At 49.0% G+C, this 57,585-nt stretch overlaps 2 protein-coding genes and 2 long non-coding RNA genes across 5 annotated transcripts; 3 read left to right on the top strand and 1 right to left on the bottom strand.

Annotated features, from left to right (window-relative positions):
• Window positions 1–2,561: 2,561 nt before the first annotated feature.
• PCDH12 (protocadherin 12) lies at window positions 2,562–16,563 on the top strand. The gene is made up of 4 exons (XM_024575293.3): window positions 2,562–5,796; window positions 9,292–9,389; window positions 11,358–11,509; window positions 15,700–16,563. Exons 1-4 carry the CDS (start codon window positions 2,917–2,919, stop codon window positions 16,143–16,145), a joined length of 3,576 nt encoding a protein of 1,191 aa, XP_024431061.2. The 5' UTR covers window positions 2,562–2,916; the 3' UTR covers window positions 16,146–16,563.
• Window positions 16,564–21,050: 4,487 nt separating this feature from the next.
• On the bottom strand, window positions 21,051–34,771 carry DELE1 (DAP3 binding cell death enhancer 1). Its single transcript, XM_024575188.3, has 13 exons — window positions 34,638–34,771; window positions 33,844–33,958; window positions 33,626–33,749; window positions 31,546–31,693; window positions 30,439–30,597; window positions 30,105–30,193; window positions 29,906–30,002; window positions 27,018–27,160; window positions 25,883–26,041; window positions 25,689–25,781; window positions 23,262–23,424; window positions 22,490–22,729; window positions 21,051–21,656 (listed from the first exon to the last, which is right to left on the bottom strand). The coding sequence occupies exons 1-12, from the start codon at window positions 34,666–34,668 to the stop codon at window positions 22,491–22,493; spliced, it is 1,560 nt and encodes a 519-aa protein (XP_024430956.2). The 5' UTR covers window positions 34,669–34,771; the 3' UTR covers window positions 21,051–21,656; window position 22,490.
• On the top strand, window positions 34,679–38,706 carry LOC123478151 (uncharacterized). 2 transcript variants are annotated; one of them, XR_006653284.2, is made up of 3 exons: window positions 34,679–34,818; window positions 37,410–37,516; window positions 37,623–38,706. It is a non-coding gene; the product is annotated as an uncharacterized lncRNA (long non-coding RNA). The 2 variants fall into 2 exon arrangements; XR_006653285.2 differs by having other exon boundaries at window positions 37,601–38,706.
• Window positions 38,707–44,575: 5,869 nt separating this feature from the next.
• LOC123478152 (uncharacterized) lies at window positions 44,576–47,174 on the top strand. The gene is made up of 3 exons (XR_006653286.2): window positions 44,576–44,879; window positions 45,115–45,490; window positions 47,039–47,174. It is a non-coding gene; the product is annotated as an uncharacterized lncRNA (long non-coding RNA).
• The last annotated feature ends 10,411 nt before the right edge of the window (window positions 47,175–57,585 follow it).

The raw sequence follows: 57,585 nt of genomic DNA, 5'->3' as shown, positions 1-57,585 counted from the left end.
ACCTAGGTATCAACCAGGAATTGAACCCATAACCTTTTGGTGTATGGGAACATGTTCACCCGGCCAGGGTGCTGGCTTTGGATTCTTCGAGGGTTGTCTTAGCTGCACGCCCCCAATGTTAATAAAACAAACAAAAGCGATCAACCCACCTGTGAAATCCAAATTCAAACTTTCTCATGACCCCAAGTCCATTTTTTTGCACCCATGCTGTCGGTCAAGACCACGTGCATGCACGCACACACAGAGAACACACACACACACATATAACAACGTTCTTTCAAAAATATACATGTTACCACCTATAAAATCGCGAGTTCCGTCATTCCTCCTGTAGGCGCTGGGCCACAGCAGGCTGCCCGCTGAGGCGAATGGCTGTCATCTTGTGTTCTAGGCAGCGCAGGCCTGGAGTTGCCGATACTTGTGAACTCCTGGCACCCACCTCTCTGCCTCTGTGCCTTCTTCTCTGCCTTTGGCCACCAGATGGCATTCTGGAAACATTCTCAGCACCAGTTTCTGCTCCAAGGCTTTTCTGCTTCACTTCCAACTGGCCTTCCTCCCTCGGTCTTCTCTATTCCCTTCCAATCCATTTTCCAGAGTGCAGCCAGAGGGCTCTCTGGAGCGCAAATCTGTGTGATCTTAGGAAATTTACCTAATCCCTCCACTCAGGTTCTTCGCCCAATGGCATGAGTGTGCGGGTGGCATGAGGCAAAGTAGGACATTGAAACCCAGGGAGTCCTGAGAAATGAGCTTTCCAACTGAAGGGATGAATGCAAGACCACCTTCGCCATTCACATATGAGGCATAAAACCTGGAAAACGATGCAAGGTGAAAAAACAGTCTCCTGTATTGAGAGCTCTCTCTGTCCCAGGCCCTGAGCCACTTCCGTGTATCATCTCACTGAGTTCTTACCACAGACCCCTGAGATGGGTTACAGCCACACTCTGCAGAGAAGGAAACCAAGGCCCAGAGTGGTTAAGTGGCTTGTGTGACATCTCCAAGCTAGGGAGTGTCCTGTATGTCTCCAGAGCCCTGCTATAGGAAGTGGCCCGTGGCTCGGGCCCATGGGCTTCAGGAAGATTGTTGGGAAACCTCCAGCAGTGGAGCACAAGGCGAGAGGAGAGGGTGTGGGGATGAAATGGCACAAGGGAAGGGATGGTGTGGAGGCGGGGCTTAGCCTAAATCGGTCCCTTAGCCACCCCTGTTCTAACGACTACAGGCCTCCAGGCCAACAGGCCTCCTGATTGGAGTCACTTTTGTCCCAATAGAGTACCTCTGGTCTGAAGGACTCAGCTGCAAACACCCATCTAGGGGAAGCTGGCCCTTAATTCCCACAACTTCAAATGCTTTATAAACCTCTGGAATCAACCTCGAAGTAGGTTGTAAGCCTGGGAGAAGCCTGGGGACGGCAGACTGAGGAGGGAACTGAGAAGCAGCGAGCCACCTCAAAGGGCACTCGAGACTGCCCCCTCATCTCCTTCCTGGGCCTCACCTCTGCGAGGAGGGGAATGGAAGGGAAAGCACACCCTAAAATATTCCGAAGGGGTTGGCGGGCAGCAAGGGAGTATCATTCAGGGGGCTCTGCCATAAACAACAGTGGGGAGAGAAAAATTGGAGGAAGGGAGAGGAAGGTGTGGGAGAGGGGGAAAATCTAAAACCTCCAAGACACAGGAGCTGGAGGCTGGGGGATTCCCCAGACAGGAGGTCAGGCTAGACCAGATGCAGAGAACAATGGGCCTCTAGGCTGGGAAGCAGGAAGGGAAGGGGTAGCACATGATCAGGCCAGGGAGGTCCTTGTGCTTCAGGAGCCAAGGCCATGGGCACTCTCATGGGTCCCTGTGGGCAGGGACAGCCCCGGGGCCTGTGTGAGAGCCAGAGCTAGCCTAGCCACATATGGGAGGAGCTGTGCAGATCCTAACAGCCGCTGCTGGCCATAACGTCATTGCCTGTGACTCAGGCCGGGCCCGGGCCCTTCATACATCATTTCATTTCTCCCTCACATTTCCTCCCGGAGAGCTGCTATTCTTATTCTCATTCACACTCTAAAAAGGAGGTGGTAAGGATGGGTGAATTGTCCCACATGTCTCAGCTAATAAGCTGCAGAATCAGAATTTGAACTCAGGGAGTTTGGCTGTGATGGCCATTCCCTTAATCACAGCTGCTTCCCATGCAACAAAAGTGGGTGATCAGGACAGAGTCAAGATTAAAGGTAGATGAGTATAGGAAAAACATCAGAATGGGAGAGGAGTAATGTCAGACAAAGAGAGACAGAGAGCATGACTGCCCCGCAGCCCTCAGGCCCCCGGTGGTGGGCAGGGGCTCAGGCTCTCGGCTTGCTTGGCCACACAGGGGCACTGTTTCCCTCAGTGGCCGTCTTGCTGTGTGAACAGCGCCTTCCCATCCAGCCCGTCCCAGGAGCTCCTGCCGCATCCTCCTCAGCAGCAGGCTGCTGGGCTTCACGGGAAGCGTGCTCTCTTTCTCTAATTGGCATTGAAACTCACAGCCCTCCCTTTTCCTGTAGGTGGGGTTTCCATAGGAAAAAGCTGCTTCTCTGTTTCCCCAGCCTAGCAACTGTTTGGAAGTCAGATCCCCACATCCTGCTTTACTGGGTCAAGTCCCTCTTGGACCGGCTCTTGTCCATCATTGGCTGGAGTGGACCGGCAGATGCCCCTGTGTTGGGTCTCCCCTGGCAATCTTACTGGATCGGTGCTGGGACCTCTCGGATCTCTTCAGATGAAGATGGCCTTGCCTGAGAATCCTGCTAGTTGCACCATCATCTAATTATGGGACAAGGCCATGCCAGCAGGCCGGGGGGCAGGAGAACAGGGCTTATCAAGCCCCCCCCCGAAACACTGGAGGAATTCCCAGCCTTTGAAGAACTCTAGCAGTTTCTGAATCTAGCCCATTCTGGCGGTAAGCATGATGCAACTTCTGCGACTTTTGCTGGGGCTCTTGGGGCCAGGTGGCTACTTGTTCCTTTCAGGGGGTTGTCAGGAAGTGGCCACTCTCACTGTGAAATACCAAGTGTCGGAGGAAGTGCCGTCTGGCACGGTCATAGGGAAGCTGTCCCAGGCACTGGGTTGGGAGGAGAGGCGTGGGCAAGCGGGGGCTGCCTTCCAGGTCTTGCAGCTGCCTCAGGCACTCCCCGTCCAGGTGGACTCTGAGGACGGCTTGCTCAGCACGGGGTGGCGTCTCGACCGAGAGCAGCTTTGCAAGCAGCGGGATCCCTGCCTGGTTTCCTTTGACGTGCTTGCCACAGGGGATTTGGCTCTGATCCATGTGGAGATTCAGGTGCTGGACATCAATGATCACGAGCCACAGTTTCCCAAAGGCAGGCAGGAGCTGGAAATCTCTGAGAGTGCCTCTCTGCGCACCCGGATTCCCCTGGACAGAGCTCTGGACCCGGACACTGGCCCCAACAGCCTGCACTCCTACTCCCTGTCTCCCAGTGAGCACTTTGCCCTGGATGTCATCGTGGGGCCCGATGAAACCAAACATGCGGAGCTCGTGGTGGTGAAGGAGCTGGACCGGGAAATCCACTCATTTTTTGATCTGGTGTTGACAGCCTATGACAGTGGAAACCCCCGCAAGTCAGGCACCAGCTTGGTCAAAGTCAACGTCCTGGACTCCAACGACAACAGCCCTGTGTTTGCTGAGAGCTCACTGGCTCTAGAAATCCAAGAAGATGCTGCCCCCGGTACTCTCCTTGTAAACTTGACCGCCACAGACCCTGACCAAGGCCCCAACGGAGAGGTGGAGTTCTTTCTCAGTAAGCATGTGCCTCCAGAGGTGCTGGACACCTTCAGTATTGATGCCAAAACGGGCCAGGTGATTCTGCTTCAACCCCTAGACTACGAGAAGAATCCTGCCTATGAGGTGGATGTCCAGGCAAGGGACCTGGGTCCTAATCCCATCCCAGCCCATTGCAAAGTCCTCATCAAGGTTCTGGATGTAAATGACAATGCCCCGAGCATCCACATCACATGGGCCTCCCAGCCGTCGCTGGTGTCAGAAGCTCTTCCCAAGGACAGTTTCATTGCTCTCGTCATGGCAAAGGACTTAGACTCAGGAAACAATGGTCTGGTCCACTGTTGGCTGAGCCAAGAGCTGGGCCACTTCAGGCTGAAAAGGACCACTGGCAACACGTACATGCTGCTAACCAACGCCACGCTGGACAGAGAGCAGTGGCCCCAATATACCCTCACCGTGTTGGCCCAAGACCAAGGAACCCAGCCCTTATCAGCAGAGAAACAGCTCAGCATCCAGATCAGTGATGTCAATGACAATGCACCTGTGTTCGAGAAGAGCAGGTATGAAGTGTCCACTAGGGAAAACAACCTACCCTTTCTTCACCTCATTACCATCAAGGCTCATGATGCAGACTTGGGCATTAATGGACAAATCTCATACAGCATCCAGGACTCCCCAGTTTCTCACTTGGTAGCCATTGATTCAGACATGGGAGAGGTCACTGCTCAGAGGTCACTGGACTATGAGCAGATGGCCGGCTTTGAGTTCCATGTGATTGCAGAGGACAGGGGACAGCCCCGGCTCTCATCCAGTGTCTCTGTTTGGGTCAACCTCCTGGATGCCAACGATAATGCCCCAGAGGTGATTCATCCCCTACTCAGTGATGGAAAAGCCAGCCTCTCAGTGCTTGTAAATGTCTCCACAGGCCACCTTCTGGTGCCCATTGAAACTCCCAGTGGCTTGGGTCCAGAGGATACTGACAAAGCACCACTGGCCATGCACAGCTCCCAGCCATTCCTTTTGACGACCATTGCAGCAAGAGACGCAGACTCGGGGGCAAATGGAGAGGTCTTCTACAGTATTCGGAGTGGGAATGAAGCCCACCTCTTTGTCCTCAGCCCCGACCTGGGGCAGCTGTTCATCAATGTCACCAATGCCAGCAGTCTCATTGGGAGTAAGTGGGACCTGGAGATAGTGGTAGAAGACCGTGGCAGCCCCCCCTTGCAGACCCAAGCCCTGCTGAGGGTCTTGTTTGTCACCAGCGTGGACCACTTGAGGGACCCAGACACTGATCCTGGGACCCTAAGCACATCGGTGCTGACAGTGATCTGCCTGGTTGTCCTGCTGGCCATCTTCGGGTTGATCTTGGCTTTGATCATGTCCATCTGCCGGACGGAGAAGAAGGACAACAGGGTCTATAACTGTCGGGAGGCTGAATCCACCTACCGCCACCAGCCCAAGAGGCCCCAGAAACACATTCAGAAAGCAGATATCCACCTCATCCCTGTGCTCAAGAGCCAGGTGGATGAGCCTGGTGAAGTCGAGCAGCTCCCCAAGGATGTTAGCAAAGAAGCAATGATGGAAGCAGGCTGGGACTCCTGCCTGCAGGCCCCCTTTCATCTCACACCGACCCTCTACAGGACCCTGCGTAACCAAGGCAACCAGGGAACACTGGCTGAGAACAGAGAGGTGCTGCAGGACACAGTCAACCTCCTTTTCAACCATTCCAGGCAGAGGAACGCTTCCCGGGAGAACCTGAACCTTCCTGAGCCCCAGCCTGCACTGGGCCAGCCCCGCACAAGGGCCCTGAAGGTGGCAGGCAGCCCGACAGGGATGCAGCCTGGAGACCAGAGCAGCGAGGAGGCCCCATTGAGCTCACCAGCCTCCTCTGCAACCCTGAGGCGGCAGCGAAATCTCCACGGCAAAGTGGCCCCCGAGAAAGAGTCATGCCCTCGTCAGATCCTGCGGAGCCTGGTCCGACTGTCTGTGGCTGCCTTTGCGGAGCGGAACCCCATAGAGGAGCTCACTGTGGATTCTCCTCCTGTTCAGGTACCTCGGTGTGGGCAGCTCTTGCTCTGGTCACTCCTGGACCACTACCAACAGCATCAGACACCACCACTATTCACAATCCTCATATTCATTCCTTAGGCTCACCGGGCACTTCATGGTGCATTGTGTGCAGCCGTTCAGGGCATACATAGCTCTAGGGTCAACAGAATTGAGCTGTGTGATCCTGGACAAATTACTTAGTGTCTCTGAGCCTTAGTTTTCCTATTTGTAAAATAGGAATGACTGAAAGAGCATCTGCCTCACAGAGTTGTCCTGAGGATTGGATCAGTTAATTCTTAGAGAGCACTTGTTCAGGGAGCCTGGCACAAGTAGACACACAGCAAAGGTAGGGACTAAGAATAAAAGCTTTGCAGCAAGGCTGCCTGGGTTCAAATCCTGCCTCCACCTATTTCTAGCTGTGAACCACAGGGAAGTTACTCAGCCTCTGTGTGGGAGATGTCCATGTTAATAGTACACATGTCCTAAGGTTGCTTGAAAACAAAGCCTCTAAAAGACTGTCTGACACATAGACAGCACTCAACAAATGATTATGATGACTTCTGCAAAGCTCCTTCCATTTCCACCTGGGCAAGTTCCCTGTGAAGCAGGCTGACATGGGCATGATTGCCCCCAAGCTCAGGGGAGGCACATCACTTGCTTGAGACCCCAGAGCTCGCTGCTTGGGTCTGTGGGATGGGACAGTGAAAACGACCTTGAAACTTGGGAGTGAAGCAGATCTGGGCTCAAATTTAGCATAGCTACTTAGAAGCCGGGTAACCCTGAGCCTCATTTTCCTCATCTATAAAGTGGGGGTTATGATGCCAAACTTACCCTGTGTCTACCTCCCAGGGGGTTGAGAATTAAATGAGATGATAAATGGCAAGTGTCTAGAGACGTAGGATTTATTAGACACAAATGGGAAATATTTGCAGAGATGGTGCCTGATATTGCACTCATATCTGCTCCCCAGCGCCCCAGATAATTTTCCCTGTGCCAGGCTGCCCGTCCAAATCACACTTCTGTTTGGCCAGGCCATCAGCTAAGCCTTCCTGTGGAGCAAGGACACAGCTTCCTTCCCCCACCCCCTTCCCAGGAAGCCACCTGGAGAGGGCCCAGCTGCTTTCTCAGGAGTCTTGCCCTGGGCTCCAGTCCCAGAGATTGCCCAGAGCCATTCATTCATTCATTCATTCATTCATTCATTCATTCATCAAATGCTTACTGAATGAGCTCTTTGTGCCAAAAAAAAATGGTTTTTAGTAAATAGAGTCAGTAGAGAGCTGGCTCTGTGATTGGACCCAGGGGGGTTATGGAAAGAAGGGTGCCCACTTGGGATCAACTTGAGAGTAAGAGGAAGTTCACCTAATGTCTTTGCAGCAGCACAGTACCACAGTGGAGTCAGTTCCAAGTTCAAATTCCAGCCCTACCAGTCATTGTTGTGTAGTCCCTGTGAGCTTCAGGTTTCACACCTGCAAAATGGGTGTAATGGTATCTCTTCCCTTGGGTTACTGTAAGAATTAAATGAGATTATATATTACTTGACAGTTATTAAATGCTTATCATAAGATCTATTAATAAATAACACATACTTTCACTCATTTAATCTTATAACCACAACCACTATGTGACCAGGATCTTATTATTGCTGCCTTGTTACTGCTGAGGAAGCTGAGGCTCAGAATGCTAAGTAATTCCTCAAGGCCGCATCAGTGGGAACTGGGGCAGGGCAGATTTAGGGTTTGAACCTGACTCCTACTGACTCCAGAGTCTGGGCTCTAACTATGAAGTGACCTTGAATGACAGTGCTGAGCTCAGGGGATGGCACTCAGGGAGTGTCCCTGAAATACAGGCTGTCACTTGGAAAAAGGGTGGCAGGTGTCTCAGGAGGTGGGATCTTCCCTCAGGCAGGCAATGGGACCCTGAGCCTCCCAAACCACGCTGAAACCCTAGTCCTGCACACCTGCCCTTCCAACTCTCCTCTGAGATTGGCACTTTCTGTCTTGCCCAGAGAGGAGGGGGGGCCTTCGCAGGGAGGAGTGGGGTGGGCTCAGGAGGCAGAGGCAGTGTTTCTAGGAGAAATAACCCCACCTTCTTGCATTTATGGAGCATTTTTTAAGGACTTTATTTATTTATTTTTAGAGAGGGGGAAGGGAGGAAGAGAAGGAGAAAAACATTGATATGTGAGAGAAACATCGATTGGTTGCCTCTTGTAGGCTCCCTGATCGGGAGGGACTGAACCCACAACCCAGGCTTGTGCTCTTAATAGGAATTGAACCCGTGACCTTATGCTTTGGAGGGCGAAGACCAACTCACTGAGCCACACTAGTCAGGGCTGTGGAGCATTTTTAACTTTTGAACCATCTAATTAATACTGACAATTAGATTAATTAATCTAATTAATTTCTAGCTCCACCTTAGAGGTGAGAAAAGGTCTGAGTAGGCCTAAAAATCTGCTTGACATTACACAAACTAGAAATGACCTTGAACTAGAACTCAGCCTCCCAAGACTTGGTCTGTTGCCTTCTCCCTCATGAGGCCCTGCAGGGTCTGGCCCTGACATCCTGCCCAACTTCTGACCCATTCTCCAGGCATCTTCTCTGGCCTTTCAGTGTTCAGGGCCTTCCGTCTGGAGCGCCCTTCGCCCCAGGCCCAGACCCTCACCCTCTCTTCACTTGCCACACTCCAGTGGGGCCTTCAGGTCTCAGCAGAGGTGCCTAGTGTACAGTATGAACTCGATAAACACTTGTAGAAATAAGTGCTTAAACTTCTCCCATTTCACCCTACAGTTTCCTCTTTGCTCCAAGTTAGGTGAGTAGCCCTCCTCTGCTCCCACAGACCCCCAACCTTTCTCCACCCAGTGTAACCCCTATAGTAGCCGCTGTGCCCTGTCTTCCGTGGTGGACTGTGAGCGCCCTCAGGGCAGACATTGGGCCTCCCTCTCATTCTTATTCCCCTAGTGAGCACAGGGCCTTGGCACAAACAAGCGTTTACTAAATACCAGTTGGACGAAAGCATGAGTCAATGAATGATTAAATGACATCATTTTTGCCTCCTCTACAGCATAGTCTTACATCTGGCCACAAAAGTTGGCTGAGTGCTTGAATATTGCTGAAGGGGGGGAAATAACTCTGCAACATAATTCTGATCAAAGTAATAATTAATTTATGGTCCGGAAATGCCTTTTTCACCCCTATCCCCACAGATTCCAACAGGGGCAGGTCACTCGTGGGGGATGAGAGCAGATGAGCCCAGAGGGTCCTCATTCTCTCCCCCAGACACCCAGGGCCTGGGATGACAAAGGCAAAGCAGGGACCCCGCCTGCACAGGTCTCAGCCTCTGTCACCGCTCACCACTCACCATCCCCCATCTGAGCACACAAACATCTGAAGCTGGAGGAAAGACTATAAAAAGAAAGCACCGGCATTGAGGGAAACATCCGGCGAGGAAGTATGCTGGGTCGGAATTGTGTGGAGTCAACAGATTTTTCCTGTCTTGTAGCAAATCTCCCAGCTGCTGTCCTTGCTGCATCAGGGCCAATTCCAGCCCAAACCAAACCACCGGGGAAATAAGTACTCAGCCAAGCCCTGTGGCCCCAGGTAAGCACACGCAGCCCCCAGCTTCTCCAGCTTCCCCTCTGGCCTCTCCTCACCCCTGCAGTCTCTGAGACAGTAGGGACCGGTGAGCACCTCCCAGCTGATGCTTCCCTGGAACAGTGCGGTGGACAGCATCCATCCCCCCAGCCCAGGCCCCTGGGTCCTGGAGCAACTGTATTTATAGCATTTACAGGACAGAGCCACTAAGGAAATGACTTCATCCCTAAGGCTCTGATTATCCGTCCCCTGATTGCAAAGGTGCTGGGCTAGGGACTTTAAATCTGTAAGTTGCAGCTCTCTTTCTTGACCCTTAAACATAATATGAAGTGGCTAAGGAGATGGGTACGTGGGTGTATTCCTTTGGGCTGTTCCAGAATTACAGAGACCTCAAGAGGATATCTAATCTAACCCCTTGTTACAGATGGAGAAACTGAGGCTCTAACTAGTTTGATCCACCCGGTCATGTAAACTTGAGCAAGTCAGATAAATCCCCAAATCCTTGGTTTCTCATCTTTAAAATGAAGGTTACCATACTTCCTCGTAGTGATGGGGTAAAGATTTAATGATCCATGTATCCTAAGCCCATAGCCCCATGGCTGGCACAGGGAAAGTGCACCATCAAGGTTAAGTCCTTTCCAATGTTAAGTTAGAGTGACTTTGTTCAAGGTCATATAGTCAGTGAGTGGCAAAGCTGGGACCAGCTCTCAGGGCACCTGGTTCAGTGCTGTTGCCGTGACAACCTGTAGCTTCTTTTTTTTCAAGGATAGTGAGCGGTAGTATGGAGCAGTACTATGGTAGTCTGGTGAGTACTCGAGAGTCATAGCATCCTAAATTCGAATTCTCACTGGGGACCTTGGGCATGCCGCATCATCTTCGTAAGTCTTGGTTTCCTCTTATGTAAAATGAGAATGATAACAAGAGAACTCCTTACAGATGTGAAAGTTTTCATGAAAAGGTGCATATACCTTGCAAAGCATATGGCCTGACTCAGAGTAATTGCTCAGTAACATGAGTTGTTGTCATCCTTACTTGCAAACCTGCCTCCTCCCTGCTGATCCCTTCATAGAAGCAGAATTGGCCACCGGGAAAACAAAAAGACAGAAAAGACCCCCAGGGTTTAAAATCCCTCAGGGAGCCATTCCTCCTGCTGGGATGATGAGGGGCCAGTCCTGTCCACCCCATGGCAGGAACTGGCCTCCCCCAGGTGATAAGAAGGGTCTGTGGGGGAGAGGAGCCCAGCAGGAGACAGTAGGAGTGGGAAGGAGGGTTAGTAGAGTCTGAATAGCTTTTGGATGTCTCACCTTGGCGGCATCCTCTATAGATCTGCTCTTCTGGTCTGGGATTTGGCCTCAAATAGGGAACAGGGAACATTCAGTCACTCAGTCCACAAAGTATGGAGTACCTACTGTGAGCAGGGTCCTGTTCTGAGCACGAGTGAGAGGCAGGGAATGAGACAGACAAAAACTGCTGCCCTCGCTGGAGCGCACACTTTGACAGAGGGATGAATGGGTGGGTTGGTGGGTGGGTGGGTGGGTGGGTGGTTGGCCAGATGGAAGGATGGACGGATGGTGGATGACCGCACTGGCTCAACTGAAGTTACTCATCTCCTACTCTGTGCCAGGCAATGTGAAGGAATTCGAGGGACAATAGTGAGTAATCACACAGTGCTTTCATAGTCACTTCTGTTTGCTGAGTGTTTACAATGTGCCAGGGACCGTGATAAGCTCTTCACATACGTCTCATTTTACCCTCACCCTGCCCCTTGAGTTGGGTGGTGTAGACTCAAAGTAGGCAGGAGGACTGGGATCAAGTAACTCAGGTCGGTCTGAGTCTGAAGGCTGAACTGTGGGTACCCAGGTGCCTGTGCAGACCAGTGAATGCTGGCATGAACAGAAGAATGTCCATGAGCTGGAATGAATGAACCTGTGTGTGAACTGTCTCACTTGTGGGCTGAGTTGGTTTCCTTCGCAGGAGTGCAACCCCAGACACAGATGGCCCAGGGGCCAGGGCTGGGGGACAGACAGAACCGGACCAAGAAGAAGGATCCTTGGACCTTGAAGAGGACCTCTCTGTGAAGCAGCTGCTAGAAGAAGAGCTGTCCAGCCTGCTGGACCCCCAGAAAGGTAGGGTCTCCCCAGGGTCACCCCAACTCTCCTCCTGCCCCCACACTCACACTCCTAGGCTTCAGACTCCTGCTCCAGCCCACTTCAGGGAGACACAGCCATTCTGTGTCTGGGGAGGAACATCCGCAATATTTTACTTCTCCTGGAGCTTCAAAAGGTCTCTGTTTGTTTAAAGACCAGACTCTGCTTTGATTATTCATTTTACAAATCAACGTAAGAATAGTGAATGAATGCTGAGCTCTTGGCGTGTGCCAGATACAGGAAACATCTTCAACACATTGTCTCACTTAAGCTTCCAAACAGTCCTTGGAGGAAGATGTTATGTGCTCCAGTTTAGAGATAAGCAAACTGAGGCTCAGAGAGGTAACTGAGCCTGCCCAGAGTCACCTAGCTCATTACTGACTGAAGGGGAGCCAACCTGGGCCTGCCTGGCATCAGGAGACCACCCCCCGACCTCCTGAACCACTCCTTTGAATTTCTTTGGTGTGTTCAAATGTCCTTTTACCCTGAGAACTGAGTCAACACTTTATTGTGCTAACATTTCTAACTGAAACAGAAAGAACTTTTTTCTAGAGAAATAAATCGTTTGGAAAATAGATACAAAACGTGAACTTTATAACTCAAGACCCTGCTAGCTGGCCCCTCTGCTGGGGACGCCGGTCAGCCCCTTTAGGTCATACCCACAGGTCCAACCATTCCCAGGCTGCGGTTTTGCTCCTGTAGTTAACAGTCTGTTTCTCGTCTGCACACTTCCCGTGTGCTCCATCTGGCTGCAGACACGCTGCCGGCATGGCAGGCACTTCCTCTCCTTGGTTAAAAAAATCTACGGCTAACATCTCTTGAGTGCTTTTAATGTGCTAGTCCCTGTTCTCAGGGCCTCGTGAGAAGCTCCTGGGAGACAGGGACTATTCATTATGCCCGTTTCATGAAGGCACCATCTGACGGGCAGGGGTGTTGAATAATTTTCCTGAGGTTGTGCAGCCAATGGTTATTGACACTGGCAGGGTGGCTCTAAACTGAAATCAAGTAAAATTAAATCTGATTAAAATTAAGTGTGTGTAAAATGGAAAGTTCAGTTCCTCGGTCATACCGGCTACATTTCAGTGTTCAACAGCCACGTGGGTGAGTGGGTAGCCTGGGACAGCACACATGCAGAAAGCTCTGTGGGACTGCATTGTCTAGAATGTACAGCTGTGAGGTCCAGCACAGCAGCCACTAGACACATGGGAAAACAGCTAGTCCGAATGGCGACGGGGTGTAAATATAAAATACACTCCAGATTTGGAACACTTAGTATAAAAAATATATATTATCTCAATAATTTTAAAATACTGCATTGATTATGAGATAAAGTAATGACATTGAGTATAAAAATGTTTTACAAATTAATTTCACGTTTTCTTTTTACTTTTTGTAAACGTGGCTACCAGAAAATTGCACACAACCTCTGTAGCGCACTTTCTGTCTCTACTGGGCAGCTAGCTCTGGGTTGAGTTCCCACGTGGTCCTGCTTCCCCACAGAACAGAGGGCAAGAAGCGCAGGGGGGTGGGGTTGGGGGTAAAGAGGGCAACAGGGACACCAATACCCGAGCTGCTCACAGGCCTGGACTTTGGTGAGGCCACCGGTGAGGGGCCACGCACTGGGGGCTTGGCAGCATCAGAGGAAAGCCCCGCCTGAGGCTGTGATGAGGACAGTATTTTATTGGTCACGTGAGCTCACTGATGCTCACAGCAATCCGAGATGAGTACTGCTCTCTCACCACTTCGTGAGAGAAAAAGGGGGTTCAGAGAGTGTAAGCAATTTTCCCAAGGTCGCATTGTTCATATGCAGCAAAGAAGGGAAATCCAACCCCGGTCGGCCCAGAGCCCACCTGCCACAGAGTGAATTCACCATTGCTTTTCAGCCGTTCTCATACACCCCAGTGATTTTCTCATTCCAAGCTCCATTCCCTCCGAAGCTCTCTGACCCTTGCACAAGGAAAGGCCTAATTCGGTAACAGCAAAAGAGTTCCAACCTTATTACCCCAGACTCTCAGGGAACTAAGGTTTACATTTCCCAAGTGTGCAGGGTTAATATTTCTGTTCATTCAGTCATTCAGTAAATGTTCACCCAGTCCCAGGCGTGGGCTGGGCCGGTTGGGAAGTGGCCTGACCCTGCCTCACAGGCTGCACAGACCCACGCTCACAAGGCAAGATCAAGACTCATTTATATCAATATAAAGAACAATTAGCTGTATTTTGAAGTAACTTTTCCAAATTACACAAGCAATATTTAGTTACTGTAGAAAAATATAGATAAAAAGAAAATAAATTACTTCTGCTCTGCATAATTCCGGTTAACACTTTGACATGTCTCCTAGGCTTTTATTCTATGCACAGATTTAATGTTTTATTTTTATTATTTTTAATTTTTTTCCTTTGTATTGAACTTAGTGGGGTGACATTGGTTAATAAAATTGTACAGATTTCAGGTGTGCAACCCTATCACACATCATCTGTATATTGTACTATGTGTTCACCACCCCGAGTCGAGTCTCCTTCTGTCACCATTTATTCCCCTTTACCCTCTTCTTCCTCCCCCCACCCCTTTCCCTCTGGTAAGCACCACACTGTTATCTGTGTCTACTTTCTGTTTTCTCAATCCCTTCACCTTTTTCCCCCAGCCCCACAAACCCCCTCCCCTCTGACAGCTGTCGGTCTGTTCTCCAGGAGTCTGTTTCTATTTTGTTTGTTGGTTTATTTTGCTCATTAGATTCCACATATGAGTGAAATCATATGGTACCTGTGTTTCTCTGACTGGCTTATTTCACTTAGCTTAATGCTCTCTATGGCCATCCACGCTGTTGCAAAGGGTAAGATTTCTTTCTTTCTTTCTTTCTTTTATGGCCAAATAGTATTCCTTTGTGTAAATGTAGCACAACTTTTTAATCTACTTATCTACTGAAAGACACTTGGGCTGCTTCCAAATCTTGGTGATTGTAAATAACACTGCAGTGAACACAGGGGTGCTTATGTTCTTATGAATTGGTGCTTCAGGCTTCTTTGGATATACTCCCAGAGGTGGAATCACTGGGTCATAAGGTAGTTCCATTTTTGATTTTTTGAGGAAACTCCGTACTGTTTTCCACAGTGGCTGCACCAATCAGCATTCCCACCAATATTGCACAGACTTCAAAGCAGTTTACCTTGAACAAACATTAAATACATGTCCAAGTAGATGTTGTGCTTTTTTTTTTTAAGACACAGTTTCTTAACCACAAAACATCCTTTCTTCTGCTTGGGCCTCTAACATCAGACCCAAGTACACCATCTAATTTTGCGAAGGGAAAAAAGTGTGATGGTGGCATTGGGGATCTATGAAAGTTTTCCACTGCCCTTTCCTGGGACAGCTCTTAAAGAGTCAGACCCTTTCCAGCCTGCCTCTAGGACAGGGTTTCCTGTAGCTTCAGAACATGGGGCCCGGTGGTGACAGTGCAGACCTTAGCAGGCCTGGGAAGTCCAGAGGCCACGGGTGGGTGGGCGCCTGGAGCGTCCAGGGGGAGGAAGGGCCAGCTCTTCAGAGAGGAGAGGGTGGTGCAGTCACAGGAGGCTTCAAAGTTGTCAGAACTGGGGTCCAGCCTGGATTTGGTTGCCTAGTACATATGTGACTTAACTTCTTAGAACTTCAGTTTCCTCATCCATAAAATGGGATAGTACTTTTGATTCCAAATGCTGTGTGGAAGTTAAAGGAGACGATTATGTAATTGCTCATCACAGAAGTACTTAATAAGTGGTCGCTGTTGTGCATGTAGACAGAAGGCAGCATCAGGCCAGAAACTCCAGCGTCAGCTAAGGAAAGGGATTTGTCCCCAGTCGGCGGTGCGCCTGGATGCAAGGGATGGGTGAGAGACACTCCGGTGCAACACTCCACCAAAGCAGACATTGTTTAGAAACGGGCCGGCTTCTAGCTCTAGGCCTGCCTTCTGCCTCCTCCTCCCTCAGCTCATGGGCAGCTTCAGTCAGCCGCCTTCCTGCCTAGTGAGCTTCCCTGTCGGGGCCTCTTCCTTCCTGTCCTCCTCCGGTGATCCTGTCTGTCCCCTGCCATTTCCCTTCCCTCCTTTGTTCAGTACCCTTGCCCTGCCCACATCCACCTTCATCCACCCTGCCCTTCCGTGGGCCTGGCCCTCACTGTCCCCTCTGCCTCCCCGCAGGCCTGGCCCTGGACCGGCTGAGTGCCCCAGATCCTGCCTGGATGGCCAGGCTCTCTCTGCCTCTTGCCACCAACTACCGTGACAACGTGTTCTCCCCAGACACTGAAGCCTTGGAGGAGCCAAGGACCTTCCAGACGTTCGGCAAGGGGTCGGGGCCAGAGCTGAGCCCTACTGGCACGCGGCTGGCCAGCACCTTCCTTTCCGAGATGAGCTCACTGTTGGATATGCTGCTGGTGCAGCGCGCCAGTGTGCCAGTGGAGGCCGCCTCTGAGGTGCTGTGGCGGCTCTCCGTCTGCGGGAGGACCCTCAGTCTAGACCTGGCCACCGGTGGGGCCTCGGGCATGGATGCCCAGGGGAGCCCAGATGGAAAGACGGGGGCCTCGGGCAGGGCTAGCAGTACCAGCAGCAGCAGCAGCAGCCACAGGGGCCTGTGGGTGCAGGACTAAGGGGCCCCAGGAGATATTAGAGAGTCCAGGCCCTGAAGATCCTTGGACATGTTCTGGTTTCTCAAACTTGAACTCACTGAGCAGGGGAGGCTCGAGAACTTCAGGCTGACTGATGCCGCCCCACAGAGTGGGCAGGGGCCCAAGGACTACCAGCTGGCTCACCAAAGCAGCCCCTTGTTAGGAGCTAGCTCTGCTGCTGAATTTTTTGGAGGATGGAGACAGTTTGTGGCTGAGATCGTGTTTGCTGGCAAAACACATGGAGAGCACACAGGGCCAGTCCTCCAGTGGAGCAGATGCTGAGGAGGGTCACAAGCAGGACAAGGATGGCCTTGTTGCATAGTGGAAGGTGGGGGGCTGGATCCTGGGGTGCCAGGCAAAGCTCTGTGACCTACTAATAAAGGCAAAGCAGTGGCTCGTTCTCCTGTTTACACCTTTCAGGAGGGATGAGTAACAGAATGATAGGTCTTTGTCCTCCACTCCCCGGCAAGAGGGTCAGGCTGGAGCGGGCCACGTTGGGGCTAGCTACACAACAGTGGACATGTGTGCCCTTGACCCCACCCCTCTGTTGTCACATTATCAAATAATACATTTCTCAGCTGGAAAATTAGGGCTCAGAAAAGTGTGACTATTTATAGGCATTACCATGAGCCAGACACCAGGCTTACGATAGGATTTAATTAATAATTTCTCAACAACCCTGAGTGGGAGGTGTTATTATCCCCATTTCACAGACAAGGATGTGAGTTTGGAGAGGCTGAGTGTGTTGCCCAAGATCCAGCAGAGTAGACGCAGAGTCAGGATTTGGAGCCAGGCTTGTCCAACACCAAAATTCACACCCTTCACCTTGACACTGGACTGCCAGCCAAGGAAAAGAACGGAAAAGCCCCCATAGGTGAGATTTTGGCAGTCGTGGGCTTGTCTGAGCTCCCCTCCACAAACACTGCCGAAGAGAGTATTTCCGAAGCTGCTCAGGCCGGCATGCCTTGCACTGCTGAGCCCCGGATGACAGGGACTTGGATCTGACCTGACGCAGGCCGGGGTCTCTGCAGAATCCTGTCCTTTCCCAGTGAGCGGTCCTTCGGGTGCAGAAGCCATCTTTCCAGAAACCACCGTTCGCAGGTAAATCTTCCTGTCACAGCAGGTTAGGGCCCGTGAATTCAGGTGCGAGAGGAGAGTGTGTGAATCAGGTCCGTGAAACTGACACCGACAACAGCGAACCTTCCGGAGGAGGGGAGTGAAGAAACAGCAAATATTTTCCCAAGGCTCAGCCTTACAATTTTCCTGGAAATTTCCAAGCTGTCATTCAGCTTGCTTCTCCATCGTGTGGGGCTCTCCTGCGCACCCAAGGTGCGCATTCCTCCTTTCAACCTCCTCTGGAGCGCAGCACTCACGGTCGCCGTCCACATAAATGGGCCCTTTGTGCTCCTTAGGGCTAATGGAAGCTGCACATACTTAGAATACAGTGTGGCATCATTATCCCATTATTCTATTTTACAGATGAGGAAAATAAACCCCCCAAAGCTAAGTGTTTCAGGAGCAGGGTGTCTGGGTCTCTGATCGACTCCCCTAAGGCTAGAGCAGTCTCCGCACAAGACCTGTGATTTTCAAGCTGTTGGGTTCCCATCCATGAGAGAAGCCGGAGGGACAAAGCAGGCAGGGTCTCCAGCCTGACCAGCCAGGGCCTGGCACAAAGCAACATATGGTGAATACTCACTGAATGAATGAGTGAGAGAAGAAATGCTTCCGAGCTCCCGTTTACCTATATTGGAGCTCCAGGTAGGACTAATGGGGAAAGAAATGGTTCCATGTGTGAAAGCAAGCCTGAACACCATAGCCCTAGACAGTGCTGCCCTCCCTCTACTGGTGGATTTTCAGTGCAGAGCTGCTGTTGGGGGGTGGAGAAGAGATGCAGGGAGGAGGTGGCCTGAGGAACCTTGAAGCAGGGCTGGCAGCTGGACGGTTGGATACACTGGACCACGGCCTCCTTCTAGCTCGAAACTCCTAAATCTGTAGTCCTTGGACCTCCCTGAATACCAGGCAAAACTTTGTGCATAGGCATTTTCCTAAGCAGGAGATACAAAGTTCTCATCAGATTCTCAAGGGAACATGTGACCTATAAAAGGTTGTGCGGCACTGCTCTAAGTCACGATTTTAAACCTCCACAGACATGGGTAATTTTAGTTATAAGGAGTCTGAACATTTTATAGCAAGGAAATGGCAGGACGGAGAAGGCTGACTGGCCTGGAGCCCCGTGGCGGGTCTGTGGCAGGGCTGGGGTCTGGACCTGGGATTTAGGGTGATGTTCGTTCTAACACATCCGGGGGCCTTTGGTTGGGCTTCAGGATCCCTGCTTACCTGCTTGTGAAACTGGGAGGAGGTATATTTTGCTATGGGAAGGAGTCAGTGCTTTCATCAGATTCTCGGAGGGTCTGCGACCTAAATACGGTTAAGGACCACTGCGATCCTTTAGGTTGGTCCTCAGTCCGGCCTTCTCCACAACACCTGGAGAACTCATGGGCAGAGCTTTTCTGAGGCAACTGACCTTTGCTCAGGGTGGGGGTGTTAAGTACTGACGGTTGTACTCTGGCCTGTGCCAAGCAACCTCCTCCTAGCTCACCAATACCAGCCCTTTCCCAATAACAGACGGAGAGCAAGACAGTGTCTACGGTGACAAAACTGAGTGGGCTGAACAAGGTCACAGAAACTTCTTGACATCAGACAGAGATGTCAAAGCCGAGGCTTTGGACATGCTCAGAACAGCTTCCACCAAGACGGGCTCTGTCCCCTGGGAGACTGAAGGGGCAGGCAAGCCAGCGAGCACTCAGTTAAATGTCATCTTAATTTGGAGAGCGCAAATGGATTTTTTTTTTTTATCGACAGTCAAGCCGTACCCCAGCACCAGGAGTGCAATGCGGTGCTCACTCAGAGCCTGGGTGCAGCTCAGAGGTTGACAGGCAGCCTCCTTGTCTGTCACCCAACTTCAGTGTGGCAACTCACTGACCCTACCTCTCCTCTGGCTGAAACACGAGTGGGGCACCACCCTTGGGACTCTGGAGAGAACCAAATACCAAAAAGGAGGTGACAGGAGAGGGAGGCTCAGCTGGGCACATAGTGTGTAACTAGCAAACAGGTCAGCATTTTTCAGCCCCTACTAATATTGGGTGGGTACAATGTAGTGAGTGGGGTGAGGAGGGAGGCAGGATCAGAAACACTCATTCAACAAATATTTTGTATTTGTTGAGCAATTACTATGTGGCAAAAGTAGCACTGGGGATTGCAGTGGGGGTATATAGAATCAATCCTTTAATGACTATTTAATGCACCTACTAGGTGCAGGGTAGGTTTGGTGTTGGATGGAAAAGGGGCAGTGCACAGAATCGCTCATTCATTGAAGAAATACATACTGAACATTGTATTAGCACTGAAGATACAATGAACCAAACAGCCTTGCTCCCACTGTAGCATCAGGGCCCCCTGGGAACAGCATCTCGGATGAGGAAACCGAGGCAGCAGAGCCTCACACAAAGGTCTCACTGCTGAGCACACCAGGCCCTAAGCCTCAGGTCACCCAGTATCCTGACCCAGGCTGGCCCTGCTGCCAGGGGCCATCTCCCAGCCCTCCCCCCACATTTCCTTTCAGGGCACTGACAATGAGTCATTCATAACAGGATTTTAATGGCAAAAGCACAGTGGTTCTGGGTCTTCCGATGCAGCCCATCCCCTGGGGCTGCGTGGAGACCGTGGTGACGGAACAGCCGAGGATTTTGGTCCCTTGACAGCATCTCTCTCAGGACTCTCCCATCCTTCCCTCTCCTTGACAAGGAGAGCTTAAACATATCCCACCTCCAGGTCTGGCACCTCAAAACGAATCAGTACTTAATCTGTAACGATTGAGGGGGAGGGAGAGCCGCACCTGGCCGTCACCACAGGACACCCAGTGTCCCTGGACAGTCTGAACTGCCCCTTGGCCCCAGGCATCGTCAGGAGAAAGCAGTAATTAGAGAACCCAAAACAACAGCTGGGGGAGGGGCTGGTGAGTGGGGCTGCATGAGAGGGTGCCCCACGAAGGTCATGGGCAATCTGCAGGGAGCCAGCTCTGTACTCAACTCCACAAGGGAAGCACTGGGTTAACCAAGTTCTTTACTGCTGGACTTCTTGGAACCTTGAATATGCTGATGTGCATTGTGAATCTATAAAAAGGGGATGTCTCGTGCAGCAGTGCTTCCCAAACTTATTTGACCACAGAAACCTCTTTTATTATTATTATTATTATTATTTTGCAGAGAGATTAGTGCACTGCATAGCTTAAAACCTGAGCTTTACCCCACGTGCGGATTGAGCCCCCGCCCGTGTGGGGCCTTGTACTAAGTGCTGAGGACACTGCAATATGAAGACAAGGTCCCTGCCCCAATGTGAGGGGACAGGGAGGGGGAGGCCAGTGTGCAGGGCAGCCCTGGAAAGGCAGCAGGGCGCAGGGGAGGCTTAGGGCTTCAGTGGTGGCAGGAAAGTGTGCCGGGGCCACCAGAGGTTGGGGAAAGGGGTGAGAAGCAGAGAGGGAAATGTGGACACACTCCCCCCAACCCCTCCCACCTTTGAAATGGGTCTTTCCCATTTGAACAATCACTAAGGGTTTTGCTCCTCAGTCCCTCCCACACCTTACTCTCAACCACATCTACACTACTGAACTTGGGCTAACATCCAAAAGCCAGGGCACAGCTATTCACAAATTCAGTAATTGGAGTCATTAGCGTTGACTCAGAAATCATTTTTTCTAAGTCTCTCTCAGAGAAGCTTTTAAGACCCTTTAAATTGGTTAATGGAAAGTTTAGAGACGAGAATGGAGCCTCGGCTTTCAGCTCCCCCTGCCCATCTCCCTGGCTCTCCCCCACACACTCAAGGGCAGAGTGATGAGATAATCCCATATCAGTTTTATTAAACTCCCATATATTTCTGGCACACCCTTCCCAATAGAAGGGCTCACAATCCACACTCTCCTGCTCCAGAAGTCCAGGTGCTCAGACTCCCTTCGCTCCCTCAAGTCGGCAGGACGGTGAAAAAGCTTTCGTTTAAAATTACAGTGTGAACAGTGAGAAAGAGCCCTGGGCCAGGACTCAGGAGGCCTGGGCCCTCTCCCGGTCTGGTGACTCATAAAGCCACGTAGACACGAGTATCACCCTGCCTCCTCCGGCCTCCATGAGCACCGGGGTCTTTTCCACAGCGAAACGCCCCGATCAGCCCTGCAGGGGAGGAGGGCGGACACCACTGCCCTTGGTCTGCAGCTGCGCAAAACACTGCAGTGAGTCCGGCTGCTCACTGCTTGAAGGTGACGTGGCCACGCAAGGGACACGGCCAGAACCCGGGTCTTCACACACTTTCCTCTTCTGCACTGCACTGGGGCGGGCATTTAAGGTTCTTTGGGAAGGTGGGTGGGTAACTGGCCTCTTCTTTGGGACTCAAGTTTGTTATCTGAGAACCCACAGGCTCCATCTTTAGGGGCTGAAGTGAGAAGGTCTGGAAAAAATCAAGCAGAAAAAACATCAGGCAGATACACCAGGTGTTTAGGCAAGAAACTCCGTACTTCCAAATCAGACAATCATGAATCCACTGGAGATGAATGAAAGTGAACCGATTCGGTGTTCCCCGGTGTTAGCTGTTCACGGAGCCACCTCAGGACTTCCGCCCCCTCTCTGGGTCTGGGCTCCCTGTAGGCAATGTCACAGCGTTTTCCTTTAAGTCGATTCACTGTTCTTAGTATCTGTGAAACCCTTCATATCTATGAAATATGCTAGTCATATTTGTACATTATATATTAAATAAACAACTACTAAAATAAAAAACATTAATTTGAATACCACCTAAAATCCTCTTGTGAACCACCAGAAGCACACAGATCAGATGCTGGCAAAAAAAAAAAAAAAAAAAAAAAAAGTAGTCTAAGCTTGAGGAAGCTATGGGGAAGGACAAGGTCAGTGCTTTTCTCCGAGACAAAGGCTGAGGCTGAGGTGGGGACCAGGGTCTCTGGACCCTTCAGTACAGTTTTTCACAGGTCACTGAATGAACCCCTTTTGTGCACCAACCAGAAATGCCTGTAATTGTGTCCACTGCTGCTCTGTGAGGCTGTCAACTGTATCAACGGGGGGAAAGGTCAAAGTCATTTATTAGCCATGCACTTGGAATTGCTTGAGAACCTGGCTCCCACTGGAATTTCCACCCTGGAAAGGGTTACTGACACCTATCTTATTGCCATCCACCTTCCCCCCATCCACCTTCCCCCATCCACCTTCCCCCCAGCCTCCCCACCCCTGCACCAGTGAGAGGTGTTACCAGTGACTGTTTGGTCTCACCTTAGCCAAACCCCAGTCTGACGACACTCCTTTCCAAAGGCCAGGGATGTGGGGGGACAGCCCTGCTGGGGGCTCTGGGGCTGGCTCCGACGTGGCCACTTCTGCAGAGGAGGCCAAGGTTCCCTGTGCTCCAGGCATGTGGGAGGCATGAGGCTCCTGCCAGCAGGGAGTTCAGGCTACAGAGGGAAGGGCTGGAGAAGGACTTCAGTCCTGTGCTGGCCAGGTCCCGGGGCCCGAGGGCTGCAAGGAGAGGTGAGAGAACTCTTACTCACACTGTGTTCTTGGGTTCCCACTTTGCAGCAAGGACTTCTTAAAGGACTTGGTTCCCCTGGCACTGTTAACTCCCGCCCATCCGAGTGACTTGTGGGCGAGCAGGGCGCTCAGGGCCCTAGAAGGGTAATTCAGGGTGCTAGGGAAGCCTTGGGACATTGTCCCTCCTGGAAAATCACTGGAGCAGCTACCACTTATTTAATACCTACTGTATGCCAGTCTGTGTTAAGCCCTTTACAGTCACCACATTTAATCCTTACAACCACCGAATGAGTAAAGCACCCATGTATTCCAAGGTGAAAAAACTGAGGCTCAAAGACATGGAGTCCAAGTTCACTAACAGCACAGGGTTAAAACAAGTTTGTCTGACTTGAAAAGCTGTGTTGTTACCCATCACTGGGGCAGGAAATGACAAGGAGACCAAGAGCTATTGCCATGTCTTCTCTGTCACAGGTACGGAGCTCAGGGGAGGGACCCTGTTGGCTTTGACTTGCGTCCGTACCTGCTGCCTCCATGGAAGAAAAGAGGGTCCGCAGCCTCTCCTGGGCAGGCTCGTTCCCCAGAGCCGCTGACCGCTGGTAACATCTCACAGCCTCTCCCAGATTCCTCTGCACACCAAGGCCCTTCTCATGGCAGATTCCCAAGTGGTACCTGCTCTGTGAGTCCTAAAGGAGAAAACAGACAGACGCACAGATGCGCACACACGCAGAACTGAAGAACTGAATGCTAAGGCGTTCAGGAGGAAGGTGGAGCAGTCAGGCATGGTGGCGCTTTGTCAGGCAGGGTCAGGGCCCAGCGCCAGCCCTCCCCGTGCCCTGGATCTCATCTATGACAAGCCAGAGGCCCCAAGCCCACCCAACACAATGGACCCCTCCACCCAGGGAGGGTCTAGCCAGAGCCATGTATAAGCTTCTCTCTGTGAGGCTGGTGCTGAAAGTATGCAGAAGTGAAGGCTGCAGGCAGCACTCAGCCCAGCTATGGGAAACCCGAGAGTCAGGCTCCTACGTTATCCTGAAAGAGTCAGGAGCAAGGGTGGAGGCTAGGCTCCCCAAAGGCGTTCCTGAATTTCTGCCAAGAGGGCTGCACGGTGTACATTACAGAGAAAGTATTTCTCCTCATCTGAAAGGTTAAAAGGCTGGCCCCTTTGTCCAAGGCTCAAAATCCTCTCTACTCACTGAAAACTATCTCCTCAGAGAGGCAGTATCTGATCGGGTTGGAAGCCAGGCCTGCACAGCCAGACTGCCTGGCTTCCAGCCTGGGCTCCACCCCTTACCAGCTGTGTAACTCAGGCATGTTTGCCCACTTCTCTGCCTCAGTTTTCTCATCTGTAAGGTCCGCATAATAATGGCACCTACCACATTATGCGGTTGTGAGGATTAAATGTTAATATATAAAAAGTACTTAGATTAGTGTTACTATTTTCATACCTTGAGTTGCCTACATCATTTCTCTCTCCCTCTCTAGTGGAATTTTTTCATTATATTCAGTCTTTCAACTTAAAAAGCAAAACACTTGGTTGATTCCCAACCCTGGTCCAATTTCTCTTCCACCTTCTACTGTTAAATTTCTGAAAGGAGTTTCTGTAACAGGAAGACCAAAGTTTATGCCGTACACGTGGTGGGCTCAAGGCTACAGGCCGGCTTGGAATACAGCACTCGATACGTATAAGGCCAAAACGCCCACCCTGCAGTTGCTCAGCACAAACCTGGGAAGATCAGATCCCTAGTGGAATGGATGAGTGTGAGGCCTGTGCCCCAACACAGAGTCACCTGACACCCCTTTGTGTGTTTCCCCTCCTAGCATGCCGGGTGACCAAAGCAGGCCGGGGCCCCCGCGTGGCCGGCACAGGAATATGAGCCCCACTCAGCCCAGGGAACACTCTGCGGCTCTTTTAAGGAAAGACAGGCACAGAAGACAGGACTGGTTGGTGACACCAGTCCCTTTTGACGGTACCACAGGTACTCTGGGCAACACAGAGTGAAAAGGGGCAAGTATTCTGATGCCCAAGAGATCAGCATGTTTGGAGAAAACGCAAAGAAGCTGCAGTCCCTATGCAGGGCAACCCCAGCCCATGCATGCTGCTGCGTTCATCCAGGGCTCCTGGGCCTCAAGATGCAACTCAGAAAATACACTGGTCAGATACACTTGGGAAACACAGCAAACCACAGAAGCCTTCTTGGCGATTCACCGTGACCGAAAGTTCTGAGATTTCCTGCATTAAAGATACCTGTTTAACTGAGTATTTCCCCAAGCCAACTGACCCTTTCCCCCCTCAAACTACTTATAAATATCCCATGCACGAATGCTCTGTGGAATACTCTGGGGCATTCTGCCTAAGTCACAATGCCCCCAGTTCACAGACAACCACACATCCCCCCCACCTCCCGCCACCGCCACTGCCTTAGGTGTTCACTTCAGGTGTCTTCTGAACCCCCTGCACTGCAATACGTGTAACGATGCACCTTTGTGTGTACAACTGACCAAGCGCTTTCACACCTGTTATCTGAGTCACACTTTGATCTTCACGACGTCCCTGTGAAGTACTGGACAGGCAGGCATTATGAGCCATCCCAAGTTTGGAGACACAGGAACAGGTCTGCATCAACAAGCACCGGCCCAGCAGTGTGCTGGTTAATGTTTAACACCTGGCTCTCGAGGGGGAAAGGCCCTGTGCTGCAGCATTTCGCAATTCCTATGGTGCAAATACTCCTACCATAGCTCGTTTTACACCACCGATAGCTCTCTCGGGCCGGTTCGAGACAGCTCCAGGACACCACTGGACCTGCACAAAGGTCACCTGGGGAGTCGGCGAGAGTTACGGCTTAAAGCCAGCCCCATATGCCTATCCAGAGAACTCGGTGCCAGTTCCAAAGTCCCTTCCTTAATCAGAGTCAATCCCCAACATGCCTGGACACTGGAGACCTCATACCCCATTGTTGGCTGCAAGCCGAAGATATTTCACAGCTCTCTGCTCATCCAGGTATGGCTCCTTGGTGAAAAGCACCCCGAGGAAAGCCTGGGCCTGTGGTTAAGAGGGAAGAAAAACACATTTTGGTCACTGCCAGGCCCCACATGCCCCAAGTGCCCAGGAGAGACACCCCCATCCCTGCCCACGACATGCACCTCTCTCAAGCCTGAGTCTGCAGCCTGCTCCAACAGCGACATTGCCCTCCGCTGCTCAGGGTCCCCCGAGGAGGCTGGGCCTTGTAGCAGGCACCTGGCATAGCGGTACTGAGCCAGGCTGTGGCCCTGGCTGGCAGCCAGCTGGTAGCAAAGGACTGCCTGAGGCGAAGGGAGAAACGCCGTCAACTGGTGACTCTGGAAGCCGGTTTTTTCTTCGAGTGAAATTTTAAAAAATTATTTAATTAAATAATACATAATCACTATAGATTAGTCAGAAAGTACAGATAAGCCAAAAAACTTTACAGAGAAAGTGAGAAATAGAAACATACAATGCTAAGAAATCCTGCCTCCTAAAGACAAATCTGTTAACATTTTAGTGGACAGCCTTACGTTTCTTCATACATACGTATTTGCATATGTACACATGTAATTTATAGGTACTTACACACACATAAATATGTATGTGTGTATGGGGGTAGAGAGAGAACTGTGCTCACTGTTTTGTGGCCTATTTTTTCATATAACAGTACCCATGAAAGTCCTTCTCTGCTAATACAGATCTAGCACATTATTTTTAAGGCCCGCGTAGATGTTATTAACCACTTCTCTACTGAGGAAACACAGGTTGCTTCCCTTTTCTTTGCCATCATATAAATAGGCTGACGTGGCCCCCGGTTAACATGAGTTTGACACCCCTGTTCTAGGCCCTGAGGATGCAGCTGCAAAGAAGACAAGGCACTGGTCTGCCTGAGCTTAGAGTCGAAATTCCTAGAAATGAAGAGCTTCTCTCTTTTAAAAAAAATTTTATTTATTCATTTTTTTAGAGGGAGGAGAAGGGGGGAGAAACATTGAGATTGGTTGCGTCTCACACACCCCCAACTGGGGACCTGGCTTGTGACCCCGGCACGTGCCCTGCCCAGGAATCAAACGTGTGACCTTTTGGCTCACAGGCCAGTGCTCGACCCACTGAGCCACACCAGTCAGGGCATTAAAAGCTTTTTAAACATGTTTCCCTCACAGCTGGGAGAGAGAAAGAGCTTTCCCCAAGCCCTGCCCACTGCTCGTTCTGGAGGTCACTCTGGGCCTTGCAGCACAGGGGATGGGTCTGGGGGCAGGAGAGGAGGAGGTGCAGTACCTTGCTAAGGTCCCTGGAGGTGCCTCTGCCATACTCGTGACACAAGCCCTCGTTGTACTGTGCTTTGCTGTAGCCGCGCGCTGCTGCTTTCTGGAAGTAGGAAAAGGCCGCCTTATGGTCCCCGGTCTTCATGTTCTCTGTCCCTGTACGAAAGCACAAGACGGAAACACTCACGGCTTCCTCTGCGAACCTCCCCACATCCTCAGCCAGGTGCCCACGGGCTTCTTCCTTTGGTTTTTTGTACTGGACAGTTTGCGTTTATTTCCATCCTCCTAACATCTCACTGGTTAACCATACACATCAGCGGGTTCTACCCTCGTCTATACCATCCTCCTCTTGGTTATAACGTCCTGATTTCCCTCTGAGAACAGCCCTTTCCCCAGTGCTGTCAATCAACGTGCCTCCTCTCTTCCCAACCAATGAGGCCCTCCCCTGTGGTATCTGACTCTTGATCTCCTTTCCACTGGAGAAAATACAGCTTTTGCAGGTTTATTCTGAGGATAGCACTATCAGTTACTGCACCCTGGGTCCCTGGGGCTTCCCTGATTCTTGTCCTTTCTGGGGTTTGGCAGGTCAACAGATCTCAATAGGTTCCGTTCGTATGTAAGTTGGCCAGGGTGGATTCAGGCCCGGGTGTCACACTCATTTTCACCAGGGGCCACATCAGCCTTATGGTTGCCTTCAAAGGGCTGAATATAATTGTAGGGCTGTATAAATGTAACTACTCCTTAACCTGGGGCAAGGAGCTCGGCGCTGCCGCCGGACAGAAACAAGGTGGAGGGCCGGATTTGGCCCACAGGCCTTGTGTTTGCCACCTGTGATTTAGGCTGTTCATAACCAACACTACCTGGCCCAGCTGACAACTGTTAATGTTGCTGTATGGAGACACTGAGAGATAATACAAGAGAGCAAAGACCTGAACTCAGGTGTGTCCAACTCCAAAGCCCATGTTCTTTGACCTTCCAAACAAAAGGGAAAATAGGAGAGGGGCTAGACGCAGCCAATTCTCAACTCCAAGCCTTTGCCAAGCTGTTTCTCCTGCCTGGGACATCTTTTCTGCCTCCACCATCAGGCCTTCATGTCCCATCTCTGTCCTAGAACCTGCAGACCACACTCAGGCTTTAAACACTTTTTTTGGCATTTACTTAATATACAAGCCTTTTTCTACGAACTAAACTGTTTCAAGAGTGCAAGCCAGGTCTCCTCAATTAGACTCTAAAACCCTGGAGGCAGAAGCAGAAAAAGAGTGTAGAAATGACTTTACATAGGGTGAAAGCTCTATACAAATGCAAAATATGATTACGGCTTATGCTCCTTTTGTGTTCTGTCACAGTGCTTAGCACTTGCTGAATATATGAATATATGAGTGAAGGAATGGGCAAGAAAATTCTCAGAAGAGACTATCTGCCCATCTAAATCACAAAAAGCTAATAAGGTACAAACCAGGTTGCATTCAGCCAGCACTGAATTAAAGTCGCCTCCCTGCTGTCTGAAAACTCTCTGCCCAGATTCACAGAGCCCTCTTGTCCTTGAGAAGACTCGAGAGGGCAAAAGATCCCACCCGTCCCCATCGCCCACACTGGCTCTATCAACAGGCCCCAATCCGTCTACTCGTCTCAGTCTCCTCTGCCTCCAGCCTAGACCAAGCCACCACCACACTTTGCTTAGTCTTCAGTAACAACTCAACCCAGTCTCCTGTTCCCCCTCAGGCACCCCTACAATCCGCATCTGTCCCCACACAGCCAGACAGATCTTTAAAAAAGTAAACCAGACCATGTGACTGCCCTCCTTCCTGCGCCAGCGTAGAACCCTCTAATGGCTTCCTGCCTCACTGAGAACATCCACGCTGTACCGTGGCTCAGAAAATCTCACTTGATCTGGCCTCTGCCTGCTTCTCTGACTTCACTCGCCCGGTAATCTCTAAGCTCCAGATGGAAATAAGCCAGCTGTTTTCTGTTAAACAGGTCTTAGCTCAAGGATCGTCCCATCAGTGAGGACTTCCAAATCAAAAGTTGTTCCTGTTTAATTTTCTCCACAACATTTATCACCATCTGAAATTCTCTGTTTGGCAATTTACTGTTTTCATCTCCCTCAACTCACACGTTAGTTCCACGAGTAAAGACTTTGTCATGTGAAACACCTTATCCCCAACACCTAACACAGGGCTGAGCAAGAGGTGAATGCTCAGTAAATTTGTTGAGAATGAATCCCAGCCTCTCACCCACCTGCTCACTAGACTCCAACAGATGATGCTAGGAGGCTGAGACTCCACATTAGAAGGCCTGAAACTTAACCGGGACAAACAGTGGAGGGGCATCTGGAGTCCCCAGGTGTGGGCAAGAAGTTCCTGTTCATGAACTTGAGGGCCTGTCACAAACCTGAGGAGCCTGTTCTTGCCTGTGTGACAGAGAATGCAAGGTGGACTCCCAGATTTTCTCCCCCTGACATAGTAATGAAATTTTCATGTAAGCCCATGGTCATTCAGCTAAAGACTACATTTCCCAGTCTCCTCTGCAACTAGGGGCAGCCATAAGCCTACATTCTAGATGATGATTTGTGCAATTTCTAGGTCATGTCCTTAAAGGGAAGGAATGGCCCTTTAGGTTTCCCACCTTCCCCCTTCCAGCTGCCTAGAATATAGATATGAGGGCAGAAATTAAAATAGCCATGTAGGACCTCAAGATGGGAGCCAGCTTTAAGAGTGGCAGAATGGTTTGAGTGAGAATGGGTCCCCAACACCACTGTGCCACCATGCCAGATCTGTCCTCATACCTGGAAGAAAATAACTCTCTCTGGTTTGAACCACTCCCTACCCTGCCTCTCTCTGACCTTCTCCCTACCCTTTCTGCCTTCCCATCTGCCTGCCTTGAGGAGGGCCACCCAGTTACCCAGGAAGTTGAAAGCGATGGAAACACTGAGCTGAAAGAGCTGCTGAAGAGAAGTCACAGCCTCCTCCAGGGAAAGCGTTTTTGGTTTATCTTGTTCCTGGGGAAGAAATAGAAAGACTCATCACGGGGCAGTTCACTGGGATTGCTACCTGCCCAGGACAGTGTTATAAAGACCCAGATGGCCAAATCTGGACAATACCTGCTTTTCACCAGTGGGCTGAGGCTGGGCTGGTTTGGCCTTAAAGTTGAAGTCACTGCTGGCACGCAGGAAGCAGATATCACTGGGATCTGCAGGGGAAATGGCCAATACCCAGCCGGGGCAGAGGAGAAAGTTATTTCTCATTCTCTCCCACTTTCCCAGTCTCCTAGCCCCCCATCCAGCACCACTGCAAGCAGCCATGATAATTCTGAACCACCCTAGGAAGCATGGGGCCTCACCAGAATGACAAGTCCCTTACCTGGCATGTACAGAAAAAAATGTTTGCTCCCCCAAACCCCTGGCCTTTTGCTGATTCTAGGAGGTTGGGACATACCTTCCTCAGAGGGATCCTGGAGACCAGCTGTTCTCAAGGAGCCGTGTGAGGAGAGGCTCTCGGGCTGAGTGGAGGGTTCTTCCTGGCCCAGCCTGGGTTCCCTGAGGCCAGGGTGCCTAGGAGCTGGGCTGTCAGTGGGGAGAATGTGCCTCCGCAGTGCTAGAAAGAGCCAACAACAGCAGTCACATCAGAAGGGGATCAGGACAGCCTGCTCAGGCTTGACTGAGTCCTCGCCGACATTTTGGGGACCAAAGGAAGAATTTGGAAACTCCTGTGACAACTCTTCCACAACGCTCCTGTTCTGTTTCCTTGGCTGGCTTCCCTCCGCAGGGGTTTAGAGGGGCCCACACGTACGCTGATCGCCTGCCCTAAGCATTAGTCGCTCTTCTGCGTGAATTCCTCCAGTGGCAGGGAGGCATCTACTTTGTTTACTCGCTGTTATAGCCCCAGCCCCTAACACTTTGTTTGATGGTAATATTGATAATGATTAGATCATAACAACCAGGACAAGAACTTAAACTAATACTTATGGAGTACTTTCTATGTGCCAGGAACATACGTCCTTGACATATATTAATTTATTTAGTCCTCCCAAGAAACCTCTGGGGTGGGGTTGATTATCACCCCATTTTACAGTTGAAGGAACTGAGGCATAGAGAAGTTTAAAGTGACTTGTCCAGGGACACAAGACTAGTCTACAGCGGATCTGGGGCTTGAACCCCACAGCCTTAACCAATGGGCTCATTGCCTCTGCACCATGGCACAGAGTAGCTACTCAAGCTTCATTTATTAATGAATGACTGAACAGAGAATGACCTAACTGCTGAGGGGTAGGCAGGAAGCCACACCCAGGATCTGAAGTATCCTGCACCCTGGTGGGGCTCCTTCCATGGAAGGTGATGGGAGGACATGGGAGGGCACTGAAGGGTAGGTGTGGCCCACACCCTGGGTGGATGGCACTTCCTCACATTCCCCTTCCTCTGGCTGCAGATAGGAAAGGCAAGAAGCTGCTTGTGATGGTTCTTTTCCTGAGGTGTGTCCAGAGATGCTTCCTGGCCCAGAGAAACGCCCAGCCCAGTCCTCCTGTCCCCAGGACTGAGAACTCACAGGAGCACGGATGCCAGAAGGGAGATGAGAGGAAACAATCCAGGGGACTGCGCCAAGAGCTGCGCTCTGCTCGCCGAGGTCCTGTTGGCAGGGATGCCTGGAAGTGGATCTGCCTCGCCAGCTGCAGGGCCAGCACTGCCAGAGTGCCCTGGGAAAGACAGCACGTCAGGGACACAGCTCTCCACCAGCCGGCTCACACAGTCTCAGCCTTCAGCTCAAACATTTGAGAAGCCTTTCCTGACTCCTGGTGGGGCCGGCTCCTCCACTCCACGCCCTCACACTCTGGAACCCTGATCATACTGGTATTTAAGTAATCACCTGCACAATTATTCCACTAAGGTCTGACTCTCCTGTTAGTCTTAAAGCACAGCGAGGGCAGGAACCCTGTCTGTTTTCCACAGTAGTAGAGTGCTAAGAGCAGAGCGCTAAGCTAAATGCATGAGGGAGTTACTGAATAAACAACCTCTAAGCAGGCAAAAAGATAATGTAGTAAGTTGGGACTTTACCACAAATGTAGCCTCAGGTCAGAGTTCCCCACCAGGCTCACTCTCTTTCTCTAACCTAGCACAACTCCTCCCTTCCCCCCGACCCTGACCAAGCCACCCCACCACACCCACGTTCACAGGTACAGGCTTATTGAAGGTGTGTCTTCTTCAACAGGTCTGCAGAACACCTAAGCTAGCTCCCAGCCCAGTGACTGCCTGGTTTCCCCTTTCCCTTCCTGTTGCAACAGGCACTGGGTACAATGATAAGACAGACAGTTTCGGCCCTCGTGAAGTTTTATATCTTCACTGAGGGAGAAAGACAAAAAGCCAAAGTACACAGAGAAATAAATACAATAATGACAAGTCGTGCTAAATGCCAAAAAGGAAACAAATCAGGGGTTACGTAGAGTGTGAGAGGGAGGCTTGGCAAGATAGGGAATCAGGGAAACCCTGTCTATTGGGGTGAAGTGTGAGCTGAGGCCAGAAGGAAGAAAAGGTGCTGGCATTGTGGCATTGTCAATAACAGGGACATGTACCCAGGGCACTGGGGGCAGCTTGTGCTCAGGCCCTTTCACATGGGCAGTAGTGACAGAGGGGAGGGATGGCATGAGGGCCCCTGGGATCCAGGTCCAGTTTCCAAAAGGATTGCCCTAGGGTCTGGATCTTTGACAAAATGGGAAAATGCTCTCTTCTCCAAGGTGTATTATGCCTCTAGTCCACAGCTCCCCAGACAGAAGTGCCCCTATCATGGAGACACCCCAAGCTCAGCTGTGCTGATGGCACCCTTTTACAGATGAGACAACTGAGGCTCAGAGGGGTCAAGTCACGTGCCCAAGTACATAGCATAGAAATGACAGGGATGAGATGTGACAGGCATAAGAGTGATGTGTGTGCCAACCTCATTCAGAACACCTTATAAGCACAATCTGGAAGGCAGACATTCTGCTCTATTAGATTGAGCAACTGACTTATATATAGACCAAATTCAGAAAATATTTATTGAGCAACTATTATGGGGTCAGGATCTGTACCAGGTGCTTTTACAAGCCATACTAGGTGCAGCAACCAAGCTATAGAGTGTGGCAGGTAAGAGTATGAGCTTCCAAGTAAAATCTGGCTCCTCGACTTAAGATTTGGGTGACCTTAAGCATGTTACCTAAAGTTTCAGAGCCTAAGTTTCTGCATCTATAAAATGGAGCCATTTCCTTTGAAAGATTTTGGTAGGGATTAAAGAAGATAAAGTACATATAATACTTTACATTAATAAATAAAATATTAGCTATTTAGCATTATTTATTGTAAGCTCCATAAAGGCAAACATCTACCTTGTTCTTTGCTATTTCCCTAGTGCCTAGCAAAAATGCCTGGTTCAGAGGTGTTAAATCAATGTTTACTGAGTAAAAGGAGGAATAAATACACAGAAGGCAGGGGATGAGGAATGGCTCTATCTCCCTAAATATGCTCCAATGCCACAGGTTACTCAAAATTTGAGTGTAGGCACAATGATGCCCTAGCTCATGTTTTCAGGCTCTACTTCCATTCAGGATCATTCTCATCCACGCTGAAGATCAAGGACAGGACTGAGTAAGCCTTACCCACGATATGGCATCCCACAAAGTGTTTGGGGAGACATGGCCAGATATCCACTGGAAGGCATCCTTCCATCCATGAGACCTTGGGCCCCTGCTTGTGTCGGGGCCTGGACCATGGGAGCCTGACCTAGATGATATAATACAGGCCATTAAGTTCAGTGCCAGGTAGGGGAATAGAAGGGGTGCAGAGAGGAGGCAGATGACAGATGGCAGTATCTTACCTGTCAAAGCTTGGCACAGAGACCAACAGGGTTGAGGACGTACCCTGAGACCCATCTGGGCTGGTGGACTTGGGAGTCACGCCCCGGAGGTCAGGTCCCAGCAGACGGGGAAGAGCTGTGCAGAGCAACACAAATCAGTCACCCTGACAGAAACAGGATTGAGGCAATGGCAGTACCATCAATCTTCCCTCTGACACTTGACAGAGCCCTACCCCAGGGACCCCGGAATCTCTCACATTTGACTGTGCAGAGGTTCTTAACACGTGGGAATCTCTCACTTAGTACAGATTCTAGGGTGCCAACCCAGAACCAATAAATCAGGATAGTTCCGGGTGGGGCACCTATATTCTGAAAAAAGCCCTCTAGGCGATTCTGATCCCTCCTAGGGCTAACAATCACTGTTCTAAAGTGAATGACCAGGGGTTTATACACAAATTCTTGTTCAATATTTGGAACACTTCGTCTCAAAGTCCCGCCTCTTTACATTGTCACTGCTTGCTCCAACGGCTCTACTCCTTTCATTGACTCCACCCACCAGGTCCTGTTATTTGGCCCCTCCCCCTTGCAATAGCCCCACCCATCTCCTGGGCTATAAGCTACCCTCTTCCCATTAGCGTCCCAGCACCTCAAATTCCAATGGCCCGTCTCCCGGCGTATAGCCCCGCCCTCTTAGATCCCTCCTTTCCTCAGCTCTAACCCCGCCCACTAGTGCTGCAGTGTAGTCCTCCCGCCCGTCCTCTCCTCCAATTCTGAGTCTCCGCTGCTTCAGGATGCGCGGCTCCAACGCTCCTCACTTCGGCTTAGGAGTCCCGAGAGGCGCCACATGTCTTCGCCGACCCCATAGAGACTCGCAGCCAAAAGAGCGAAGCCAAACCACGGACAGCGGCTACAGCGGCCGCTGTGGCGCCCTTCGGGTGGCCAAACCGAAGGGAGCTCTCAGCCAGCCAATTAGAAAGGAGCTCAGCCGGAAGGCCGGTGCGCAGCAAAAGGAAGTGGGGGTGTAGGCTTGTTTTGGGCTAGTGGGAGGTGAACTGCGGCAAGGGCGTGGGCTTGTAATGGGGAGACCGTGCGGAGGCAGGGTGATCGCAGGTGGCGGAGCGGGACCGCCTGAGAGGCGGGGCTAGAGGGGCCTCGGTGGCGCAGGAGGACCCAACAGACACAGCGAAAGGGAAACCAGTCTTCCCCAGGTCCCGATGCTGGAGGAGACGGGAGTAACGAGACCCATTGGGGGGAGGAGAGGAGCCTTAGGCTCCCGCGAGGGAATCCCGTAGGCCGGCTTCTGCTTGGAGAGGTGGGCCTGGGCTGCCTGGGTAGGCAATAAAGGACTGTGCAGGCAGGGTTCTGATTCTGGGGTTCCAGCTCTGGCTCAGCTTTTGCTTCACCACGTAGCGGCTGGCCAGCCCCTTCCTCTGTCAGGGCCCAAGTCTGCGTCTAGAGAGAGTCAGATGGAGCTATCTTGACTGGTCCTAACTGGTTTGGAGGCAGGATAGTAAGAAGCTAGGAAAATTCCTTGGCAAGTGGAGTGGGAAAACTGAGACAGATAGCTGAACAAATTGGCAGAGCAATTTATAGCCCCTACAGAAGGTCACTGGGCGGGAAGCCCTGGTGCCTAGCAACGAGCAAAACTGGCGCTGGACCTGACCCAGAGTGGCCTTTTCTCCCCTGGCATATCATTGGTCATGCGGTTTAGATGCCCTGACCTTTCAAATCGCTGGTCTTGGGGATGCTCTGACCTTTCCTCCCTGGAGATAATATCTCCAGGCCCAGAAAAGCAGCAAAAGCAGGTGGGTGACCAGTCAGTGCAGACCATGACCCTGAAAGGATACACCTGGAAAAGCTGATAAATAGTGTATTAAGATACTCCCCTGAGACTGCCCCTAAAATCCCTGCCTTTAGAAAGCAGATAAAACACCTCAAGTCAAAGAAGCCAGAGCACTCCCTCCTTGGGGCACACCCACTTGAATTTCCTCTCCAGTGAATTTTCTTTCTCCTAAACCCTAAGGTACCCACAAAACTTGCAACCGGGGGAACAGTGGGCAGTGGCAGTTTGTCCAGGGCTAACCCCCTGAACCTGTCTCCAAGGTCCCCTTTTCTCTAAGTCTCCAGTTAGCTGACAGCAGACCTGTCCTGGCTCACTTCTTTCCCATAAGTATCTAGACAGCCAAAGTAGCCCCGCCTAGGCTTTATCCTGTTGCTGCTTCTATCCTAGGCCCTTCCCTCTTCACTGTCCCCAGCTTTAATAAATGTACTCTCAGAATCACCTGGACTTGAACCCACACACTACCAGCCAGCCCCCAGGTAGACTTGTTCTGGGCTCAGTCTCTTTTGGTAACAGTTTGATAAGAACAACTTGAGTTTCTGCTTTTAAAATACCTAAGATGAGAACCCCTTTCCCCCCACCTACCCCTGTACACACATACCTGTTAACTACAGCCCTCATCTTCAGACCCAGCTAATGTCATTGCTGGGAATAGAACATTTCCTCTTTCACTGCACTTGAAATAAAGGAGCTCAAGTTCAAATATAAGTTGTTTAGATTTCCTCCTTTCCCCCAGGTACCAACTTCTGGGTAGGTGGAAGTCTCCATCCGGGGTAAAAGAGCATTTGGGAGTACTACTTTTAGACATAGATAATTAAAACAACCAGATAGATGTATTAATTTGTTCAATTTTTGAGCCATGTCACAGCCACCATCCTAGAATCTGAGCAGACAGAGTAAAGAGCATTTGTGGCCTCCAGAAACACGTGGTCCAGTGTTGTCAGAGTGGCCTCTAAAGTTACATTGAATCCTAGCTTTCTTACCTCATAGCTGTGGGTTCTTGGGCAGTGTACTTAACCACTTTAAGCCGCTCATTTTTCATATATAAAATAGGAAAAATAGTATCTCATGCTACAGTTGTGAGACTTAAATAAAATAGTACATTTAAAATGTTTATCCCTGGCTGGTGTGGCTCAGTGGATTGAGTGCCGGCCTGCGAACCAAAACATGACAGGTTTGATTCCCAGTCAGGGCACATGCTTGGGTTGCAGGCCAGGTCCCCAGTTGGGAGTGTGCAAGAGGCAACTGATCAATGTATCTCTCACTACATCGATGTTTCTCTCCCTGTCTTTCTCCCTCCCTTCCCATCTCTCTAAAATAAATAAATAAAATCTTTAAAATGTTTAGCATAGTTGCTGGCACATAGTATGAACCCAGTAATATAAGTTGCTATTCATTATAGTAGAAGAGGTGAACAGGCAAGAGAAGTAGATACGTTCCAGTAGAAGCATGAGCACTGGGTTATGGGTTACCATGTACAGATTCAAAAAAGTAGTTGCACTTGAGCTGGACCTTTAAATACGAGTAAGAGTTTTCCAGGTGGAGAATGGAGAAAGGCATTGCAAGCAGAAGAAACAATAAATACAGGCCCAGAAGTGTGGCTATTAGGGAACTATTCAGAAATATCCTTGCTTTGGGATTTGGGACATTCACTTTTCACATACCCTGTGTTGCTGCCTCAAAGTAAAATAAGCACACTGGTTCAGCTCTGTCCCCCCTGGGACTTCTGCACTCTTCTTCGTTCCAGCCTGTCTGCGGCTCGTTTTACCCCTCACAGTTCAGCCACATCCAGCGCTTCAGTGACAGTTCCCCAACTGTTGGAGCCCTCATCGCTCTCCGCTTTTCCCAATTTCTGTAAGCACTTAATTTCTTACTACACAATTTCGCAGTAATTACATGTTGTCCTGTTATTTAATTATCTCATTTGTGTAAGTCTAGTCTCTCCATTTCTCTCCCTCAGGGCACGGATGGCATTTTCCCATTTCGCATCCCCCATTGGGCTTGACACAAGCTGACTGTCCAGGGAAGGTGTTCAGACAACGCCTGTTGACTTGACGGGACACGCTGCGCTGCTGTGATGACAGACATAGACCCGCGTCGTGGGATTTATTGGTTCTAGCGGAAGTACCTTCATTCCACCTGCAAACATGGAGAGCCCCCTGGGTCTGAAGCTAGTTGAAAATTTTTGAAGATAAGGTGTCTGTTCCCATGTGTAAAATGTCCTAATGATGTCCTTGTTGCTAGAAGCCTGAGAACACGAACAAACCACAGGCGTCAGGGTGGGTGCAAGGGCAGCAGAGCCCTCAGTGGCACACCAGATCACCTATTGAATGCGGCTCTTGCCTGTGTTTTTGTAGACATTCTTAATTTACTTAATCTGATATCTGAGAGTTTATTTTGTGCTGGAGAATGTCCTGAGTAGATAACAATTTTTAAAAAGATTTTATTTATTTACTTTTTTAGAGATGGCGAAGAGAGGGAGGTAAACGTAAACATCATTGTGTGAGGGATACATTGACCTGTTGCCTCTCACACGTCCCCAACCTGGGGACCCAGCCTGCAAGCCAGGCATTTGTCCTGACGGGATCGGACCTTCGACCTTCTCATTTGCAGGCCAGCGATCAATCCACTAAGCCAGGGCTTGGGTGTATAATAACTTTTTATAAATTAACGTGGTCCCTGCCCTCAGAGAAAATAGTCTAGCAGAGTAAACTCAGTAAACAATTAAGATACAGAATGCTGTTTTTGTTACTTATCATGGCACAGCAAACTCTCCAAAATTGAGTGGATTTATGCAGTCATTATCTCTCACAGTTCTGTGAATTGATGGGACTCAGCTGGGCAATTCTGCCGGTCTCACTTGGGGTCTCTCACGAGATTGCTGTCAGATGGCAGCTGAGGCTGGAGTCATATGAAGGCTCAATTGGGACACTGGAAAGGCTGAGCCTCTGCCATGCTTCATATGGCCTCTCCAGCTGGGTAGCTGAACTTCCTAAACAGTGGCTCAGAGCTTCTAAAAGTATAGAAGTGGAAGTAACCAGGCTTCTTAAAGCTTAGGCTTGGAACCCACACAGTTTCACTCCTGCACTCTGTGGGTTAAAGCAGTTCACAGGGTCAGCCCACAGTCAGTGTGGGAGGGGAAGGCACAAGGGCTTGCATAGTGGTTAAGAGCTCTCGGGAGACTAGCAAGTGCTTTAGTGGGAAAAGTACAGGATGCTATGGAAACACCTAGGAGAAGCTCATAACCTCGGTGTGGAAGTCCTGGGAAGACTTCCTGAAGGCAGCAGCATCTAAATTGGTGACCCTACGTGATGAGAACTGGGAACCAGCCAGAGGAAGAAGAGGAAGAGAAAACACGATTCAGGCAGGGGAAACAGCTGTGCAAATTCCCACGGAGGCAAAGAGTAGAATTTGAGATCAGGGTGGCTGTCAAAGAGGAGGTGGGGGTGGTGTAGGTTAGTGGTAGCCCCTTAGTCTGGAGAGGTAAGTGGGGCCAGGTCATAATGTCTTGTAAGCCCCCTAAGATGTCTGGACTGTCCTAAGGGTATGGGGCATCAAAAAAGGAAGCAGGGCATGATCAGGCTGCAGGGATCCTGAGAAGATTATTGGGTGCTGAGCGGGTGATGGATTGAAGGAATCAAGCCCTTATTTTCACCTTGTCCCTTCTAGCCGGTGACCTCACCTTCATCCCTGAGAAGGCTGAGTCATCAGCTCAGCAGTGGTATCAGACTTTTTATCATAAAAATACAAGCCCCTTTGTACAAGATTTTTGGTTTTTAATGTCACAATGAACATGTCATAGAAAGCCTGCTACCCGATAGGATCTGGACATAGGGTTGGTCAAGTGGCCAATTGGACAATTTATGCCTAAGAGTGATGGGAGTTAAGGAGAGGAGGGAGCATGCCAGGCTTGGTGGATTTTACCCCTCAGTGAAGTAATGGTTGGTTAAGAGAGCACCTACTCTAGTGAAAAGTCAAACAGTACTACGAGACTTACAACAAAATACAGCAGCCCCCTGCCGCCCGCAGCTGCTTACTCTCTAGTCCTGCTCCCTGGAGGCAACCATTTTCAACTCTGAAGTTTCAGGAAGCAGCACAGAGGAGCACAAGTTCTAGAATTGCACTGTCTGGCATCCAACGTAGTTCTCCCACTTACCAGCTGGGTAAACCTAGTCCAGTGAGTTATATCTTTCACCTCAGTTTCCTCATCTGGAAGATGGGAATTGTACCCTTCTCATGAGAAAACGTGCATTGCCTGGCACGTGGCCAATAAGCGGTGCTGAAGAAGAGGGGTCTAACTTGAGAGCAGCTGTGAGCACAGCTGTGGACTTGCAGTTGCACACTATACAAGCAAATGTTAGGCATGCGTACAAGGTAGCGGAAATGACGAGAACACAGACTCATTTGCAGAGGTCTGGCTCTTCCCTGTGTTCTAAGGCCAAACTCTGTTTTGCTCTCCATCCCATTCTCTTCCTGTCTCTTCTAGAACCTTGTCTATTTATCTTGTCTGATTATCCTGACCTTCATGCCAAAGCATCCATCTCTCTATTCGGTTCTTTTTCTTCCTCTCTATGAAGTATACACAGGCCTTGCCTTTCCTGGGCGGGATGCGGTGGGGCACCCTTCATTTGATCCTCCTGCCTTTTTCAGCTACGAACCCATTTCATTCTTTCTATTGCACGTTTCTGAAGTAACACACATTCTGCCTCCCTTTCCTTCACTACTTGTCGCTCTCAGCTTTGCCTGTGAGCTCCCATCGCTGTTCTGACACAGCTGGAGAATGTCCTGAGTACAGGGCAGAATCACAAGATACTGTGGGTTAGGGGTTCGGTGTCATGCTGGGAACTGATTGGCTAGAGGTGAGGTACAGGTAGTGGATCATTTCTTCAGGTTTTGAGGACAGGTTCTGGTCTGTTCTAGTTTCATGGGAAAGTAGCCATGGGTCACTCCACCTTCGGGCCGAGGAACTGAAACATAGCTTGGGTCAAGGTGTCATCTTTAGCCTTCCAGAGTTCCCGCCCGCCCGCACAGCTGTCACGAGGGTCGTCAAGACCACATGTCAACCCCCAGTGGGCGTTTGCTCAGGCAGTCTGCAGAGCACTTGACTCAGTTGACCGTTCACTCCTTAAGTCTCACAGGCAAACCGCCTCGCCATCACACTTCACTGTTTCTGTCAAGGGTACCATTTCCCCCAAGCTGTTCAGGAGAGAAACCTTGCACTCGGGTGGCTCAGTTCCCTTCTCTGCCCTCCCCCACGTTAGTTTTGACTCTCATCGCAGGCATTAGAAACTCAGTAAAGCCAGCTCTTCAGAAAAGTTTTATCAGGATACAGAGGAGTGGGGGGACATCCAATGGACCCCAAAGGCAGCACGCAGCTGGAACCCAGGCAAGACCAGGACCGAAGACTCAGGAGCCAGTAAAGCGAGTCCTCTCTCTAGCTTTCCTTCTGGGTTTCTTCAGATCTGCACAGACACCCCAAAGGTGTCAGACACTCCCACACCCAGTTAGTCACCAGGTCCTATAAAAATCGCCATCTTTTCTTTTCAACAGGCCCTTAAGTCTGTCCCCTCTCCAGCTTCCTTCGTGTGATGTCACCCATGTTTACCCCCCCACTGTTCTGTTCCTGTCATTGTGAAACCAAGGGTCCTTGTGACATTAATTACAGTTAGTTTTAAACCCTCGCTCTAGAAATCATCTCCCTCCCTCTCTTTCTCTCTCCATATATCTATATCTATATATCTATACCTATACCTATACCTATACCTATATCTATATCTGTACCTATACCTATATATCTATATCTGTACCTATATCTATATATCTATATCTATACCTATATCCATGTCTATATCATCTATCTGTAACCCTCAGAGGTCTAGACTTTCCCCTGGATAATCAGCAACCCCCACGGCAGCAGAAGACAGTAGCCTGGATAATGTGCGGGCGGGCGGGACCTCTGGCAGGCTAAAGATGACACCTTGACACAAGCTATGTTTCAGTTCCTCGGCCCGAAGGTGGAGTGACCCATGGCTACTTTCCCATGAAACTAGAACAGACCAGAGCCTGTCCTCAAAACCTGAAGAAATGCTTCATTACCCATACCTCACCTCTGACCCATCAGCTCCCAGCATGACACCGAACCCCTAACCCACAGTATCTTGTGATTTTGCCCCATACCATCTGTGATGTACATGGCATCGGGGAGTTCAGGCTTTTGAGCCTTAGCTTCCCGTTCTCCTGGATGGCACCATTCATCAGTAAAATAGCCAATCTGCCTCCACAGCAATTCCAGTGTGTAGTGTTTGGTTCATCTGGTGGCGGATGAATTCTTTCTGTTCTGTTACAGTCACTTCTTCTGCCTCCTGACCCTGAGTGTGAGTGTTGCTCACACTTCAGCTCTCTGTGCATTGCTCTGTCCTTGAACTACCGCCTGTGTTGTTGACCCCTGAATGAGTACAGTGGTTAAGAGCTTGGACTTCAGAGTCCTTATGGCCTGGGTTTGACTCTCCCACCAATTTCTAGTTGTGTGAACCTGGGAAAGTTGAATTGTTTTTGAGCCTCGAAATGGGGATAATACTGGTTCCTCCGTGATGGGGTTGATGTGAGGATTCACTGAGCAAACACGTGTCAGGTGCTTAGTTAGCACAGTGCTTGGCACACAGAAAGGACTTGATACGTGGTGACAGTTGTTAGCCTTACCCTTGTTCTCTTTCCTGAGTTCTAGTCTTAGATCACCTGCTACGCTTTTCTATTAGTTGTCCTGCCAGATTTCTCCAGGTGCTGCTGGAAGATGCAGCTTTCTGAGAGCTGGAGGGTGGGATGACCTGAAAAAGAATCCTTGAAGGAACCCCACCCCCAACCCCCCCACCTAACTTCAGCCAGGCCTCAGTGAAGACTCAGAAGAGCAGTTTCTCTGTAAGCCTCCAAACCCTCCGCTGGAATCTGGGAGAGCAGGTTGGGCTGCCATTTAGAGAACAAATGAAGGATGTGAATCCAACCTTTTAAAAAAAAGCCCCGGGGGTGGTGAGAGGAGATGTAGCAGGATCAGTGGAGCTTTGAGGTGGGTGTAAAAAGTGAGAGCAGCACCCTCAGGGCGCTGAGCCGACTTAGGCTGGGGCCTCCCTCCAGCGCTAGGGATTTGGCAGCACAGAAGCCAGAGGCGCTCCTGTTTTTAGCTGAGCTGTTGCAGGTCCCCTGTGCTGCCCTGTGAACATTCCTCATTAAGCCCAATGTGGGGAGCAGCTTTCACCTGCCCCGCAGCCCTGGCTGCCACCTCCCTCTCCACTTCTGGGTGGCAGTGTTCCTACTGGCAGGGATGTGGGGAGGGGCAATGGCCCACTCTCACCCAGTGCGGAGTGGGGGTTGTGGGCAGGGCGGGTAACCTTACAGCTATTTGCTAGGAGGCAACATGTCCACGTAGTTAAGAGCTCTGGCTCTGAAGCAGAATATGCCCCTGTTCGAATGTCACTTCTGCCGTTACTGTCTTTATGACCCTTGGCAAGTTGTTTAACCTCTTTATGCCCCCTCTGTACAAGAGATGTGATAATAGGTGTATCTAATTGTGGTGAGTTTTAATACGATAATGCAGGTAAAGCATGAGGGAGAGCTGAGGCCCCCGTCCTTGCAGGAACAACCATCTCCATTCCCCCCACACACCCCGACAGCATGCTGTCTACACCCCATCTGGGTTGTCCTCTTCTCTTGTGTCTGTCTCTGCCCTTGGACTATGAGCTCTGTCAAGTCAGAGATAGAATTGTATGGCTCTGTGTATTTGGAGTCCAACACAGGACCTGGCACAGAGATGAGCTTAATAAATACATGTTTACTGTTGGAAGGAGCTCGTGAAACCGTATCAAAGACTCAGGATTCCCTCTGGTCTCAGGGTCCCACTATCCGCTCTGGGTCATTCACCACAAATAGAGAGTCTGGGCCAGCCACTGTCCCGGGGCTTGGGGATTCCATGGGGAATGCAATCAGATGGGCTCCTGGCCTCATGGAGTAAACCATCCAGGGGATGATGGACGTTAAGCACAAAACAAAACTGGTGATACGTTTCAACTAGGAGCATTGCTAGCAAGGAGAAGCCCAGGCTACTATGACAGCGGTTTTCAACTGGTGCGCCATGGTACACTGGTGTGCCACAAGAATTTTTAAAACCTGCAACACCTGACTATTTAGTGAGAGACACTGACCTCTTTTCCCTTAGATTGTTAAATAAAAAAGTGAAAACAGCCAACACAGCAATATATGTCTGGTATGAATGAATCAAAATTATACCCATTTTGTTTTTTACTCAGATCGGCAAAAACCATACTTTTTGGTGTGCGCAGAATTTTAGCAATTAGTTTATACGTGCCATGAAATGACAAAGGTTGAAAAGTGCTGTGCTGTGAGAATACAGCAGAGACTACACTTGGGGAAGGGAAAGTCAGAGAGTTTTCTGCATGATGCGACAAGTAAACTGAGGCCCAAAGGAAGAGCAGGCTGGGTTGAAGCAGAGGGTGGGAAAGAGCTTTCCAGGCAGAGAAAACAGCACATGCAAAAGTCCTGAGGCAGAAGGGAAAGAGACTGCTGGGTGGGAGACAAGGGTAATGTCCCTGGAGCCCAGTGGAGGGGCATGGGTTACGCAGAGCCTTGCAGGCCATGATGAGAATTTAAGCCTTTATCCTAATGACAAGAGCTAACATTTATTTAATTTTATGCGTGCTCTGTGTTAAGTACTTTATGTGTGTTTTATCATTTACTTTTCACAACTTCCCTAGGAGGCTGGTACTATTCCCTCTGTACAAATAATGAAACTCTGGTGCAGGGAACTGAACTTACTCAAGGTCAAACAGTTGGCGGGGGCAGAGCTGGGTTTGAACCCAGACGTCAGCATCCAAAGCCTGCGCCCTAACCTTTGTGTGGCCCAGCCTAAGAGCTAAGTGCTGTCTTTGATCTGAGCTGTAAGTTCCTCAAGGCCTAGGTTCCTCTTTCCCCGCCTGTCTCAGATCCCCGGAACTGGGGGAACCGCGCAGAGGCTTGCTCTGGCCAGATGAGCTCCCGAGCAGCGGGTGGAACTGCAGGCGGTGTGGCCACGGAGGGAATCGCCCCTGGCCGGGTCTCCGCCCACGTGATGAGTCCGGGCGCCCACGCCGCGGAGCCACTGAGAGGCCGCAGTGCGGTGGGCGCGGGAGTGTGCGCAGTGGTGCTGCCGCGACAGCTGTGAGATCTGGAGGTAAAGCCCCCCCCCCACCTCCAGAGCCTCCCGGGCGGAGAGGGAGGGCGCCCCTCAGCGTCCGGCAGGGGGCTCTCTCTCCCCGCTCTCCCCGGGCCCGCCGGGTGCCCGCATCCCCGCCGCCTGGATCACGTTCCCTCCAGCCTTGAGGGGAAAAACTGCGTTCATTTCTGACTAAAAAATGACTATTTTTAAAAATGGGCTTTACTCTTTATTTCTTTCTGTCCTCTCCCAGGGCCAGAAAGTGACACCGAGAATCCATTCCAAGCGAGCAGCCAAGAGGAGACGCGGCAGCTCCCAGATGTTGATGTTTTGTTTTTTGACATAAATCTTTGCCCTCATATGGGAGTTTTCATTGATTCATGTTCCCATCTGCTGAATTTCCTTTTATTTATTTAATATGGCTTTTTGGGGAAATCTTGCTCTGAAGCTCTGGAGGAGCATAAACCGCAACCACTGCACACCCTCCACCCCCTCCCAACCCTGGCTGCTGGGAAAGGGAGTCGGGCACCCTAGAGAGAAGGCTGCCCGTGTCCCCATCTACGGGGGCAGGCGCCGAGGACCCCCTGCTTGGGGCCTGCCAGAGGCTGTAAACCTGAGAAAGGAACAGGGTGAGTGTAGCCACATTGAGTCTCTGTTCCTTTTTCTTCCTGCCCACTCACACTATGCATTCCTTTCACACTAAAACACACTTACTCTGGGGTTAACAATTTGGAAACCAGGAAACATCGAACAGTGGACATCCGCATCCGACGTGTTCGAGGCTCTCCTCTTCCCCAGCTCATCCCACATGTCCCCAACCCACTAGTGAATCTTAGTAATTAAGAGCTTCAACTTCAGGGTCAGACAGCCTTTGTTTAAATCCTGACTCTACTTTGTAAAGTGCATTCTTGAGCAAGTTAAACTCTAGGATCCTCAGATTCCTCATCTGTAAAACGGGGATAATTATTATTTCTTTCTCAGATACAGGTACATTCCACACATGAGGAAACTGAGGCTGAGAGTAGTTAAGAGATCTGCCCAATTAAGACACCGCCCAGACATCCTCCTGGGTCTTTCTGATCCTCATCCTATCTCACCGCTCACCCCTTGCCCTGCTGCTCGTCCAGGTTTCGCAGGATCTGCCATCTGCCTGGCAGGAAAGAGGTGCCTTCTTTTTCATGAGGCAGAAGAAAGGACTAGCCATTAGTGGTTCGGAATGTGTGACCAGTATCCCTTTGACCTTGGAACGTGGACCCAGGTTTGGGAGGGACCTAGAGGTCATCTTACCTGGTTTCCTACCTCATCCTCGCAGGCTTCCCTGACAGGTGCCGAGAAAGCAACCTTTTACAGGGCAGCTCCTTCCATCTGAGGCTTCTTCTAGCTATTAACAGACCCAAAGGCCATGGAATGGGACCATTTGAATGTGAGAAACCATGATTTCCATAGACAAAACCCCTTAAGACCTAACATTGCTAAGGCCCGAGGTGGTATGTCCAGTCCTGAGTAGAATGCAGGGATTCCTCAAAGTGGCAAGTTAATTCCATCACACCCTCCTTGGTGAAGCATGTATAGAATGCACATTCCTTCCCACGAATATCCCATCCAGCCCAAGCTGAGCTGCTTAGGCCTCTCCTTGCAGGGCAGGGTAGGGCTGTGCATCTAGGACTCTGATTTGGTTCTAAGCTCGCCCTGTAGGTGCACATGCCCTTAACTCTCCGCCCATGCGCAGTGTTTTCTGGAACTCCCGTGTGTGCTAAGCAGTATGGTGGCTCCAAATGTCCTCAATGCCTTATAGGAAGTAAGCCCTCAAAATACGTTCATTGAAGAGAATCAGCTGGTTTGGGAGGGCGCTTCTCTTCACTTTGCCTGACAACCACCTAGAAAGAAAATGTTGCCTTCTTGAACTACAGCCCATTCATTGGCCATATGATTCATCCTTGAGATTGCTGGATGATAGAAAAAGGGGAAATGATTAGAAACAAGCCCCGAGATAATAGAAGGGAGGAGGCAATATCCTGTAGTGAGAGGGATAATTATCCACCAAAATTCACCCTCAGCCTCTTTCATGGGAGCAGAATTGAGCTGGGATGGCCAGATGACTAAAGAAATGATGCGGACCACATCAAGGACACATTCATAGATATAAACCCTGACATGTGCTCCTCCTTTTTCAACAGCTGGATCTCAAACATGACAGCAATCTGGCCTCAGCCATGCACTCCCTGACAAGGCCCTAGAGTAACCTTGATTTCTTAATGACTCTGTGGAACAGAACAGCGTGCCGATCTGAAACACTCCCTGAAGACCATTCTATCAGAGAAATAAAAATTCACATTTTTTAAGCTACTGAGTTATGACTGGCTTTCTAGTTATAGCAGTTGAGTATACTTAAATTAAAACAGAGCAGAGGTAGTGAGCTGGTTGAGAGGCTGGGCTTCAAAGTCAGGTTGACTTGGTGTATACCATAGCTCTGCCCTTAGAGCTGATGACCCTGGGCTACTGGTGAGCTTTCCTGAGCCTCAGCTTTCTTTTCAGTAAAATGAGGCGAGAGGGATAAATACCACACTGTCGGGACCACTTTGAAAAGCAATCTTTGGGCTTGTCCATTAAAGCTAAAGATACTCATAGCCTATAATGCAGCAATTCCATTACAAATTATATATCCTAGAGAATTGTGGGCATGTACACCAGAACTCATGTATGAGAATGTTCGTCCAGAAAAGGTAGACAACCTCAATACCCACCTATAATGAATGGAAATACCATATTTTTCTGTGTATAGTGTGTACTTTTTTGCCCACATTGTTGAAGGAAAATAAGGATGTATATTATAAGTGAGTATAATGATTACATCCTATGGGTATAAAATGGGTATGATAATCCCTGTATAATGTGCACAAAAATGTGGGTGTGCATTACACACCAGAGCATATTATGCACAGCAAAATATGGGTGCATGCAAATTGTGGTGTTTCAGCCAATGGAATGTACATCAATTAACTTCAGATACGTGAAACAACACAAATGAATTCCAAAAGGATTATGCTAAAAATACCTCAAAAGAACATATCTTGTATTATCCCATTCATATATAGTTAAAAATTAACAACCTAAACTATATGATTTAGGAATGCATACATAGGCAATAAAACTATAAACACAGCTATATATGTAATAATAATATGTAATATATCAGTGTTATAGAGACAATATGTGTTTTTGACATCTTCTGTATATCTGTTATATTTCACAGCCAAGTTTATAAAACATTACCTAGTAGTGTTGTTTGAGAATTGAACGGGGTAATGCATGTAAAGCACTAAGCTCCATTGCCTGGTATATAGAATGTGCTTGATGAAAGTGGCTGGGTTTTGTTTTTTTTTTTTTTTAAGAGAGTGGGAGAGGGAGGGACAAAGAGAGGGAGAGAAACATCAATGTGAGAGAGAAACATTGAGTGGTTGCCTTTCACCATGACCGGGGACTGAACCTGCAACCCAGGCATGTGCCCTGACTGGGACTCCAACCAGTGACCCTTCACTTTGTGGGATGACGCCCAACCAACTGAGCCACACCAGCCATGGCGAAAGTGACTTTTTTTCATGTTGAGGGAAAGATCTGGAGCCTTGGAGAAGGCCACATGCCACGTGATCAAATTAAGAAAATGGCGAAGTTAAGAAAAGGCCCTATTTTTTCCTTCAAAGCACATTGGCTTCCTACTTTTGCAGTATCCTGTGTGTAAGCGTAAATGTGTGTGTTGGAGGAGGGGATTGATTTAGGGTTAATTGACTGTCATAAGCTTCTTGCAGAATTGGAAACCTTCACTCTCCCCCTCTGAGAAGACACAGAGGGGAGGGGCCTGGATGAGAGGGCAAGAGCAGTGAGAAGAAAATTACACCTGTGCAGGCCCCATAGGACAGGTGCGGGCGGGTCTGAGGCTCCAGCTGGCCCTCAGGATGTCTCCTGCACACCCTCTAGGCTGCATTGTGCTTCCTGCAGTATGGATGAGGCCTTAGAAGTCAGCACAGGCTTCAGGAGGATGGCCCAGGCCCAACTCAGTGACAGTGAGGGAAGTCATTCTGCTGACTATGCTTTAAGGCACTGTCCAAGATTAGGAGGCGTCCAAGATTAAGAGCAGTCACCAGCCAAATGGTGCTGGGATCAGCTAGGCAGCCAGGAAAACCTGGCCAGAGTCTTCTAGCTTGGAGATGCCAACAGAGGTGTGCGCCTCTGGAAGCCACGTCCGTGGGTCTCAGGACTGAGACTACTATGCCCAGACTTGACCATGATGAGCTCCCTAGCTGTGCCTCCCTAAGGGGAGCTCAGTTTGGGATACTGGGGAAGCCTCACTTCCCAACCAGAGTGTGCTGATTTCCACACTGGGGCGTGATGCACTTCGCCACGTGATGGAAGTCATGGAGAGAACGGCAGTTAAACCTTGAACCCCCCACCTGGACTGTGGGTTCTTGGACTAGAGACTCCTTAGGATTTTCCCATTTTACTCTGACCCCTCCTGGTAAATGCAGTTCAGTAATTCTACTCACCCCATGTCTGCTGAGGACATGTAATGTCCAGGTGCTTTTCTAAACGCTGGAGGTATTATGATGAATAAAGAAGATACATGGCCCTGGCAGAGCAGCTTAGTGGATTGGAGCGTCACCCTGATGTTGCGGGTTCGATCCTGGCCAGAGCACATACAGTAAGTAACCAACAAATGCATAAATGAGTGAATCAACAAAGGGATGTTTTTCTCTGTCTCTCCCTCTCAAATAGATAAATAAATACATTTTTAAAAAGAAGACATAGGCCCTGCCCTCAAGGAGTTTGGAGTCTAGGGGAAAAAAGTACAGGATAAATAACTTCAGTTAGGAGGTATGTTCCAAAAGGAGAGGCTCAAGAATCTACGGGAGAAGATCAACGGGAGGTTTAACACAGTTTAGCGATGTTTCTAAAAATAGGGTCCCTGGCCCCCCTGCATCAGAGGCATCTGGGTACTTGTAGGAGGTTCAGATTCCTGGGCCATGTGCTGGATGTACTGAGTCAAAGGCTCTAAAGGTGGGGCCAGGAATCTGCTTTCTTAAAAAAAAATTATGTAAAATTTACATAACATATAATTAGCCACTTAAAAGTATACACTTCAGTGACATTTAGGACGTTTACAATGTTGTATAATCATCACTTCTGTCTAATTCCAAAACATTGTCATCACTCTAAAACGAAACCACACGCCTTTCAAGCAGTCATTCTCCATCCCCTCTCCCCCTATTTCTCCGCAACCAGTAACTTGCTTTCTGTCTGTCTGGATTTACCCATCTGGACATTTCATATGAATGAAATCACATATGATCTTTTGTGTCGGCCTACTTTTACTTAACATAATTTTTGAGGGTCATTCATAAATGTAGTACATTTCAGCCCTTCATTTCTTCTTATTGATGGATAATATTCCAGTATATGTATATACTCCAGTTTGTTTATCCATTCATCCATCAATAGAGGTTTGGGTTGTTTCCACATTTTGGCTGTTGTTAATATTGCTACTATGAATATTCATGTACAACTATTTGTTTGAGTACCTGTTCTCAATTCTCTTGGGTATGTACCTAGAAGTGGAATTGCTGGGTCATAAGGTAATTCTGTTTAACTTTTTACGGAGCGGCCAAACTGTTTTGCACAGTGGCTGTACCGCTCTGCAGGCTGACGAGGAATGTACAAGGGCACCAATGTTGCCACATTTTTGCCAATATTTGTTATTTTTCTTTTTTTAATTTTTATTATAGCCATTCTAATGAGTGCAAAGTGGTATCTCATGTGGTTCTGGTTGCACTTTCCAAATAACTAATGATGTTGGGCATCTTTTCATGCACTTATTGACCATTTGCATCTTTTCTTTGGAGAAATATCTATCCAAGTCCTTTGCCCATTTTTAAAAAGATTTTATTTATTTATGTTTAGAGAGAGGGGAAGGGAGGAAGAGGGGGAGAGAAACATGTATGTGTGGTTGTCTCTCACGTGCCCCCTACTGGGGACCTGGCCCACAACCCAGGCATGTGCCCTGACTGGGAATGGAACTGGACACCCTTTGATTTGCAGGCCAGAACTTGACCACTGAGCCACACCAACCAGGGCTCTTTGCCCGTTTTTAAATGGGGTTATTTTTTTTTGTCATTGAATTCATTGAATTATGAGTTATTTATATATTCTGGACACTAGAGCCTTATTGGATATATAATTTCCAAGGAAAGGAATAAATAAATAAGTGTGTTTTTACTTTCTTGATGGTATCCTTTGACGTACAAGTTTTTAATTTTGATGAAGTCCAATTTATCCATTTTTTCTTGTGCCTTTGGTGTCACATTTAAGAAACCATTGCCAAATCCAAGGTCGTGAAGATTTACCCTTATGTTTTTTTCTAAAAGATTTATAATTTTATCTCTTACATCTAGGTCTCCGATTCACATTGAGTTAATTTTCTGTACATAGTGTGAGGTAGGGATTCAGGGTTTTTCCCTTCTCCTTCTCCTTATTTCTATTCTTTCTGGCATGTGAATATCCAGTTGTCACAGCACTATCTGTTAAAGAATATTCTGTTCCCATCGAATAGTCTTGGCATCTTTGTGGAAGACCAATCGGTTTTCACCACAGACATATATGAGTTTATTTCTGGACTCCCAAATCTACTCCATTAATCTATATGTCTATCCTTATACCTGTATCACACTGTTTTTATTACTGTAAATTTATAGTAAGGTTTGAAGTCGGGAAATGTGAGTCCTCCAACTTTATTCTAAGATTGTTTTGGCTATTCTGGTCCCTTGTAATTCCATATGAATTTTAGGATAAGCTTTTTCATTTGTGCACTGTCAAAAGCTCTAAAGGTAGGGCCCAGAAATATGCTTAAAAGAATGTTTTAAATTGTGGTAAAACACACATAACATGAAATTTATAATCTTAACCATTTTAAGTGTGCAGTTCAATAGTGTCAATTCACATTGTTGTGCAACTAATTCTACTTTAATGGTGTATGAATTTGATTATTTTTGAAACATGGTATGAAGGAGAGCTCTACAGATAGCTGGACTGACAGAAAGACGAGCACGTGGGTCCTAGAACAAATTAAGCCTGTAACATCGCCAGAGGCAAAAATGAGAAAATGAAAGCTGTCCTACTTCGGACACATCCTAAGAAAGCAGGGTTCTTTGGAAAAGACAACAATGCTGGGAAAATAGAAAGCAGCAGGAAAAGAGGAAGACAAGTATGAGATCAACTGACTCAGAAAAGGAAGCCATAGGCATGAGTCTGCAGGAGCCAGGCAGGAGTGTTGGGGACCGGGCACTGTGGACGTCACTCATTCATAGGATCACCAGGAGGCGGGGCTGACTCAATGGCATGTAGCACACACAGATACCTCATTTACTCGTAAGTGGAATCATACAGTATTTGTTGTTTCGTGACTTGCTTATTTTACTTAGCATAACGCCCTCAAGGTTCATTCATTTTGTAGCAGGTGTTAGAATTTTCTTCCTTTTTAAGGCTGAATAATATTCTAATGTACATATAGATCACATTTTATTTAGTCATTCATCCATCAGTGAAGATTTGAGTTGCTTCCACCTTTTGGCTATTGTAAACAGTGCTTCCGTGAACATGGGCATACGGTACCTCTTTGAGATCATGTTTTCAATTCTTTTGGGTACACACCCAGAAGGAGAATTGCTGGATCATATGGAATTCTACTTTTAACTTTTTGAGAAACCACCATACTATTTACCAAAGTGGCTATTTTATACTCCCACCAACAGTGCACAAGGGCACTTCCATATCCTTACCAACACTTGTTATTTTGTTTCTGTTTTTTAATTTTTTTAATTAATTAATTTATTTTTAGAGATAGAGGAAGAGAAACATCAATATGTGGTTGCTTCTTGCATGCCCCCCACTGGGGACCTGGCCTACAACCCAGGCATGTGCCCTGACTAGGAATCGAACTGGCAACCCTTTGGTTTGCAGGCCCGTGCTCAATCCACTCAGCTAACACCAGCCAGGGCTCTTTTTGTTTTTTAATAGTGTGAGCTATCTCGTTGTGCTTCTTTAAATAAACTTTTATTTTGGAATAATCTTAGATTTTTAAAAAAGTTACAAAGACAGTACAGAGAGTTTCTGTATTTTTCTCATTCATTTCCAGTTTCTCCTAATGTTATCATCCTACATTGTCACGGTACTGGTCAAAACTGGAAATCTGCTTTGTAATAACCACACACATAGTGACTCTTACACGCATTAGAGTTTGAGAGCCACTGATCTAGGGGTCAGGAAAGTCCTTTTTGGGAAATACATTTCAGCAGCTACTTAAAAGATGAGTATAAGTAAATAAAGGGTGTGATCCAGGCAAAGGGAGCAAGTTGTGCCAAAACCTGGAAGTCATATAGAACTTGGAGCATTTGAGGATAATCGAAATGGCCATAATAGTAATTTATTGACACTTACTATCTGCCAAGCTCTGATAAGCACTTTAGAATATTATTGTACTTGATTTTTCTTAACAATTCTGTAGAGTGGGTAATGTAATCATCTGTTTTATAGATGAGGTAACTAAGACTTTCAAGTAACTTGCCCAAGAGAGAAGTAACTAGCCCAAGGCCACGCAACTATAAAATGGCAAAATCAAGTCTTGAACTCAGATCTTTCTCTTCCAATCCCTTTTCTTCCACCAGGCTCCAGGCAAGCAGTTTAACCATCCGCTTGCAGCAAGGAACAAACGTCAAACATGTGCCTGCCTTTCCCTCCCCCTAATCTAGTGTTCCCGCTCTTTCTCAGGCTAGACTCATCCTTCAGGGCTCAGAGAGGCCCTCCCATTCCAAAGCTGTTCCTTACTGTTATCCCCTTTCATTGCATTGATGGTCGCATAAGTATCTGAATAGAAATAAGGCGCATTAGCAACAATTTGCAATTATATACTTATTTGCGTGTTTATTTGTTTAATGTCTCTCTCTCCCACTATACAGCCACCCCACGTAGGTAAGGATCCAGACTGTTCGGTTCACCTAGTACTGGCAGGTGCTTCCTAAGCATTTACTGCATAAGTGAAGATAGGGACTCAATAAACATTTTTGAGTGGTGAATGAGAGATGTTTATTTTTGAGACAGAAGAAAATCAAATGGGTTGTCAGATGTTGTTGAAGACATTAACCATAGGGCCGCTCTCTCTCCAGAGAAAAACCTCAGCCTTACTCCTCCAAATGTCAAACCCCATAGAAAGTTCCAGTGGTTTTCATTCCTTGGAAAGAGATACTAAAGAGAACTTGGTCCGACCTAAGAAACATACCCTTCACTGTTGGGAAGTTCAAATTCTGAGATGGGGGTGGGAAGTCTCTATTCAAGAATATCATCAAGAAGAAACTAGAACACCATCCAAACAGACTCAGAGAGTCAACTGCAAGGAGGGAAGGGGACAAGTGACCTCCCCAGCCCTTTTCTCACTATGGGATTTTGCTTTGCAACATAGTGCTGGAGAGCGAGCAGAGCGACCACGCTGCAGGTGAAGCGTAATTGCTCCTTACGTTACATTAGCTTTTCAGGGCTCCTTCAGGGTTACATTAGCTTTATGTCAATACCACATCAGCAGCTGGGATGAATTATTGAAGCTCATTCACTGCAATGGGCCCAGGTTCCACTTGCTTTATGGAATGGAGGTGAGTATGAGCCTATTATTTCTGTTTGCCTTGTTGCAATCAGTACATTTTCAGTCTGTTTTAACATGAAGGGACTCAGCCCTGACCAGCAGAACATGCCAACCTCTGCTTCTCGTGAGATCAGCAGAGACGGGCATAGTGGGAGCGGAAGAGCACACAAACAGGTGTGCTGGTCCCAAACTCACAGGGCTCTTAGTCACACAATTGGTGTAGTCCCCAAACACCCATTCATATACAGATAAGCACGTGCAGTCAGTATCCACACACATATATATGCACGCATACGTTCAAAGTTTCAATAAAGGTACACTCCCCAGAGGCCCAGGAACAAAAATAGGGAAGGTGCCAACATTTTAAATAATTTTCTAAAAGACTAGGCAAATGTTAAAGCCTCTCCTCTTCTCTCTCCTTCAACACCAGTGCTTCCCTAGGAGGCCGGGCTAGCCTGGCCCCCACACTGGGCAGACATAGATGATCTGGGTTGTCCAAGGTCAAATGTGAGAGACCCAACTGCTGGAGGCTCCTGTGTGCATGTGAGAGAGCAGCTTTCCTTCTCTGCTCTCCCCCAATTCCCCCATGAGATGACGTCTCTGTGGATTTAAAGCTGTCTTTCTGCTGTTTGGCCCAGATGTCAAAATTATTAATTATAGCTCTGCATTTATCCATACACACCTGCACTGACATTCACAGTCACGAACATGCATTCAGATGCCCCCCACACACACACACTCACTCACTATATACACAGAGATAGGCCTCCTGGCCACATGATTGGGTTTGGATGCTGGTGAGAAGGCCTCCTGAGCCTATCAGTTGGGTCACATGTCTCTCAAAAATCCCACCATTAAATATTTATCCCTTTGGGAGTCCCCAGTTAAGAATCAAATACCTCTGGTCAAGGCAACACATCATAAAGTTATCATCTAACATTTTGGCAGACATTCTGCCCAGGCCTCCTCCCTCTCCCCTGCCTGGCTCTTACTCATTCTTCAGGTCAGACATGGACTTCTCTGCCACTCCTCTTCCCCCAGATTAATAAGGGAGGTTAAGTTCCCCCATTATCCACGATCATTACTCTCTTATTTTCCTTGGATGCACCTATTATCATTGTAATTAAGTCAATATTTGTGTGATTATATGTGTATAGTTTGTGTTTTCTAGAGACTGAGCACCCCAGTTGGTTAAGGGATGCCTTTCTCTCTGCTCTTCACTGTACCCCACAGTGCTTAGCATAGTGCCTGGTACAGAGCAGATATTCAATGAATTTAAATGAAGTGGGAGGGTGCAGGGAAAGAAAAGCAGAGGAGGGAAGGGGCACAAAAAGTCACAGCAGATGCTTCCAAACTCTTATGATTTAGGCCTCTGAATATCACTAGTTTCTCCCTTCCTCACCCACCAGAGTGATATCATGTCCCCCTTTCTGGCCATGTTAAGATGCCCAATGGAACCACAGAGGGACAGTACCAGGAATCAAGGGGACAGAGACTTCTCAGTTGGAGGCAACAGGTCTGAGGGGCATCCTGGCCTGGTCTGGCCCCCCACTAAGAGCACATATTTCAGGAGCAAGCCTTGCACGAGGAACCCTGTCTTCTAGACGTTTTCTGGCGAGATAGAAAAATGTGGCTGAGAACATATAGTATCAATAGTAATAACACAAATACAATCAGCTATGTGGTTACTATATATCAGACACTGCTAAACATCCATCTTATACATATTTATATATAATTATTTCAATTAAGTTTCCAACTATCTTGTGAAGTTAAGTATATATTATTCCCATTTTGCAGATGGGGAACAAGTTCAAAGATATGTCATTGGCCCAAAGTCACACAACTAGAGAGCAGCTGAGCCAGGACAGGCCTTTTGAGGCCATGCTTGTAGCCACCAGGATATACTATCTTCCATGTTAAGCCCGTGAGGAGACGCCAGCCCACCCATCATCCCTAGACTTTCCTACTCATTCACCATATATAAACCAATGCCATTTTTGGACTGGGGATTTATTTGGGATCTTGGAAGCTGCCACTGTTTCCTTGTCCTAGAAGCACCTGGACCTGGCTCTTGATTCCTGGAGTCAGAGAAGAGGAGAGATGCCAAAACACTTGGAGTCACAGGAAGAAGCAGATACAGGCAGCTGGAAGGTGCCAGTTCCTCCGTGTTCCCCAGCAAAACACCCCAGGGCTCAGGCCCTCCTGCTTGAGAGATGAGCCCATGCTAGTCTTCCCTCTGTACTTCTCTACTCCCCGTGGGGATCCAGGAGCTCATCACTAAGGCAGGTGACAGGTGAGCTACATAGGGTGGAAGAAACCAAAGCCAGTCAGTGTGAGGAAGGAGCTGCCACTGAGCAGTGGGCTGTCTTTACCTGGGACCATACTCAGGGCCCTGGAGTATTATGTACAGCCCCTTCCAGGAAGTGAGAACTGTCTTGAACATTCGGTCATGGTCCTCTTCTTTGCCTCTCCCTCTCTCCCCAGTGCACTGACTTCAGCTTTCCTCCAGTGACTAGCAGCGCCTGTGCTCCATAGCTCCAAATTAGGACTGGAATCCCTTTAAGACTACTAAGGTCCCAGACCTCATGTGGATGAAATTTGGTCTGTCACAGACACTTTTTGCCTCATCCTTTCAACCTGCATTGATCCTGGTGTTACTTCCTCTAGTCTGTGAACTCCTAAAGGGCAGGGTCAAAGTCAGTGTCGAATATGGTCAATTGGCATGCATCCTCCATTCCTACTTTCTTCTATTCTATTATGTTATAGAGACTAGAAAGCTGGAATTCATTTCCCTGACTCCCTTATAATTAAGCGCACTTGTGTGACTAGAAGGCAGAGAGGAGGAAGAGGCCTTCTCTCTGCTATTTTTGGCATTCTATGGGCAAACAGGATCTTGGAGACATGGGGTTCTCCTGTGAAAGCCACACCAGCTTCCTGGTTTCTTCTTCCTAATTCCCAGAAGGCAAATCTCTGGCAGTGTCCTTTAATTCAATAGTTCCAGTGGTGGCCTTTTGAGTCCCCGTTTTTCTAAGTATTAATAGT

The sequence above is a fragment of the Desmodus rotundus genome, chromosome 10, assembly GCF_022682495.2.
Source record: "Desmodus rotundus isolate HL8 chromosome 10, HLdesRot8A.1, whole genome shotgun sequence".
Taxonomy (NCBI): Eukaryota; Metazoa; Chordata; class Mammalia; order Chiroptera; family Phyllostomidae; genus Desmodus; species Desmodus rotundus.
This window is presented reverse-complemented; position numbering and strand designations above follow the sequence as displayed.

What these genes read in the sequence shown, in the direction of transcription:
- PCDH12 (XM_024575293.3), top strand. Translation starts at nt 2,917, where the DNA reads ATGATGCAACTTCTGCGACTTTTGCTGGGGCTCTTGGGGCCAGGTGGC. An exon ending in TGGATTCTCCTCCTGTTCAG is followed by an intron (nt 5,797 to 9,291) that starts GTACCTCGGTGT and finishes CCTGTCTTGTAG; the next exon opens with CAAATCTCCCAGCTGCTGTC. An exon ending in CCTGCTGGACCCCCAGAAAG is followed by an intron (nt 11,510 to 15,699) that starts GTAGGGTCTCCC and finishes GCCTCCCCGCAG; the next exon opens with GCCTGGCCCTGGACCGGCTG.
- DELE1 (XM_024575188.3), bottom strand. Translation starts at nt 34,668, where the DNA reads ATGTGGCGCCTCTCGGGACTCCTAAGCCGAA. An exon ending in AGCCCACTGGTGAAAAGCAG is followed by an intron (nt 30,003 to 30,104) that starts GTATTGTCCAGA and finishes TTTCTTCCCCAG; the next exon opens with GAACAAGATAAACCAAAAAC. An exon ending in CAGACTCAGGCTTGAGAGAG is followed by an intron (nt 25,782 to 25,882) that starts GTGCATGTCGTG and finishes TCTTAACCACAG; the next exon opens with GCCCAGGCTTTCCTCGGGGT.